Here is a 72,089-nt window from a genome sequence, read left to right as displayed (position 1 = left end):
ACTTTGAATCAGAGGTTCAAGGAAATGCTGAAGAAAAAAAATATGTTGTTTTTTAAGTTCTAAGCACATATCAACGATGGTGTTCTTTAGTGAAGTAGGAAGGTAAGATAGAAGCCTTTAATTACTTACTGCAAGAAAAAAAGTTTCTGTTGCAACTTAAGAATTTTTTTTTAATTTTCCTGAATAAGTAATTGGAAATAAAGAAGATTTTTACCATCTTTGATTACATTGAATATAGCTCATCTGTTTGGAAACCGCACTGCATATCCGACATTAATACAATCGAATAAGTCCAGAGATATTCCACGAGAAGAGTCCTCCACTCCTCTGCTCGCAACAAAGTACTTTATGCCACCAGACTTGAAATTTTGGGCTTAGACAATTTAGAACTTCGCCGTCTTCAGTCCGATCAAACTGTAGTATATAAAATCATCTGCTACAATGTCCTTCCTGTCAATGAGTACTTCAGCTTCAACCAAAACAATACAAGAGTACACAATAGATAGAAACTTATGGTAAACTGCTCCAATCTTCATTGCAGAAAATACGACTTCAGCAACAGAGTTGTCAATGCCTGGAATTCACTATCTGACTCTCTGACTTCTTCCCCAAACCCCCAAAACTTTAATTTTAGACTGTCTACTGTAGACATCACCTCATTCCTAAGAGGTCTTTAAAGGGCATGCATAAGCGTACCAGCGTGCCTACTGTCCCAGTCCTAATGTTCCCTTTTATTCATATCCATTTCATGTAGTCATATTCATGTTTATACTTGTATCTTTTATCTAATACATGCTTGACGAAAATAAATGAATAAAAAATCTTGTTCTTAGTGCTTCACATACAATTCTGAGAAATGGTACTCCTCTAGACAATCAATACCAGTCTGTCACAGGTGTGAACAAGGTGTGGCTTCTGGGCTTGTGCATTAAACAGAATTTGATTGCAACCAAGAACAGAGTGCTTTGTAAAATTGTTTCAGAGTAACCACAGCTAAAACTAAAATTAAACCACCCATGACTGAAGGCCTAGTTATTTCCAAGCCTGCATCTCCTCATCTTGTAAGGTTTGAAGGACAAGTTCTGTTGAAGTTCCCATCTCCAAAGGATTTCCATCTATTGGGGCTCTGGAGGACATTGTTCTCTATCATGATGCACTCCTGTGGAACATCTTACCCCCACATATGAACACCATTTCCCCTCTACTGAGTAAAAACTGGAGTTTAGAACAGAGCACTTTATTATTAGAGTTTTATGGTGTGTTTTTTTAAAGATTTACCCTGGTGGTTAATGCTACTGTAAATATCTATATCTATGTCTATGAATTATATATATACACATATAAATCCATATATCTCTCTATGTCTATTTCCATGTTCATCTCTCCCTCCCTCCCTCTCTCTCTCATCTATCCATATATATCTCCTAAGGCCTGTCTCCTGGTTTCCAACCCAGTACTTTAGAAATTTAATTGTTCTGGATTTATGATCCATATATTATTTAAAGGGTTTTGTAGAGGGATTTTTTTTAAAAAAAATATCTTTCTCCTGCTATTATTCTTTTTAATAAATAATTCAAGGCAGCAAAAATATCTAATACTTCTCCCTCCTTCTATTTTTCCCCACAACAACACATGTATGAGGCAGGAGTAGAATTCACAATCTCCTAGTTTCTATCCTGGTGCTAGACTAAACTGGTTTTAACTTCCTGATACCTAATGCAAAATAGGAAACAGCAATTAAATTTATGGTACTCTCTTTTTTTCTCTTTTGAGCTGATCTTTTTTGTTCAAATCGGGCCTCAGCGCAATGATGTACAATTTGGGAGAAAAAATGCAAAGCAGTAATCTAGCACTGGAAGCTATAATGGAGAAGATTTCCACAGCAACCATATATTTTCCCTTTGAACTCAGGTATGCTGGAACAAAGGACAACCAAACACTGCAGAAGACCATCATGCTGACGGTGATAAACTTGGCTTCATTGAAAGCATCAGGCAATTTCCTTGCTAGGAAGGCCATTGTGAAGCTGACAATGGCAAGGAAGCCCATATAACCCAAGACACAGTAGAACATGAAGGCAGAGCCTTTGTTACACTCCAGAATGATTTCTTCTGCTATTGACTTCATGTCAGCATCTGGGAATGGGGGGGAGATGATCAGCCATATAATACAAATTTTAATTTGAATAAAGGAGCAGCAGGATATTAGAAATGTGCCAAGTCTTTTCCCCAACCATTTGGTCACCTTGGACCCTGGCTTGGTAGCCATGAAAACTAGAACTACGATGATGGTTTTGGCCAAAACACAAGAAATAGCCACTGAGAAGATGATACCAAAAGCAGTTTGACGAAGGAGACATGTCATCTTGTGAGGTTTCCCAATGAATAGCAAAGTACAAAGAAATGAAAATAGGAGAGCAACAAGGAGTACATATGTGAGGTTTCGGTTGTTAGCTCTGACAACGGGAGTGTTCTGATGCTTAATAAAGATCCAAAGGATTCCAACTGTGATTAAAGAGAAGAAAAGAGAAGAACTAGCCATAACTGTTCCCAAGGTTTCTTTGTAGTTCAAGAATGTTGTAACTTTGGGGAGACACAATACCTGCTTCTCATTGGGATACCGATCTTCTGGACATTGAAAACATTCATCCATATCTATGAAAGAAAACATTGATGTTGAAGTTGCATTGAAAGAAAAAAACCAATTGTGCAAGTGTTCAAAGTGAGAACTGCCAATTAATTTCTAAAAAAATATGTGCTGCACATTAAGTTAGTTGCCATCAACTTGTATTTGCATAAATCCATTTCTTGCTACCAATAATGAACATGCTTGCAATTCAATTACTTATCCCTATTTTATAGTCTAATCTGCCAAGCAAAAGAGTTGGCAGAAAACAGAAAATTTCCCATGGTATATTTGACAATCCTATTCATTCGGTGAGGTAGATGTACAATATCTCTTACCCTCCCTGTTAGAAATCTTCCCTTCTGGACATCGAAGAAAGTCATAGCAGCAAAATAGTTTTCCTTCTATCTTAATCTTACTGTAGCCTGAATCGCACTTCCCATTACAAAGAGAAAGTGGCTGGGTCTGTCCATAAATAAATAATAAAAAAAGTTTATCTTTGGAAATGTGGCATCTCGGTGTCTTTCAGTATTTTTAGAAATATCTTTCCATCATATTTTTTTCTTTTGATATAATAATGTGAGACAGCAAAGTCTGGTTTTGGGTAGAAAAGATTTGAACAACTTTTTGCCTCAGTGCGAGCTTATAGATCACAATACTTAATTTGTTGCCAATAAAAAGACCTCTTTACAGAGGCATAGATTTACAAATGTTGCTTCTCTTTCTTTGTTTTTGAACATCTATAAGGCTTTTAGTGAATGGGAATGTTTTGCATAGACTTTATATGCAAGGTGTGAACTTTCTTCGTGGCCTACTCTATTTCTCTCCATTTACCCACCTTCTACCCTAGAAGGTATCCTAGGGAACACCAATGAATGACTTTCTTAGTTTATCATAGGCTACATACACAAAGTGTCACAACTGGAAATGAGCCCTTCACTATGCTTTGGATGCTTCTGGATTGAAAGGATTAGCCAGCTGTTGTCGAAGGGGCACCCAAATGTCTTAAGAGCAGCACATATAGAGAAAGACTCAAATAATATCCAGACAGAACCTTCTCTGTGGCCGATAACCAGCTTAGCAGAGACTAAAATCCAGGAAAAGCTTCTTTAGGTGGATGGAAGTCTTTGAAGAATTTTGAAGCAGAATGGATTTATGGAAGGCTACAAAGAAGTAATACTGGATGGGACCAATGGACGAACTGGCACCTGGGTCTGACAAAAACTGAGAAGTATGGAAACCATTGAATAGATTGTGAATGGGTGCAACAAAATCCAGAAGCAATCTGAACAAATGGGGATATCCAGTTGCTTCTATTCTTTGTAATTGTGTTGACATTCAGACAACAAAACATACAGTATGTATGCTTGCCCTTTGTGCCCCAATCAGTGTACGTTTCAGGATCTCATGGCAGCATGAGGGAACACAATCAACGTTGCTTGTTTCTGGGCAAGGTCTATTTAATTTTTACATAATTTAACCTTGCATCTTTTATTTTTAAATGTTTTGCCCTATTTTAACTGTGGTGCTTCCCACACGAATAAACAAACAGCTAGGCTGGAGATGCTTCATGGAGAGAATATAATTCTGTTTCCGAGGGTCATTGTTATGGAATAGTTTGCCTCTAAATGAGCTTTAGAAGTGGTGAAATCTGGACTGAACACAATGTGACAGGACCGTACCTGGTTAAATCTGCTTGGCCACACAATAACATCTTCATAAATGGTGACCATTTTTTCATTGGAGTCCTTGAGGTCTATGCCTCCAACTTGGACTTTTTTAAAAGACAAATTTTCAAATGTGATCCAATTGATAATATCAAATCCAGTCTCTAATTCTCCGTTTTCATTGAACCCAATTTTTTGCCCAGCACTATTGTTAAATGATGTTCTTCTGATCATGTAGTTGAGCTAAATCAGAAAATAAAACATAGAGATATATATCAGGATGTACAACAGCACTCTTTCTCCCCTTTAAAGTATATAGACTAGAAATCCTTTCAAGGTTTGTAAACCATGAAAGATAATAATAACTGCAATAATAAATTATATTATTGATTGTAACTATGATACAGAATCCTCATGGCACCAGAATGAAACAGAAGAAATAAAATAAAATACTAGATCTGACTAGTCAGCAATTTAAATCAGACTATTATTTCTAGCAGATTTTTGAAAAAAATAATTGAGAAACAAGTTTATATTGAGGAGAGTATAAAAGAATATAAGCGGAAGAATGTTGCAGAAAGCTTTAAAAATTTTTAAAAACATTAAAATCATAATGATAAGGACCTTCATATATTTTTAAAAAGTTTCTAGTACAGAAATGTCAATAATCTCCATGGATTTCTTTTAAAAGAAATTGAATTTTGAGTATGTTTTTGGATTTCAGAAACTTCTCCAAATGAGCAGGTTCAGTAAACATATAAGAAAAAACAAACATAAGAGGGAAAAAAGTAGTACCAAATAAGCAACATAACATATTGCACTTGAACCAAATAAATATATAGAATACAGTGTTTTAAAATAAATTATATGCATGTCATCTAGAAATAAATCATGTTTAGTCTTACTAAATTATCAATACGCAGGTGCTTTAAAGTCAGAAGCAACATTTTTATACATAGTTCAAATCTCACCAGGCTCAAGGTTGACTCAGCCTTCCATCCTTTCAAGGTAGGTAAAATGAGGACCCGGATTGTGGGGGCAATAAGATGACTTTGTATAAAAAAAAGAACACTGTTTAGGGGGGGGCTGAAAGCCCTACTAAGCAGGTATGAGTATGAGTCTCTGGAGAAGGGCGGCATATAAATCGAACCAATAAATAAATAAATAAATAACTAGCTTATAGAAACTGTTTTGTGACTCTAATGAATTCCTAATTTAATAGGGTTTCTTCTTTTTTTACATTTATATGTTACATATGGATATATTAATGGTATCCTGTATTTTACATTTTTCACTTGCTCTTAGACCGCAAGAAAATAAATTGAATTCTTGGAAGTATGATTTTTTTTATTTTTTTATTTTTTTAGAAATCTAGTAGGAAGATAGAGTGAGACATCTGCAATTTGTCTTTTGGGGGATTTTACCTTCCATAAATGTTGATTCAAAATTTTCCCCTTGATTTGCCTCCCTTCTCTGTATTTCATTATAGATGAATAGAAATCATGCAAAGCATGTGCCACCACGTAGATAGAATTGTAGACACTGTAGCTGTGTCCACTCATTTCCATTTCAAAGACAGATGTAGGAAGAACCTCCAGTTTCTCCTTTCCAGTACAAGTGGCCCCATTTGCCTTTTGTGTTACAGAGGTGCGGAGGGAACATTCAAAGGCATTTTCCCAGAAAATCTTGATTAAACTGTCTTCCCTTTCCAAGTTAGGGTTTCTCATCTGAACAAATTGATGGAATCCCAGTACCTTCTCTGAGTGAATTGCAAAAGATAAAGCACCATGAAGGAAAACCATATCCATATTTCTCTGAAAGGGATATGATGTGAAATCCATCTGGATTGTCATAATCCAGACTTTCCCTTTTGTCCATAGTGGTAAATCATTATCTTTCAAATTACTGGAAAGAAACCTTAGAGTCATTACGTTACCACTTTCACCATGAACTACCACCACAGTGACGCTACTTTTCATAACAAATCTGTACATGTTAAATCCTATTTCGATCATCTTTTTCAGATTATTTGAATGAAGAGTTTTGGGAAATCTTGCAATGAAGTCAAAGCAGATGCCACTCTGGGTAGCCATGGGAAGCACCCTGCGCAGAAACATTTCACCACTCTCGTTGTCTACTAGCAACATCCCAACCCATGTCCACATGAAATATAGCAATAATTGAGAAATTCCCTTGTATTGACTGTCCATATTCGGCAACATCTGTTGGTAAAAAGCAGCTTGGTCTTTTATGCTAATTTCAGGAGCAGAACCATACAATATCTAGAAACAAAGAGATAAACAATAAAAGGAAAAAACAATTGACTGTAAAGTAAATAGTTGATGTGCAATGATATTCCTTCCCTATTTTTTAATTTTTTAATTTTTTTAAACAAACAAATATTTAATACATCAGTCATTCCTTCCATGTGACATCTCGGTGTTGTCTCCAATCATTCTTCTTTTTGTTATTTCTTCTTTCTTCATTCTCATTGAATCAATTACAACAATTCATCACTAACAAAATATTCTAATTATAGCATTTTTATGTATAAACTGTTAATTTACTTATTTATATCTTTTTTTAACCAATAGTAGAATTGTTTCCATATCTTAAAGTATTCTGAATCTCCTCTTTCTTTAATCATCAAAGTCAATCTATTCATTTCTGCACAATCTAAAAATTTTTTAATTACTTCTCCTTCCAAATGAATTTTCTCTGCTTTCCAATATTGTGCATAAATAATCCTTGCAGCTGTTATTACATGTATAATCAAATAAATAATTTCTTTGCTAAATTTTTCTGCCAGGATACCGATTGGAACAGTTCTGGTTTTAAATCAATACATTGTTGTATCATTTCTTCCAGCCATATCTTAATTTTATTCCATCTTAATAATAATAATCTTTTATTATTATTACTCACTGACTGGTGATTGCTTTGAAGTTCCAAGTTTTGATCTTTGCTGGTCGATGAAAGGCACTCTATTTTGTGTTTTGTGTCTTTTATTTTTTTAGGAACTTTTTTTTTCTATGCCTTTTTTTTTTTAAAAAAAGAACTAGGTTGACAAGAAATTGGATTAAGACTGGAAGAGTCAGAAGAAAATTTTTCCTTTTTAGTTGTTTGGATTTGTATTTTTATCTTTTACTTTTGGCAGTTGATTTTCTCTCTCTCTCTCTCTCTCTCTCTCTCTCTCTCTCTCTTTTGGGGTATTTGGAAATTTGATTTTTGAGGGAGGTGGTTGATTGGAATTTTTGTTTTTCAATTTTTGTATTTTATTTTTTATTTTTATTCTTCTTCTTCTTCTTTTTTTTTTGCTAATCCAACCATTGGGGAAGATTATGCACTTGGATTATAAATATGAAGAAATTTATATCAACTCTACATCCAACAGCAACTCCCTCATTGACAGAAACACAGAAAACTTCGGAGATGATGGAATTAAGAAATTTTAAACAATCGCTTCATGATGACTTAAAACAGGAAATGAAAGAAATGAAAGCCATGATTGGGAAAAATGAAGAGAGAATCCAGAAAGTAGAAGAAAAAGTGGAAATGACAGAAAAGAAAGTTGAGAAATTAGAAGAAAAATTGGTACCAGCTGAAAAAACAATTATTCTGTGGGAGATGGAGTGTTCTGAGTTTTACTTAAGATTTCAAAACATAGAGGAAGAAAAAGGAGAAATGAGATGATTGCTGAGATATTATCAGAAGTTTTGGAACAATCCAAGGAAAAGATCTTAAACGAGATTGATGAAGCCTTCAGAGTATACACAAGATATGCAAAGAGGAACAAACTACCAAGTGAAGTACATGTAAGATTTATGAAGAAGGCAGTGAAAACAGAGATATTACAAGCATCAAGAAATACAGCACTGAAACACAAAGATAAAGAAATTGAGGTATTAAGACAAATACCTAGAAGAGTTAGAGAACTGAGGAGAGAATATCAGTTTCTAACGAAGTTCCTAATATTCAAAGGAGTGAGTTTTAGATGGTTAATACTGGAAGGAATTTTGGTGACATGGCAAGAACAAAGACATAGATTTGACTCCACTGTAAAAGCAAAACTATTTTATCAACAATTTTGTGGACCACTAGAAGAAGATTTGGGAGCAATAGGAGAGACAAAGCAAAAAGATGAAGAGAAAGACAAAGATGAAAAAGCAAAGGAAGAAAGAGCCCTAAGAGAAGGAGCGATCCAATGGAACTAAGAGAGACAAGGGCGATGAAGTCAAAATATGTATGTATAATGGGTGATTTTAATGCTGTAACAAATCTGGATCTGGATTATAAAACAATGAAGACAAATAAAAAATCCAGAAGAATATTGCCGAAATCTGTTTACAATGATAGAAGAGTTGAGTATTCAAGATATTTGGAGACAAAAACACTTGAAAGAAAACCAATATACCTTCTATTCAAATATACATTTATCGTGGTCAAGGATAGACATGATATGGATGTCAACAGAACTTATAGATAATATACAAGAAGTAAATATTGGCTCAAATATTTGGGAGGACCATAGCCCAATGACAATAATGTGGAAAGGAAAGAAGAAAAAGACAAGATGGACTTTGAATGCAACAATATTAAATGAAAAGGACTTTCAGCAGTTTATGGAAAAAGAATTAGAATTTTTTAAAAATAAATAAGAAAGAAGATACATCACTTCAGGAGGTATGGGATATGATGAAAGCTTATATTAGAGGTTTGGCAATAACATATTTGGGAAGAAAGAATAAAAAGAAAAGGCAAAAACAGATAAGATTGGAAGAGGGGTATAAGAACTTAGAGAAAGAATTCCAAAAAGATATCCAAAATAAAAAAATTAAGAAGCTGATGGAACCGAAAAAACATGAAATAAATTTAAATGAACAGGAATCATTAGCAAATAAATTAAGAGCATCTAAACAGATTTTTTTTTGAAAATGCAAACAAACCAGGAAGGTGGTTAGCATATAAATTAAAAAAAGAGAAGAAGAAAATAATAAAATATTTACAAGATGAAGAGTGGAAGTTACATTATAGAAATGAAGAAAAGAAGATAGTAATTCAAAAATACTATGAAAAACTCTATTCCCAAGAAAAGATTTCAGAGGAAGAGATAATAAAATATTTGGAAAAACCAGATTTACCTAAAATACCAAAACAATATAAGGGAATGTTAGAAGAAAGAATAACAATGATGGAATTAACAGAAGGGATAAAAGGACAAAAAAAATGGGAAAGCACCAGGACCGGATGGGTTACCAGCACTACAAGAAGTGATAACACTACAAGAAGTGATAAGTATTTTAATGTTGGAACTATTTAATTAATTAGTAATGAAGGCAAGAATGCCAGATTCATGGAGGGAGGCTTATGTAACACTTATACCTAAAGAGGATACAGACCTACAATTGATAAAAAAACTATAGACCAATTTCATTCCTAAATGTGGATTATAAGATTTTTGCTTCTATAATGGCAAATAGATTAAAAAAACTGTTAAATGAATGTATTCATATAGACCAAAATGGATTTTTACCTAAAAGGCAAATCAGAGACAATATGAGGAAAATTTTGAATACTTTGGAATATTATGAGACACATTCAGAAAAACAAATGGTGATGATGTTTCTAGATGCCCAAAAAACTTTTGACAATGTGAACTGGCAATTTATGATAGAACAACTGCAGAGAATGGACTCTGGGGACAGATTTATAAACACTATAAAAATGATTTATGACAGATAATCTGCTAAAATAATGATGAATGGAGAAATGACAGAAAATGTTAGCATTATGAAGGACACTAGACAAGGATGTCCTCTATCACCATTGCTGTTTATTTTGATCTTAGAAGTTTTAAATAGAAATGTTAGGCAAAATGAAGACATAAAAGGGATGAAAATCAAAAAATAAGAGTATAAACTGCAAGCTTTTGCGGATGACTTAGTATTCATCTTAGAAGAACCACAAGCAACAGGTCCCAAATTACTAGAACAAATAGAGAATTATGGAAAGGTGTCTGCTCTAAAAATAAATAAAGAAAAAATAAAAATTCTGGTGAAAAATATTACAGAAAAACACAAAAGAGAGATAGAAGAGAATTTAGATATACAAGTGGTGAAAAAAGTTAAATACTTAGGAGTCTATCTAACTTCAAGATGTGTAACAATAAAAGAGGATAATTATTATAAATTAAAACAACAAATCGAGAAAGACTTGGAGAAGTGGAAGAATCTTCAATTGTCACTAATGGAAAGGATTGCAATAATAAAGATGAATATATTACCAAGATTATTATTCATATTTCAGAGAGCACTGATAAAAATTGAAAAGACTTATTTTCAACAGCTTAATAAGATAATAAGGAAATTTATATGGCAAGGGAAAAAAGCAAGAATAAGCATAAAATGCTTCAGGACACGAGATTACATGGAGGATTTGGGTTTCCGAATTGGGAATTGTATTACCAGGCAGCAGCATTGAGTTGGATGAAGGAATGGGTTGAAGTAAGAAATACAAGACTATTAACACTGGAAGGTCATAATTTACAATTGGGATGGCATGCATTTTTATGGTATGGTAGAAATAAGATACATACGTACTTTCTTAGACATTATATAAGGAATGCATTGTTATTGGTATGGGAGAGGGTCAGAGATAAATATTATCTGAAAATACCGATATGGTTATCAACAATGGAAGCTTTGATACATCCAAATGTTTTTAATGTTGGAAATATTGTAAGATATAAGGACTTATTAATTTATAAGGGGGATTTGAAAGGGAAACGAGAATTGGAAGACCAGGGGATTGAGATGGATTGGTATATGTACATGCAGATACAAACAAGATATGAAAAAGATGCTAAATTGTATGGTTTTCACTTAGAAAAAACAGAGATGGATGAGATACTCACAGGAACAGTAGATAAATTAATTTTAAAAAATCTATAACTTTTTACTTGGCATTGAACTGGAGGAGGAGCAAGTAAAGAAACAATGATAGCATGGGCAAAGAATTTTGGATATTCAATAGATCTAGATAAATGGCAACAGTTATGGGAAGGGAATTATAAATTAACAATGTCCACTGCATATAAGGAAAATCAATATAAAATATTTTATAGATGGCATATGCCCTTTGAGGAACAGGCAAAAATGTTTAAAGATAAATCAGCTAAATGTTGGAAATGTCACCAGTTATCAGATTCTTATTATGATATGTGGTGGACATGTTCAGAAGATATTTCTTCCCTATTTTTTCTACTAAATTAGAAAATGAAACCCAATTCTGTGTTAGTTTCACATTCATATTCTGAATACTGAACTAATGCAGCAGGAATGTTCAGCATTTCTCATGACTTAAGTAAACAAGTTCAATCAGCAGATCTCCATCTGTGCATGGAGATTGCTATGCCATCACTTCCAAGGCTGAGCTGCATCACCAAAATAGGACAGTGGTTCAGAGTTGCATTAGAACACCAGTTCACAATTCAGAGATGAATCATATCATGTTAGGTTACCATAGAAAAAACTTACAGAATAAACTCCATGTCTGGGATTTCCAATATCATATCTCAAGACATGAGATTTAGACCAGAGAGGACAAACTGTATCACTTAAATATTTAAGTAATGCAATTTGTACACTCCAAATTAAATATCATTAAGATAAATATTAATTTACAATATATTACTTAATTAAGATTAATTAAAAGATTATCCAGTTGTTTTCAATACTATTAATGCAATATTTCAAGATAATTTCATCTTATTTCCAAGAAGAACTTTAGCGGCCAAAGAGAAACTGAAATAAAATCAATACTAAGTCCTAAAAAAAATCACAAATACTAGGATGAGTGGACCTTGATTATACTCACTTTGGAGAATATTGATTTTGCTGAAAAATATCCCCAAGCCTAGTCCCTTGAAACATCAAAAAGTTGAAGAATTAAGATGCTGTGGCATAACCAAAACACTCAAAAATTCACTTGTAGTCTCTAGATTCATAGATTTCCTAAAATGTACCCTTTTTATTACAATCAAGATTTTTACAGAAAAAAAATATTATATGGATTTTTATCTCTTGCCTCTTAATTCCAAGGAAACAGCATACCTGTGGCATCTTGTACAGGGAAAGGATATTATCCATGTATAGATAGATGTCAGAGGAAGGTCCTCCAATGACTGCTATTGGTCTGTTTTGAGCATCACAGCTATAGTTAGGTATGAATTGGCCCTTTGTAAAGAAGAGCTCCAATGAGGCACAGTATGTCCAACTGGGATCAAAGTAGGCATTATAGATATGGAACCCCAAGGTATGGTTTGGTAAAATAGAGGTATCTCTATTGATTTCCATGATGGCAAACTCTAAAGTGAGGATGTGCTGATACATTGGAGTTATGACCCTAAAATAAGTATTATATATTGTCAAAATACATAGTAATACAAATACAAAATATCATAGATGGTATAGGTCAACTCAGTTTAATGATCATAACGTCTATCTAACCCATTTCTATCTATCTGTCTGTCTGTCTGTATATCTGTCTACCTACCTACCTACCTACCATCTATCCATTCATCTATCCTCTATCGAGCTACCATCTATCTACCATCTATCCATCATCTATCCATCCATCCATCCATCATCTAATAATTATAATCCATTGTCCATCTATATATTTTCCTACCATGCATACAAATATTCTCCCTTTCTCCTCTCTCTGCTATATATCCTTTTCTTCTTTCTCTTTTCATGTCTCTCTGTAAAACATCTTACACAGTGGTGCCAAAAAGTTCCTTAGATGGATGTCTCCTGAAGTCTATCATTCTATAGTAGATGTAGATCTGAGAGAAAATGCCCACAATTATGAAATCTCCTGACTGATATTGCTTGTGAAGAAAAGGCAGTGGGTCATTGTCCTACATTTAGCACTGGGAATCATGGACATCATTTCAGGCAAAAGCACCAAGACCAAGGCTTCAAATATCATCATAATGTATAAAAGTGTCATATCTTAAACCAATTGAGGTTTCCCCAAGCTCTGCCTCATTAAGAATATTTATACTGGCACTTGTCTCCACAACAACCTCTTCCCACTAGGAGATGAAGTGGGAATTGATGTGGGAATTGATAATGACAATGGAAAGGTCAGCAATTCAGAATTCAAGACCTAGGAAACCATGGCATGTAAACAACTGTACACCAGCCTGTAATTACTGACAGCAATGAAAACTTAAAAGAAATAAAGAACTTTTCCCCATTTGTATGAATACAGAGGGGAAAATGTTGTTCTAGTTTTAAAGCAATATGGCCTTAAGGTACATTAATTTACATGTTGCTTATTTGTTTGTTTGATATTCCACCATAGTCTCACAGTTGGTGAGGATGCACAAAATATTAAAAGGAAACATACAATATGTAAAAATTAATTTTAAAAAATCTGCATAACAAGAATTTTAAAAAAATCAGCCACATGCCACATAATAGTTATCAGAGAAGAGGACGCAGCTGCTTATAATATGGTCACAAAAGTCATTTATGTAAAGCAGAAATAGTGTGAGTCCTAAAACGCTGCTTTGGGGAAACTGCTGTTAACTCTTGCAGGGTTTGATAGGGCGCTCCCTATTTTGACTACTTGTTGTCTGTTTGACAGGAATGCGGCTATCCACTTGTGCAGGGGTCTGGAAATGCTGTAAGAGCTTAGTTTTAATAGTAGTTTGTGGTGTACCATTGAATCAAAGGCTTTGCAGAAGTCTCTGTAAATTGCTTCTATTGCTTTATCCTGGTCAAGTTGTGTGGTCCAAATGTTTCTGCAGTGTAGGAGTTGCAGATTACAGGACAATTTTCTTCTGAAACCAAGCTTGTCACAGAGTAAGATGCTTGTTTCTAAGTGGAGGGTAATGGATTGGTTTATGATTGTTTCCATGACTTTGCAGGTGACCCAACACAGTGAGATTGGTCTGTAATTTTCAACTAGGCTGGGGTCTCCATTTTTGAAGATAAAAATGACCGTGGCCAATGACCATAGGTCTTGACAAGGAAACTGGTTCTGAAAGATACCTCATAGATTGTGCTTAGAGGTTCGGCTATGGCAGTGGAAAGCTTTTTCAAGAAGTAGGCACATAATCCATCATAATTTCATGATGCTTTGTTTATTGTTTATTTGATCATTTGTTTACAATCCTATACCCACTAATTTCTTGGCATGGGGCTGGAATATTTGAATAATTACCTCTTCAGGTTTAACATCTGCCCATCCTACAGTATCAAATCTGGTAGAAGAGATATGTGGGTCTGTTTTGCTAAGGAATTACAAGTCTTTTCTGCCATAGCATCTATCATGTAGGACCTCCCCACCCCCAGTTGAGATTGTTCCCATTTTTCTTATCTTACCCCATCTTTCCTTCTATTACCTTCTCCTATTAGTATCTTTTGATTTATCACTTTGTTCTTTGCATCTTATGATTTATGATTGTATCTTATGATTTATGATTATGATTTATCACATTGTTGTTTGTATATACACTAAATGCTTATGTACTGTACACTGAGAGCTTATGTTTGTATGTACATTGTATATTTACTGTATGTTTGTAGTTTGTATTTACATTGAGAGCTTATGCACCAGAGACAAATTCCAATCACACTTGGCCAATAAAAAATTCTGTTCTGTTCTGTTCTTTACCAATTTTGTGGAATCTTTTATCAACAGACATGGGAGGTCACAATAGAGAGGCAATTGGATCAGGTGGCTCCATTATTCATTTGATGCCCCCTCATAGCCTTTCATAATATTATTTTTTTTACTTCTTGATGTTTTTTAAAGTTGTTTTAATGGCACCCACATGATGTGGTATAAGGTAAAGGTTCCCCTCACACATGTGTGCTAGTTGTTCCCAACTCTAGGGGGCGGTGCTCAACTCCATTTCAAAACCGAAGATGTCTCTGTGGTCATGTGGCTGGCATGACTAAATGTCAAAGGTGCAAGGAACATTGTTACCTTCCCACCAAATGTGGTCACTATTTTTCTACTTGCATTTTTACGTGCTTTAGAACTGCCTGGTTTTCAGAAGCTGGGACAAGTAACAGGAACTAATCCCGTATGTGGGGTATATGATGTGTGGCCATATAAATGTGATAAATCAAAATCTGACTTCATGAAAGCGATGGGGCGCTCCCATGTGACACCCCTCCTGTGCGAGCTGCACTGGCTCGCAGTGGTCTTCCGGGTGTGCTTCAAGGTGTTGGTTACCACCTTTAAAGCGCTCCATGGCTTAGGGCCTGGGTACTTACGGGACTGCCTTCTGCCATCGATAGCCTCCCACCGACCAGTATGCTCCCACAGAGAGGGACTCCTCAGGGTGCCGTCGGTCAGACAATGTCAGCTGGCGACCCCCAGGGTGAGGGCCTTCTCTGTGGCAGCACCTGTCCTCTGGCACGACCTGCCCCCAGAGATACGTAGGATCCCAGATCTCTGTGCTTTTCGCCGTGCCCTTAAAACTTTTTTATTTCATCAAGCCGGGCTGGCTTAAACCCCCCCTTAGATATTTTTAATTGTTAATTGATTTTAGCTGGGGTGTTTTAAATTTATTGGTCCAAAATTTGTTTAATTCCTTTTTTAAAAAAAATAAATAAATTTTGTATGTGATGTTTTTATTCTTGCCTGTTCACCGCCCTGAGTCCAGTGGGAGAAGGGCGGTATAAAAATCTAATAAAATAGACTAGGTGATCGGTGTGCATTGCCGCACTGAAAACCGGAAGCTCAGCTCTTCTGGTTTCCTGTGCTCCTGCGCATGTATGCAAACTCCTGTTTCAGCACTCGGGTTCACCAACACTGATCTAGACCCTTTTCAGTCAACAAATAACCCATAGATTAGCCTGAGATCATTGGTTACTCTTTATCAGGTCCTGCATGGAATTAGTGCCCAAATTCTTCCTTTAAAAAAAAGAAAAACTTCTTTTCTTTGACCACTTGTGGGAAAAGATGGACTGTTTGAAGGTATTTTGCTCCTTCCTTAGTGAATGATTCTAATCTGTTGTAATGGGAGATGAAAGGACGTCTTGGTGGTGCCTGGCTTATTAGAAGAATTGATCATTTTCCTCCTATTCTTTTTCAACTATATGACCCTTCCAGGAAATAGCATTTGATATTTGAGTTGCTGATGATTCCCAATTTTATACCATCTCATAGACTTAAGAGAGAAGCTATCAGGGTTCTATCATGTAGAACACTGATGCCTGTAAAGGTCAGGACAAGAGAGAACCGAAGCTAAGGAAGATAGATTTGATATTTGTACGTTGAGGTTCTCCATCAATACCACTAGTTTCTCTGGATGGGTAAGGAAAGAAGATATTTGCCATTTGGGATTCATTAGGGACTCACAGTTGCTACTTGAAATGTAGGTGGAAGCCAAATGTGGCTGGTATCAAACATTAATGAGGTATAAAGTTCCATTGAAGTTCCTGATGAATATATATATATATATATATATATATATATATTACCTCTACGGGGAGGAAACCTTCATGCTGACCAGGACCTACAAGAAACTCGAAGTCCGAAGAGCTACCATCTTATGTGACCTCACATTCCTACAAAACTGCCTAGATAAAAACTTGATCCCCACATGCTTCCAACTAAAATTCCATTCTAAAACCTCAGCCACTGAAAGGATCCTGAAAAGGACTGAATTAAGCCTAATCAGAAATGAACTCCACAGGAAAAGATTCCTACTAGACCAAACCAACAAGGACCTACTCACTCTTCACCTCAAACTCAGCAACAAAATCCACCCAGCACTCTGGGACAAATCCAAACAACTAGCCTTCTGGAGAGCCAAAACAGAAACTGCCCACAAGACAAACACACACACCAACAAACTTCACAGACTAGAAAAACACCAGAAGCCCAACCCCCCTCCACAGCAACTCATGAAACAAACAGAACATAACATGTCTGACAGGATCCTCACCACAGCAGAAACCAATGTCCTTTCCAAAGGATTCAACTTTGCATCCCCACTGAAAACATCATATGCGGAGTTGAAGCCAGCCTAACCAAAATCAACCCAGATGAAGCCAATAAAATCAGACTTGAAGTCACCAATGTCCTCTGCTCCAGCAATCCACCCCGAAACAACATACACCAAGAGGAACAAAAAGCACTCATCAACTTGAGGAAAGACAATAACATAATCATTCTCCCAGCAAACAAAGGCAATGCCACAGTGGTGATGAACACATCTGACTACCAAGCCAAACTATCTAACCTACTCCAAGACCCCGCTTACAAATCTCTAAACACAGACCCCACCACCTACCTGGAAAAAACCACCAAATCCAAAATAAAAGCCTCTCCCATCAGTGAAGAGATCCAGCAAAAACTCATCCCCAGAGAGAAATCATCCAGATACCCCAAGCTCTATGTCCTCCCCAAGATACACAAAGAAGGAACACCACTCAGACTCATAGTCAGCTCCATAGGCTCACCTCTACAGAATCTTGCCAAATTTCTTGCCAAACAACTTCAGCCCTACACAGAATCCATCAACTCATACATACAAAGCTCATTCCACTTCATAGAAACAATAAAGAAACAAAACCTACAACCCAATGACCTACTTGTGAGTTTCGATGTCATACCCCTCTTCACCCAAGTGCCTATTAAAGAAGCCTTGACAGCAATCCAAAACAAATACAACCCCCCTAAACATATCCTAGATCTGACCAACCATTGCCTAACCAACACATACTTCATCCACAATGGACAAAGATACAAACAGATAGAAGGAGCACATATGGGATCACCCCTCTCACCCGTCATCGCAAACCTGTACATGGAACACTTTGAAACCAACACCTTAGATAAATCTGAACACAAACCCAAACTCTGGCTGAGATATGTAGATGACAGTTTCGTAATTTGGCCACACGGGAAAGAAAAACTGGACAACTTCCTCACATATCTCAACAGCCTACACCCCAAAATACAATTTACTATGGAAACAGAAGCTAACAACAAACTTCCCTTTCTGGACGTCCTAATCTACAAAAAAACCAATGGCTCCCTAGGACACACCATCTACAAGAAAAACACACACACACCAACCGCTACTTAAACGCACAATCATATCACCACCCTGCACAGATCAACTCCGTAGCCAAGACTCTCATCTCCAGAACCAAACGCCTAGCCGACAAAGACCACCTGAAAACTGAATTCCGCACTCTCACAAATGTATTTAATTTCTAATGAATTCCAAAGAAACACTATCACCAACCTAATCCAAAGGGAGACACCCCCCAAGAACCAAGACACAGAACAGGACAACGACATCGCCCTCCTCCCTTACATCAAAGGCACCACAGATAAAATCAGCAAAATTCTCCACAAACACAATATCAAGACAGCCTTCTGCACTGACCAAAAAATAGCCAACATCTTAAGAAACCCCAAAGACAAGATCCAGCTAGAAAACCAAGGAGTCTATGAAATACCATGCAAAATCTGCCCAGCCACATACATTGGACAAACTAATAGGAGAATAAATGCCCGCATTGCAGAACACAAGAATGCAGTCAGAAAAGAAGAAAAAACTTCCTCTCTTTTCCAGCACCTTAAAGCTACAAGACATGAAATTGATTTTGAAGGAACCAAATTAATCTCCAAAACTGAACACCTCAACAAGAGAATAATTATGGAAGCCATTGAAATAGTAAAACACCCCCATAATATGAATAAAAGTGATGATACCTCCCACCTACCAGACATCTGGAAACTAGCCCTTGTCGACAAACGAGTCCCAGCACCCACAGGCAGAAAAATCTACACCCCAGAAGCCAGACACACATACCCCGAGACCTCCAACCAAATCACATTCCAGCCAGCCACAAAGATGAAGCCCTGCCACCTGGTGGAGAAAAACCGACCATACACCTGAAGCCAAGCCAATAGACACAGACTGCGACTCCCAACCAATCAGAATGAAGAGGTGGGGCCATCCAGGCAAAGCAGACTACTAGCACCAGATTTGAAATAGTAACGGCAGTTGCTGCAGAAGATCCCTTGCATAAGCCTGATGATGGCAGATGAGATTTTGCTGAAATGTTGCCAAAGTGCTCTCAATCTTACAAGGGAGAAGACCCGAATACACCAAGACTTGCACATGCATATAATTATATGCATATAATTATATATAATTTTCTTGTCTTTTTGTAGGCCTTTATGTGTATTTTTCTCTCAGCCGGGTTTTTTCCCTATGTAAATCAAGATCTTTATACAGCCCTAGCTCAGTGAAATCCCATTCACTAGTTTCTAGGCTTTTTCAGACATCAAACCAGCATTTTGCTGTCTATTGGGAGATTAAAGGGAGACTAAAATAGATCTATTTCGGATTAATTAGTCCTCATCAGTTAGCCACACCCTCATCTCATGTCTCCTCCCCGTAAAGGTCAAATATTTATTTTCTTGTCTTTTCGAAGGCCTTTATGTGTATTTTTCTCTCAGCCAGGATTTTTCCTATGTAAATCAAGATCTTTATACAGCCATAGCTCAGTAAAATCCCATTAACTAGTTTCTAGGCTTTTTATTTATTTATTCATTCATTTTTAATTTGATTTATATGCCGCCCTTCTCCGGAGACTCAGGGCGGCTTACAATGTGCTAAGCAATAGCCTTCATCCTTTTGTATATTTATACAAAGTCAGCTTATTGCCCCCACAACTGGGTCCTCAATTTTTCAGACATAGATAGATAGATCTATTTCTATTTTGACCTTTACAGGGAGGAGACATGAGATGAGGGTATGGCTAACTGATGAGGACTAATTAGTCTGAAATAGATCTATCTTAGTTTTCCTTTAATCTCCCAATAGAGAGCAAAATGCTGGTTTGATGTCTGAAAAAGCCTAGAAACTGGTGAATGGGATTTCACTGAGCTAGGGTTGTATAGAGATGTTGATTTACGTAGGAAAAAACCCGGCTGAGAGAAAAAATATATACATACATACATATATACATGCATACATACATACATACATACATACATACATACATACGTATATCTCTATCTCTATCTCTATCATCTCAATCTCTATCTCATCTCTATCTATCTACCTATCTATCTATCTATCTATCTATCTATCTATCTATCTATCTATTTATAGTGTGTGTGTACAGCATCATTTTTAAAATAATTATTTTACTATTATGTGGCATATGGCTGACATTTTTTTTATTTTTTATTCTTGTTATGTAGATTGTATTTTATTTTACTTTTAATTTAACATATTGTTTCTTTCTTTTTAATATTTTGTGCATCCTCAACAGCAGTGATACTATGGTGGGATATCAAACAAACAAATAAGAAATCTGTAAATTAATGTAAGGCCATATTGTTTTAAAACTGGAAGATTTTTTTTTCCTGTTTTCGTAGAAATGGGGAAAAATTCTGTATTTGTTTCTAGTTTTCATTGCTGTCAGCAATTACAGGCTGGTGTACAATTGTTTACATACCATGGTTTCCTAGGTCTTGAATTCTGAATTGTTGATCTTTCAATTGTCATTATCAATTCCCACATCATTGTTTCAACTTCATCTCCTAGTGGGCAAGAACTTGTTGTGGAGACAAGTGCAAGTATAAATACTCTTAATGAGGCAGAGCTTGGGGAAACTTCAATTTGCTTATGATAAGACACTTTTGCACATTATGATGATACTTGCAGCCTTGGTCTTTATGCTTTTGCCTGAAATAATGTCCATGATTCCCAGTGCTAAATGTAGGACTAACGACCCTCTGCCTTTTCTTCACAAACAATATCAGTCAGGAGATTTCATAATTGTGGGCATTTTCTCTCAGATCTACATCTACCGTAGAATGATAGACTTCAGGCGACATCCATCTAAGGAGTTTTTTGGCACCACTTTGTAAGATTTTTTACAGAGAGACATGAAAAGAGAAAGAAGAAAAGGATATAGAGGAGAGAGGAGAGAGGGAGGGAGAGAGGGAGAGTATGTAAGGTACAAAAATATATAGATAGACAATAGCTTATAAATATTAGATGATGGATGGATGGATGGATGGATGGATGGATGGATGGAGAGAGAGACAGACAGACAGATAGAAATGGGTTAGATAGACGTTACAATCATTAAACTGAGTTGACCTATACCATCTATGATATTTTGGGAAGTATGTATTTTGACAATATATAATGCTTATTTTAGGGTCATAACTCCAATGTATCAGCACATCATCGCTTTAGAGTTTGCCATCATGGAAATCAATAGAGATACCACTATTTTACCAAACCATACCTTGGGGTTCCATATCTATAATGCCTACTTTGATCCAAGTTGGACATACCGAGCCTCATTGGAGCTCTTCTTTACAAAGGGCCAATTCATACCTAACTATAGCTGTGATGCTCAAAACAGACCAATAGCAGTCATTGGAGGACCTTCCTCTGACATCTATCTATACATGGCTAATATCCTTTCCCTTTACAAGATGCCACAGGTATGTTGTTTCCTTGGAATTTAGAGGCAGGAGATAAAAATCCATATAATATTTTTTCTGTAAAAATCTTCAAGGGAAAAAATATTGTGATTGTAATAAAAAGGATGCATTTTAGGAAATTTATCCTTCTAGAGACTACAAGTGAATTTTGGCGTGTTTTGGTTACACCACAGCACCTTAATTCGTCAGCTTTTTGATGTTTGAAGGGGCTAGCTTTGGGGATATTTTTCAGCAAAATCAATATTCACCAAAGTGAGCATAATCAAGATTCACCCAACCTAGTATTTGGGATTTTTTTAAGGAGTTAGTATTGATTTTGTTTCAATTTCTCTCTGGCCTGCTAACATTCTCCTTGGAAATAAGCTAAAATTATCTTGAAATATTGCATCAATAGTATTGAAAACAACTGGATAATCTTTTTAACCAATTAAGTAATATATTGTAAATTAATATTTATCTTAATGATATTTAAGTTGGAGTGTACAAATTGCATTACTTAAATATTTAAGTGATACAGTTTTTGCTCTCTGAATTAAATCTTGTATCTTGAGATATGATATTGGAAACCCCAGACATGGAGTTTATTCTGTAAATTGTTCTATGGTAACCTAACATGATATGATTCATCTCTGAATTGTGAACTGGTGTTCTAATGCAACTCTGAACCACTGACCTATTTTGGTGATGCAGCTCAGCCTTAGAAGTGATGGCATAGCAATCTCCATGCACAAATGGAGGTCTTCGGATTGAACTTACTTAATTAAGTCATGAGAAATGCTGGACATTCCTGCTCCATTAGCTCATTTTGAATATGAACATGAAACTTACACAGATTCTGGCTTCAGTTTCTAATTTAGCAGACAAAATATGGAGAGAATCTGATTGCACATCAACTTTTTACTTTACAGTCATTTTTTTTCCCTTTTATTGTTTATCACTCTGTTTCTAGATATTGTATGGTTCTGCTCCTGAAATTAGCACAAAAGAACAAACTGCTTTTTACCAACAGATGTTGCCAAATATGGACAGTCAGTACAAGGGAATTTCTCAATTATTGCTATATTTCACGTGGACATGGGTTGGGATGTTGTTAGTAGACAACGAGAGTGGTGAAATGTTTCTGCGCAGGGTGCTTCCCATGGCCACCCATAGTGGCATCTGCTTTGACTTCATTGAAAGATTTCCCCAAACTGTTCATTCAGCTAATCTGAAAAAGATGATCGAAATAGGATCTAATATGTACAAATTTGTTATGAAAAGTAATGTTACTGTGGTGGTAGTTCATGGTGAAAGTGCTAACATGATGGCTCTCAGATTTCTTTCCAATAATTTGAAAGACAATGATTTACCACTGTGGAGAAAAGGGAAAGTCTGGATTATGACAATCCAGATGGATTTCACATCAAATCGCTTTCACAGAAATAAGGATCTGGTTTTCCTTCATGGTGCTTTATCTTTTGCAATTCACTCAGAGAATGTACTGGGATTCCAGCAATTTGTTCAGATGAGAAACCCTAACTTGGAAAAGGAAAACAGTTTTATCAAGATCTTCTGGGAAAATGCCTTTGGCTGTTCCTTCCGCCCCTCTGTAACACAAAAGGCAAATGGGGCCACTTGTACTGGAAAGGAGAAACTGGAGGTTCTTCCTACATCTGTCTTTGAAATGGAAATGAGTGGCCACAGCTACAGTGTCTACAATGCTATCTACGCGGTGGCACATGGTTTGCATGACTTCTATTCATCTGTAATGAAATACGGAGAAGGGAGGCAAATCAAGGGAAAACTTTTGAATCAACATTTATGGAAGGTAAAATACCCCAAAAGACAAATTACAGATGTATCACTCTATCTTCCTACTAGATTTCAAAAAAAAAAAAAAAAAAAAAATTCTTCCAAGAATTCATTTCTCCAATTTAGGTGAAAATGAGAAAATTTGGTAAACATAAAGTTAGCTATTTACTTTTTAATAGTCTAAGACCAAGTAAATGTAAAATATCATTGATATATCCATATGTAACTCTTTGGAAATATATAAAAAAGAAGAAATACTATAAAACTAGGAATTTATTAGAGTCACAAAACAGTTTCTATAAGCTAAAGTTATGTATAAAAATGTTGCTTCTGACTTTCAAACACCTGCGTATTGATAAATTAGTAAGACTAAACATGATTTATTTCTAGATGACATGCATATAAGTTATTTTAAAGCATTATATTCTACAGTATATATTTATTTGGTCCAAGACCAATATGTTATGTTCCTGATTTTGTATTACATTTTTCCTTACACGTTTTTTTTTCTTATATGTTTATTGAACCTGCTAATGTTGAGAAGTTTCTGAAATCCAAAAAACATACTCAAAATTCAGTTTCTTTTAAAAGAAATCCATGGAGATTATTGACATTTCTGTACTAGAAACTTTTTAAAAATGTATGAAGGTCCTCGTCGTTATAATTTTAATGTTTCTAAATAAATTTTAAAGCCTTCTGCAACATTCTTCCCCTTATATTCTTTTATACTCTCCTCAATATAAACTTGTTTCTCAATTATTTTTTTCAAAAATCTGCTAGAAATAATTAGTCTGATTTAAATTGCTGAATAGTCAGATCTAGTATTTTATTTTAATTCTTCTGTTTCATTGTGGTGCTGTGAAGATTCTCTAATCATAGTTACAATCAGTAATATAATTTATTATTGCAGTTATTATTACCTTCCATGTTATACAAACCTTGAAAGGATTCCCTGTCTATATACTTTAAAGGGGAGAAAGAGTGCTGTTGTACATCTTGATCTATATCTCTGTTTGGCTTATTTTCTGATTTAGCTCAACTACATGATCAGAAGAACATCATTTAACAATAGTGCTGGGCAAAAAATTGGGTTCAATGAAAATGGAGAATTAGAGACTGGATTTGATATTATCAATTGGATCACATTTGAAAATTTGTCTTTTAAGAAAGTCCAAGTTGGCGACATAGACCTCAAGGACTCCAATGAAAAAATGGTCACCATTTATGAAGATGATATTGTATGGCCAAGAAGGTTTAACCAGGTATGCACCAGTCACATTGTGTTCAGTCCAGATTTCACCACTTCTAAAGCTCACTTAGAGCCAAACTATTCCATAGCAATGAACCTCAGAAACAGAATTATATTCTCTCCCTGAAGCCTCTCCAGCCTAGCTGTTGGTTTATTCGTGTGGGAAGCATTACAGTTAAAATAGGGCAAAACATTTAAAAATAAAAGATGCAAGGTTAAATTATGTATGAATTAAACAGACCTTGCCTAGAAACTAGCAACATTGATTGTGTTCTGTCATGCTGCCATGAGATCCTGAAACATACACTGATTGGGGCACAAAGGGCAAGCATACATACTGTATGTTTTGTTGTCTGAATGTCAACACAATTACAAAGAATAGAAGCAACTGGATATCCCCATTTGTTCAGATTGCTTCTGGATCTTGTTGCACCCATTCACAATCTATTCAATGGTTTCCATACTTCTCAGTTTTTGTCAGACCCAGGTGCCAGTTCGTCCATTGGTCCCATCTAGTATTACTTCTTTGTAGCATTCCGTAAGTCCACTCTGCTTTGAAATTCTTCAAAGACTTCCATCCAGCTAAAGAAGCTTTTCCTGGATTTTAGTCTCTGCTGAGCTGGTTATCGGCCACAGAGAGGGTCCTGTCTGGATATTATTTGAGTCTTTCTCTCTATATGCTGCTTTTAAGTCATTGGGGTGCCCCTTCGACAACAGCTGGCTAATCCTTTCAATCCAGAAGCATCCAAAGCATAATGAAGTGCTCATTTCCACTTGTGACATTTTGTGTATGTAGCCTAGGTGATAAACTTAGAAAGTCATTCATTGGTGTTCCCTAGGATACCTTCTAGGGTAGAAGGTGGGTAAATGGAGAGAAATAGAGTAGGCCACAAAGAAAGTTCACACCTTGCATTTAAAGTCTATGCAAAAACATTCCCATTCACTAAAAGCCTTATAGATGTTCAAAAACAAAGAAAAGTAAGCAACATTTGTAAATCTATGCCTCCGTAAAGTGGTCTTTTTATGGGCGACAAATTAAGTATTGTGATCTATAAGCTCGCACTGAAGTAAAAAGCTGTTCAAATCTTTTCCACCGAAAACCAGACTTTGCTGTCTCACATTATTATATCAAAAGAAAAATATGATGGAAAGACATTTCTGAAAATACGGAAAGAAACAGAGATGCCACGTTTCCAAAGATAAACTTTTTAAAAATTATTTATTTATGGACAGACCCAGCCACTTTCTCTGTGTAATGGAAAGTGCGATTCAGGCTACAGTAAGATTAAGATAGAAGGAAAACTATTTTGCTGCTATGACTGTCTTCGATGTCCAGAAGGGAAGATTTCTAACAGGGAGGGTAAGAGATATTATATATATCTACCTCACCAAATGAATCTGGTTGTCACATGTACCATGGGAAATTTTCTGTTTTCTGCCAACTCTTTCACTTGGCAGATTAGACTAGAAAATAGGGATAAGTAATTGAATTGCAAACATGTTCATTATTGGTAGCAAGAAGTGAATTTATGCAAATAATAGCTGAGTAGTTACGATCGGCCTCTCCTCTCCCTTTCTCTCCCTCAGCCTTGCCACACAGAAACCTCCCCTATCCTACCCCCTTCTCTCCCTCAGCCTTGACCCACAGAAGCCTCCCCTGTTCTATCCCCTGGTTGCTGTTGTGAAAGTAAAAAAAAATGAAACTCCTCTCCTCTGCTTGTGTTTTGCATTTGAAACAGATTTCTTTTCAGGTGGGGAGTGGGAGTACAACTCCTTAACGTCAGAGTGTGTTAATCATAATATAGGAAATGCTAATGCTCTGATGGTCATTTTGAAAAATCCTTTCTTAGTGAACACCTAAAAGCCAAGGTGAACATTCCTGGCAAATTTCAAGTTTGTAGCCTTTACTGTTCTGGAGATTTTGTGATTACGGCGAGAGTGGTTTTCACTTTTACATACATAGATAACTTGATGGCAACTAATTTTATGTACTACATATATTTTTTTCAGAAATGAATTGGCAGTCCTCACTTTATACAATCAGTTTTTATTTTTTCAATGCAACTTCAACATCGATATTTTCTTTCATAGACATGGATGAATGTTTGCAATGTCCAGAAGATCAGCATCCCAATGAGAAGCAGGTTTTGTGTCTCCCCAAAGTTACAACATTCCTGAACTACAAAGAAACCTTGGGAACAGTTATGGCTAGTTCTTCTCTTTTCTTCTCTTTAATCACAGTTGGAGTCCTTTGGATTTTTATTAAGCATCAGGACACTCCCATTGTCAGAGCTAACAACCGAAACCTCACATATGTACTCCTTGTTGCTCTTCTGTTATCATTTCTTTGTACTTTGCTATTCATTGGGAAACCTCACAAAGTGACATGCCTCCTTCGTCAAACTGCTTTTGGTATCATCTTCTCAGTGGCCATTTCTTGTGTTTTGGCCAAAACCATCATTGTAGTTCTAGCTTTCATGGCTACCAAGCCAGGGTCCAAGATGACCAAATGGTTGGGGAAAAGACTTGGCACATTTCTAGTATCCTGCTGCTCCTTTATTCAAATTAAAATTTGTATTATATGGCTGATCATCTCTCCCCCATTCCCAGATGCTGACATGAAGTCAATAACAGAAGAAATCATTCTGGAGTGTAACGAAGGCTCTGCCTTCATGTTCTACTGTGTCTTGGGTTATATGGGCTTCCTTGCCATTGTCAGCTTCACAGTGGCCTTCCTAGCAAGGAAACTGCCTGATGCTTTCAATGAAGCCAAGTTTATCACCTTCAGCATGTTGGTCTTCTGCAGTGTTTGGTTGTCCTTTGTTCCAGCATACCTGAGTTCAAAGGGAAAATATACGGTTGCTGTAGAAATCTTCTCCATTATAGCTTCCAGTGCTGGATTACTGCTTTGCATCTTTTCTCCCAAATTGTACATCATTCTGCTGAGGCCTGATTTGAACAAAAAAGATCAGCTCAAAAGAGAAAAGAACAGAGTACCATAAATTTAATTGCTGTTTCCTATTTTGCATCAGGTATCAGGAAGTATAAAACCTGTTTTGTCTAGGACCAGGGTAGAAACTAGGAGATTGTGAATTCTACTCCTGCCTCATACATGTGTTGTGGGGAAAAATAGAAGGAGGGAGAAGAATTAGATATTTTTGCTGCCTTGAATTATTTATAAAAAATAATAATTGCAAAAGAAAGAAACATCTTTTTTTTAAAAAATTCCCTCTACTGAACCATTTATTTATTTATTTATTTGCTTATTTATTCAATTTATATGCCATCCCTCTCCGAAGACCCAGGGTGGCTTTAACTGATATATGGATCCTAAATGCAGAACAACTAAATTTCTAAGATACTAGGCTAGAAACCAGGAGACTGAGGCCTTAGGCATGTATATATATATATATATATGGAGATATATATGGAGAGATGAGAGAGAGAGAGAGACAGAGGAAGGGAGGGAGGGAGAGAGAGAGGGAGAGAGAGGGAGGGAGGGAGGGAGAGAGAGAGAGAGAGAGAGAGAGAGAGAGAGAGAGAGAGAGAGAGAGAGATGAACATGGAGATAGACATAGAGAGATATATGGATTTATATGGATATACAGGTGATACTCGAAAAATTAGAATATCATGCAAAACTTCATTTATTTCAGTAATGCAACTTAAAAGGTGAAACTAATATATGAGATAGACTCATTACATGCAAAGCAAGATAGCTCAAGCCTTGATTTGTCATAATTTTGATGATTATGGCTTACAGCTCATGAAAACCACAAATTCACAATCTCAGAAAATTAGAATATTACATGAAATCAATAAACAAGGATTGTACATAGAACAATATTGGACCTCTGAAAAGTATAAGCATGCATATGTACTCAGTACTTGGCTTGGGCCCTGTTTGCATCAATTACTGCCTCAATGCGGTGTGGCATGGATGCTATCAGCCTGTGGCACTGCTGAGGTGTTATGGAAGACCAGGATGCTTCAATAGTGGCCTTCAGCTCTTCTGCATTGATTGGTCTCATGTCTCTCATCTTTCTCTTGGCAATGCCCCATAGATTCTCTATGGGGTTCAGGTCAGGCGTGTTTGCTGGCCAATCAAGCACAGTAATCCCATGGTCATTGAACCAGGTTTTGGTATTTTTGGCAGTGTGAGCAGGTGCCAAGTCCTGCTGGAAAATGAAGTCAGCATCCCCATAAAGCTCATCTGCGGAAGGAAGCCTGAAGTGCTCCAAAATCTTCTGGTAGACAGCTGTGTTGACCCTGGACTTAATGAAGCACAGTAGACCAACACCAGCAGGTGACATGGCTCCCCAAATCAACACAGACTGTGGAAACTTCACACTGGACTTCAAGCATCTTTCATTCTTCCTCCAGACTCTGGGTCCTTGGTTTCCAAATGAGATGCAAAAGTTGCTTTCATCAGAAAAGAGGACTTTGGACCACTGAGCAACAGACTTTAGCCCAGTAAGACGCTTCTGACGTTGTTTTTTGTTCAGGAGCAGCTTGACAAGAGGAATATGACATTTGAAGCCCATGTCCAGGATCCCTCTGTGTGTGGTGGCTCTTGATGCACTGACTCCAGCCTCAGTCCACTCCTTGTGAAAATCCCCAACACTTTTGAATGGCCTTTTCCTGACAATCCCCTCCAGGCTGCGGTCATCCCTGCTGCTTATGCACCTTTTTCTTCTACACTTTTCCCTTCCACATAACTTCCTATTAATGTGCTTTGATACAGCAATTTGGGAACATCCAACTTTTTTTGCAATTACCTTTTGAGACTTTCCCTCCTTATGGAGGGTGTTAATGATAGTTTTCTGCACAACTGTCAGGTCATCAGTCTTTCCCATGATTGTGATTCCTACTGAACCAGACTGAGAGACCATTTAAAGGCTCAGGAACCCTTTGCAGGTGTTATGGCTTAATTAGCTGATTAGAATAGGACCCTTTGAGCCTAGAATATTGAACCTTTTCACAATATTCTAATTTTCTGAGATTGTGAATTTGGGATTTTCATGAGCTGTAAACCATAGTCATCAAAAGTATGACAAATCAAGGCTTGAACTATCTCGCTTTTCATATAATGAGTCTATCTCATATATATTAGTTTCACCTTTTAAGTTGCATTACTGAAATAAATGAACTTTTGCACAATATTCTAATTTTTTGAGTTTCACCTGTATATAATACATAGATATAGATATTTACAGTAGCATTAACCACCAGGGTAAATCTTTTAAAAAAACAACACTATAAAACTCTAATAATAAAATGCTCTGTTCTAAACTCCAGTTTTTTAAATTTGTTTTTATGGCACCCATATGATATGGTATGTTATGTATGTAAGTTTTGGCGGGAGATTTGAAATACAATGGGTCAATTGTGATTGGTCAGCTCCCTGGCCAGCAAGGTATATAAAGGGAGCTATATAGTGGTGGGATTCAATTTTTTTAACAACCAGTTCTGTGGGAGTGGCTTAGTTGGGGGTGTGGCTTGGGGGGTCATGTGACCGGATGGGCCTGGCTAGTTGGTCATGTGACCGGGTGGGCGTGGCTATGTGCATAGGGACTACTCAGAGGGCTGAAAAAAGTCATTTCTGACTGGTCCTCACACTTTTGACCTGACCTCGCACTTGAGGATGTGACCATCCTCACATTTATGCCCGTTGCGGCATTCTTAACAACCGTGTCACTCATTTCACAACTGCTTCTCTTCATTATGGTGACAAGATAGGGCAAAAACATAAAATGTGAGGACAGTCGTAAGTTCGAGGACTGGTCAAAAGTGCAAGGACCAGTCAAAAATAACTTTTTCAGCCTTCTGAGTAGTCCATGTGCACAAAAGGACTGCCCAGAGGGCTGAAAAAGGGATTTCTGACAGGCCTTCGCACTTTTGACCGGTCTTCGCACTTATGACTGGTCATCATTTATACCCATTGTAGCATTCTTAACAACCATGTCACTCATTTCACAACTGCTTCTCTTCACCATGGTGACAAGATAGGGCAAAAACGTAAAATATGAGGACAGTCGTAAGTTCGAGGACTGGTCAAAAGTGCGAGGACCGGTCAAAAATAACTTTTTCAGCCCTCTGAGTAGTCCATATGCATAAAAGGATAAAGCAATAGAGACGGATGAAGGAAGGGAAGGAGTGAGGGTAAGAGAGGGAGGAAAAGAGGAGGAGAAGGAGAAAGGAAGAGAAAGTAGGGAGAAGAAGAGGGGGGGAAGAGAAAGTAAGAAGGAAAGAAGAGAGTGAGGTGGTAGGTTTGAGGAGAAAGATTGCTGTACAATAAAAATGATGAATGGGAAGAAAGCCAACCCCAAACAAATATAACGATATTAAGATAAAGAATGAATTGTTAAACTTTAAAGAATAAAAAAGAACAAATATGAATAAATAACAATAGTTAGAAACACACATACAAACATACAATGTATTTTCTTTGAACAGAGTACTTGGCCGGTTCACAAATTTAAACAGTGTTTAGTCATTTCAATTAAATTTACAATTTCTATATTTCCTTTTTGCCATATTTATTCCTCATCTATTTTTTTTAAAAAAAACCAATATTACCCTTCATCCTCATCTCTAATCTTAATCAAATTCAATTTTTCCCTTCTATTCTATATTATACCCTTTCCCATTGTCATCTATTTTTATATCCATCCTCACATTGGTTAATTATGTAATTATGTAATACAGTTGTTTAATACAAATTCAACATTTTAATATAGATCAATTAGTTATATAACTATCTTTTTTGTATATTAATCAATATGAACATGAATATTCCAATTATTTCCATGCAATCCAATTTCTGCTTTCAACACAATATACAATTAATAGTATCTCAATTATTACAATTCCCTAGTTAAATAGAGCTTTTTTTCTTTTGTGTTTTAAAATCTTGAACTCTCCTCTTTTGCCCTAAATTTCCCATTGTTTGCACCTACCTTTTTTGGTGAGGAGAAAGAAAAAGAAAAAGAAATCTCTCTCCCTGCTTCATTTTGTCATGTTGCAGCAGAACCTGCTTTAATTTCAGTTTCCTTTTAGCTAGGGGAAAAAAAATCTGCTCCAACACTCTTTGCAGCAAGCAAAGAGCTTGCAAAACAAGAGCTTACAAACGAGCCTGCAAAACAGCTGAGAGCGAATCAGCTGAGAGTCGGAAGCCGATCTAATCATGCTAATTAACCTATGCTGAAGCTGAAAGAGGCTGTTTTTTTCTTGCTGTTTGCTTGCAAGGAGGTAAGTGCTGCGAGGCACAGGTCAAAGGGGGGGGCACCCTCCTTGCCACTTAGCCCCCTCTGCCGCCCCCCTTGCCACTTACCATCCCCCTAAGGCATCCCACCGCCCCCAAGGGGGAGGTACCACCCACTTTGGCAACCACTGGCTTAACTACTTAACAACGGTTCTACCAAAGTAGAATCCCACCACTGGGTCTATCCATTTATATTTTCAGGCACCGATCTACTCATTTGTTTTCTGTTAACACTGATCAGCTGTAGGGCGGTCCTTTGTAGTCCCACGGCAGCTGCGAGGCCAATAAAATTATAAAAAAACACTGAACCATTTGTTGAATTGCTGGCTCGCCCACCCCTCACCCAGTGGTGCGGAAGGGCGGGGCAAGGGGCGGGGCGAGCCAGCAATTTAACAAATGTATATCTTAGAGAAGAAATACTGCCATCATTGTTCAGACCCTTTGCTGTCTTTGGACTGTTTGAACCTTGCGCAATAAACTCTTTCCTGCATTGAAGAGCTCGGCCTAGTTCCGTCATTTCTCCTATAACAGCTGGCGACTCCACCGGGACTAGGTGCAAGGCGATATTTCTCTGAGGGCCGTTTCAACCCCTTGGGACCATCGGGAAGTCACTCCTGAACATTCTCCAGGCGCCGCAGGGATAAAATCTCTGGGAGACAGCAGCGATAGCCCTATGGGACCGACGGAGCTCTGATCGAGTCCAAGAACCCTGCGGTGCAGGAAAGGTGGTCTGAACAAATTCCTGGCCAGGAATCTATGGAGTGGGAGCGTTTTTAAGTGAGTATATTGTAAAAGAATTGTACCTGCCTCATTTGAAGGCAGAAGAAGGGACCTGATCACTCCCTTGGACTCGGGGTGGTTACCCTAACGAAGTCCATGTCAGGTTGTGTGGGTGGTTAAACCGTCGCATTTCTCGCTAGTGGCCGTGAGTTTCCAGGGCTATGAGTCGACGGCAGTGTGGTAGAATGGGTGGGGTTCAGAGCATGCCAAATACTCTGTTGGCATGCATGTTAAAAGGTTTTGACAAGTATTTTAGCAACCCTTCCTATCCGAAAGGATCAAAGGATAGATTAAAATTCTTATGCAGACATGTGTGGCCACAAAGGGAGGCGGGCTAACCCCTCCCCCCTCAGGGATGGTTAAGGGAAGAAATAGTGGATAAGTTGTGGGGAGTGATTGTAGTGAATCAGGATAAATATCCTGATCAATTTTAATATATTGATCAATGGGTGAGAGCCCTGTTGAAAAAAGCTGAGGATTTATTGCAATGTCGGGCTGAAACAGTCGGGTTATGTGTATCTAAGCAGGCAGGAAAAGTAAGGGGGCTGCTGGAGGGAGCGGAGGAGGAAATCAGAGGCGTATGAGTGATCCTGGCGCGAAGTCAAAAGTCAAGGAGAGTCATTCGCCTAGAGGTAGCAGTCAGAGTGAGGGAAAGGGGGATGATAATGATGATGATTTGGAGGGGGCTGTAGGAGAAGAAAGAGCAGGAGGCACGGATGAATAAAAAGGCTGGTTTGTTGGCAGGGGCATTGCGAAGTGGTATGCAAGGGGGGTTTTCTCAGAATTTACCCCTGGGTCCTAATTAATGTGTAAGGGGAAAAGGAATGCCCAAGACAGATGGTGAGAAGTAGAGGGATGAGAAGAGTGGATTTTGGGTCAGGGATGCATAGGCAGCTCTCTGGGAGAAGGGGAGAACGAGGATAGAGGAGAGGTTTGAGTAGAAGGTTGGACAGACAAGTTCAGGTAGGGGTTTTGGGTAGAGGATTTGGAGAGGGCGCAGGGCAGCAGAAAGTGGAAAGTATTGGATTGGCAGACATGACTTGGTCAGATTGAGGGGGACCAGGCTTGGAAGAACCTCCGCCTGAGCCATTAGTTACAATGAAAATAGGGGATCAGTACAGAACATTTCTGGTAAATATGGGAGCAGGAAGATCAGTTGTAAATAAGCAGATTGCAGCCCCCCATATCCCATAAAATTCAGGTCCAGGGGGTATCAGGGCAAGCCATGGGTCAGCAGGTCTTGAAACCAGAGATGTGTGATTTTAAGGAAGCTGAAATCCAGCATGAATTCTTGTATATCCCTGAATACCCTAATCCGTTGTTAGGCAGGGATCTGCTGAGTAAATTAGGGGCAACAATTTCTTTTGATGAAGATAGTCAGAGAATGACCATAAGGCATTCCCTGGAGGAGATTTGGAGGTTGATGATAGAGAGACAGGTTGAAGAGAGAGAAGGAGGAGAAGTGGAGGTTGTTTGATGTGGTGGTGGAACTAAAACCTGGAGTGGCGTCTGTGAGTATAAGGCAGCGTCCCGTTTCTTGGGAAGCTATTTGTGCTATTTATGAAAGCATTCAGAGTTTTGGAAGCGGGGTTTTTGGTGCCTATTTAGTCCTCCTGGAATACTCCAATTATCCCAATTAAACAGTCAGATGGGTCTTACCGCCCGGGGCACGGTAACTTTACACCCGGCCGTGTCAAATCCATATACCCTGTTAAGTTTAATTCCACCCCGGGCTGAGTGGTTTTCTGTTATTGATTTAAGGGATGCATTCTTTACAATTCCCATTGACCCCGTCAGCCAGCCACTGTTTGCATTTTGAGTGGGAGAATCCTTATACAGGAATGAAAATGCAATATACTGGGACTTGGCTGCCTCAGGGATTTAAGACCTCCCCCACATTGTTTGGAATAGCGGTAGCTAGAGACTTACAGTATTATGTGCCTCAACAACCAGGAGACACAATACTGTAATATGTTGATGATGTTTGGATCAACAGAGGATTTATGATGGGATAATACTAAGATGAATGCACGATAATGTTAGATTTGTTATTAGAGTGTGGTTATTGGGTATCAAGAAAGAAAGCTCAATTGGTGAAAAGGAAAGTTAGATATTTGGGATACGATATAAAGGTCGTCGAGCTTTAGGACCAGAGTGGAAAAGGGTGGTCCTAATGCTGGCAGGACCCCGAACAAAAAGACAACTGAGAAGCTTTTTAAGATTAGCTGGCTTTTGCCGTAATTGGATCCCTAACTTTGCTTTGATGGCAGCACTTTTGTATGCAGCCACCAAAGGAGCCAATGTGGAACCCCTTGAGTGGAAAGGGGGGGGACAGGAAAAGCTCTGGCTTTATCGAACTTGCCTTTGAATTTGTACGTAAACACTGATAGAAATATTGCTGGGTACTTACCCAGCCTTTGGGAAGTTGGCAACAATCTGGAGCCTATTTGTCAAAACAATTGGATGGGAGGGGGGGGCAAAAAGCTGGCCCCACTGTTTGAAGGTGCTGGCTGCAAGTGCAGAATTGATTCAGAATTGTAATAAACTTACATTTTCTTGTCCTATACTCATGCACTCCCCTCATGAGGCACAGTCTGTGTTGGATACTAAGGGACATTTGTGGATTAGTGGGCAAAGGTTGACAAAATATCAGGCAATTATGAGTGAATATCCACAGGTGCATCTGGTGGTGTCTAACTGATTAAATCCAGCAACTTTGTTGCCTACAGAGTCTGTTTCTGAGCATGATTGTTTACAGGTATTGGAGGTTTATTCCACCCGACCATGTAAATATGGTAAAATAAGGTAAATATGTATTTTAGGTGGCCTGATTTAGGTCATAAAGGGGGGGGTGTTTGGAATATGGAGATGGTACAAGAACTTAATAAGCAAATTGAGAGACTCCAACGATATGTGATGGAACAAGTACCCCCTAGATTAGTAACTTAATGTCACTCATTTGAACCTGGGGACCAAGTGGAAGATGGAAGGGATCTTTTATTGGTATTATGACTTCTCCACTTGCTATTAAGATTGCAGAATCAAAATCATGGATCCATCGGACATGAGTCAAGGCAGCAGCTGACACCGGCTGGAAAGTGTCCGTGGACAAACAACATCCAACAAAACTGACATTTGAATGTGCTTAAAGAAAGCTTTTGTATTTTATATATAGGTTACCTTGATGTATATCTGCTGATGTAACCCGCTGTAAGCTAAAAAAAGAGGATGGAGCACCTGCTCTCTTGAATTAGTCCGGAACTTGGATCCTGACAAAAGATTGAAGATCATTGCGGATTCATGTGGGAGGAAAATTGGGTGTGGGCACTTTGAGTAATTGGGGTAGTAGCTTTATTGATCATTGTGTTTTACAGATATAAGCAATGGTTTTGTGGACAGCCAGGGCCCATTTGATTTCTCAGTCGTTCCGATCCCTAATATTTCCCCAACTGGCTGCGGAGTGTGAACCTCTTACAGATGAAAGAAGTCCCTGCTTAGGACACCCTGGAAGCTGCCTTTTGATGCAAAAGAACAGAAAAGAGAATTTTCTTTAAATGTGTTGGTTTTGTAATTGTGGGTGTGAGTGTTGTTGTTGCACTCACTGTATTGATTGTGTTTTATGTATGAGCTGTAAGGTAGAGTGTGACGTGAAAATTATAGAGGAGGTGCTAGTACATTATTTGGTAATAAATACTGAAGAAGTCCCCTTGTAATATTATCTGAAAATGGAAAGGCTGAATATACCCAAAATCCCTAGCTATGTAACAAATACCTTTGTCAAATTGGCAGAAGACATAGCCCACACTCTGAATGTATCAAATTGTTTTGTATGTGAAGGAACTAACATGGGAGAAAAATGGCCATGGGAAGCCCAGGAATTAAATTATTCCAAAATATTAGAAATGGATCAGAAAGGTAACCTGTCATATAATAAGGGTAAGGATGGAGACTGGACATTGACTACTAGTCTGGTAGGGAATGTGTGTTTTCAGAGTAAAATTGTGGCAGGCTGTCATCAGGTAGGAAACCACATATGTACAGGCAAATGGGAAAGTAAGGTGGTCAGGAAGCGATGCCACAGAGGGAACTGATGAAATGGCTCTGTTTAAGGTAAATGGGTTATCCTTTTTAAAGGATCCAGATAATCAGGCCCTTGAATGGCTGGCTCCTGATGGACTATACTGGATATGTGGTAAAATGGCATATGGGGTTCTACCGAAATCTTGGTGTGGAGCTTGTGTCCTGGGAATAATTGGACCAGGATTCTTTTTGCTTCCCCTTAAAACTCGACAGGTTTTAGGTGTCCCGGTGTATGAGGAGGTGGGGAACTTAAGACAAAGAAGACATGTAGACACATCTGCAATAGGAAAAGTTAGGGTCGTAGGTAACCAACGTAGTTGGGGAAGTGAAGAGTGGTCTGCAGAGCGAAGCTGTGGTTGAAATCATCACCAATGAAACTGTAAAAGGTCTTACTCAATTAGCTAGGGACGGTGTCAAATCAAAGACATATATTATGCAGAATAGATTAGCCTTAGACTATGTGTTAGCCAAGGAAGGCGGGGTATGTGGAAAGTTTAGTTTGACTAACTGCTGTATAGAAGTTGATGACAGCGGAAAGGTTATTAAGGAAATAACAGACAAAATGGTTAAAATAGCTCATGTGCCAGTCCAGACTTGGAAAGGCCTTAATTTACAGGACATGTTTTCAGGATGGTGGCCAAAGTTACCTGGCCTGCAGGCCATTTTTGGCCTGGTGGGTTTAGTAGCTGCAGGGTGTATTTTTCTCCCATGTATTTTACCTCTGTTTGTTAAAACTATTTCTAAAAGTCTATCCTTGCTGGTGGAACGTAAGACAACTGCTCAGGTGATGGCTATGTGGGATTACAAACGGCTCCAGCAGGAAGAGGACCTATGGTGTGACTCATCTGGATAAACAGATGAGTCACAAAGAGGGGTATGAGCCAGGCTAAGATTCAATATTGGGATTGTAGGGAAACAATAATATAGAATATAAAATACTGATATACTAGATTTAGTAAAAGCTTGTTATTCTGTAATCATTAGGTTCCTGTAACATATATATTGTGCTTTTGTATCACATATATTATTCCTTTCTATTTGTATCTCCTGTTACAAACATATTGTCATTAGGCCTCTGAAATGTATCTGGTATTTGTCAAACGTATGTCCCTGCCATTTGACCTGCTCATATCAATCTCTTTCTGTGCCACCTAAAAACATGGTATGTATCTGTTGGAACTCCAGCCATCAACAAAGGGGTAATTTACATCTCAATCCTAATTTATGCCTGATCTGGATAAGATCTGGTCTTCAGGAGCCAGGGGCTAAGTGGCCAATTAAGTAAACAAAGATAAGACTAATTGGAAGTTTAGATTCCTTTGCAGGGCAACAAAGAATACACAAACATAAATTAAGGGGCCAGAATTGGGGATCTAACTGATGCTTTAAAGGTATAAAATGTGGTTACATCTTCTCTGAAGATGTGAACCCTCCCATATACATATCTCTTTGAATGTGTTTGGAATGGTTTTACCCAGCCTTTTGTCTTTGATCAAAGATTAAATGTTGATTCTTATTCAAGCCTCCGTTTAAGTCTTTCTTTTTGGTTCACTGAGAGCTTAAGCGTATAGCCGGACCTTACAGGATAAAACTCAAATATTAGAAATCCAAATCTTTGGTCAAGACAGAAGTGCCTCTTCCGTGCCAAGGTGCTGAGATGCCAAACAGTATTTGATGTAGGTACAGAATTGTAAAAGGGCAAACTGACCCTAAACAGATACATCCTGTTGTTTAATGTTTATTACACCCCAAATGTCATGTATATCTTAGAGAAGAAATACTGCTTCCCTTACTGTCCTCTTTACTGCTCTTGAGGCGCCTTTGAGCCCTTTATCTCCTCTTTTATTATGTCTTGAGCTCCGGAGCTGAGAACCTGAGCCTGTGGGAAAAGGGCTGTTATGTCTTTCCTAGAGATAGATTAAAGGGTAACTGCTACGTGTGAAATGTCTCACTCTTCGTAGTAACTTTGTCTTTATACTGTATAAATATCTGGCCAAAAGCAGCCATCATTGTTCAGACCCTTTGCTGTCTTTGGACTGTTTGAACCTTGCGCAATAAACTCTTTCCTGCATTGAAGAGCTTGGCCTAGTTCCGTCATTTCTCCTATAACAAATGTAAGGCCATATTGTTTTCAAACTGGAAGAACTTTTTTTCCTGTTTTCGTACAAATTGGGAAAAGTTCTGTATTTCTTTTTAGTTTTCATTGCTGTCAGCAATTACAGGCTGGTGTACAATTGTTTACATGCCATGGTTTCCTAGGTCTTGAATTCTGAATTGTTGATCTTTCAATTGTCATTATCAATTCCCACATCATTGTTTCAACTTCATCTCCTAGTGGGCAAGTACTTGTTGTGGAGACAAGTGCAAGTATAAATACTCTTAATGAGGCAAAGCTTGGGGACACTTCAGCTGGCTTACGATAAGACACTTTTACACATTATGATGATACTTGCAGCCTTGGTCTTGGTGCTTTTGCCTGAAATGATGTCCATGATTCCCAGTGCTAAATGTAGGACTAACAACCCTCTGCCTTTTCTTCACAAGCAATATCAGTCAGGAGATTTCATAATTGTGGGCATTTTCTCTCAGATCTACATCTACTGTAGAATGATAGACTTCAGGAGACATCCATCTAAGGAGTTTCTTGGCACCATTGTGTAAGATGTTTTACAGAGGGACATGAAAAGAGAAAGAAGAAAAGGATATAGAGCAGAGACAGGAGTGAGTGAGTTAGTGAGGGAGTGAGGGAGTGAGTGAGTGAGGGAGGGAGAGTATTTGAATGTAAGGTAGGAAAATATATAGATGTACAATAGATGGATGGATGGATGGATGGATGGATGGATGATAGACAGACAGACAGACAGACAGACAGACAGACAGACAGACAGACAGACATGGGTTTGATAGATGTTACATTCATTAAACTTAGTTGATCTATACCATCTATGATATTTTGGGAAGTATGTATTTTGACAATATATAATGCTTATTTTAGGCTCATAACTCCAATGTATCAACACATCCTTGCTTTAGAGTTTGCCATCCTGGAAATCAATAGAGATACCTCTATTTTACCAAACCATACCTTGGGGTTCCATATCTATAATGCCTACTTTGATCCCAGTTGGACATACCGTGCCTCATTGGAGCTCTTCTTTACAAAGGGCCAATTCAAACCTAACTATAGCTGTGATGCTCAAAACAGACCAATAGCAGTCATTGGAGGACCTTCCTCTGACATCTATCTATACATGGCTAATATCCTTTCCCTGTACAAGATGCCACAGGTTTGTTGTTTCCTTGGAATTAAGTGGCAGGAGATTAAAATCCATATAATATTTTTTTCTGTAAAAATCTTGATTGTAATAAAAAGGGTACATTTTAGGAAATTTATGCTGCTAGAGACTACAAGTGAATTTTGGCATGTTTTGGTTATGCCACAGCAACTTAATTCTTCAGCTTTTTGATGTTTCAAGGGGCTAGGCTTGGGGATATTTTTCAGCAAAATCAATATTCACCAAAGTGATTGAACTTGATTGAGTGATACAGTCTGTGCTCTCTGAATTAAATCTTGTGTCTTGAGATATGATATTGGAAATCCCAAACATGGAGTTTATTCTGTAAGTTTTTTCTATGGTAACCTAACATGATATAATTCATCTCTGTATTGTGAAGTGGTGTTCTAATTCAACTCTGAACCACTGACCTATTTTGCTGATGCAGCTCAGCCTTGGAAGTGATGGCATAGCAATCTCCATGCACAGATGGAGATCTGCTGATTGAACATGCTTAATTAAGTCATGAGAAATGCTGAACATTTCTGCTCCATTATCTCAGCTTGAATATGAATGTGAAATTTACATGGAATCCAGCTTCAGTTTCTAATTTAGCAGACAAAATAGGGATATATAATTGCACATTAATTTTTTACTTTACAGTCATTTTTTCCCTTTTATTGTTTATCTCTCTGTTTCTAGATATTGTATGGTTCTGCTCCTGATATTAGCACAAAAGAACAAACTGCTTTTTACCAACAGATGTTGCCGAATATGGACAGTCAGTACAGGGGAATTTCTCAATTATTGCTATATTTCATGTGGACATGGGTTGGGATGTTGCTAGTAGACAATGAGAGTGGTGAAATGTTTCTGCGCAGGGTGCTTCCCATGGCTACCCAGAGTGGCATCTGCTTTGACTTTGTTGCAAGATTTCCCAAAACTCTTCATTCAAATAATCTGAAAAAGATGATCGAAATAGGACTTAACATGTACAGATTTGTTATGAAAAGTAGTGTCACTGTGGTGGTAGTTCATGGTGAAAGTGGTAACGTAATGACTCTAAGGTTTCTTTCCAGTAATTTGAAAGATAATGATTTACCACTATGGACAAAAGGGAAAGTCTGGATTATGACAATACAGATAGATTTTACATCACATCCCTTTCAGAGAAATATGGATATGGTTTTCCTTCATGGTGCTTTATCTTTTGCAATTCACTCAGAGAAGGTACTGGGATTCCATCAATTTGTTCAGATGAGAAACCCTAACTTGGAAAAGGAAGACACTTTTATCAAGATCTTCTGGGAAAATGCCTTTGGATGTTCCTTCCGCCCCTCTGTAACACAAAAGGCAAACGGGGCCACTTGTACTGGAAAGGAGAAACTGGAGGTTCTTCCTACATCTGTCTTTGAAATGGAAATGAGTGGCCACAGCTACAGTGTCTACAATGCTATCTACGTGGTGGCACATGCTTTGCATGGCTTCTATTCATCTATAATGAAATTTAGAGAAGGGAGGAAAATCAAGGGGAAGTTTTTGAATCGACATCTATGGAAGGTAAAATCCCCCAAAAGACAAATTACAGATATCTCATTCTATCTTCCTACTAGATTTCAGAAAAAATAAATAAATAAACATTCTTCCAAGGATTCATTTGTCCAATTTAGGTGAAACTGAGAAGTTTTGGTAAATATAAAGTTAGCTATTTACTTTTTCAGTCTAAGACCAAGTAAATGTAAAATACAGTATACCATTGATATATCCATATGTAACAAAAAAGTTTCTATAAGCTAAATAGCAATAGCACTTAGACTCATATAATGTTTCACAGTGTTTACAGCCCTCTCTAAGCGGTTTACAGAGTCAGCATATTGCTCCGAACTATCTGGGTCCTAAAGTTAGTTATAAAAAGTTTGCTTTTCCTTTCAAACATCTGGATATTAATAATTTAGTAAGACTAAACATGATTTATTTCTAAATGACATGCATATAATTTATTTTTAAACACTGTATTCTATATATTTATTTGGTCTAAGAACAATATGTTATGTTGCTCATTTGGTATTACTTTTTTCCTTTTATGTTTTTTCTTATATGTTTACTGACCCTGTTCATTTGGAGAAGTTTCTGAAATCCAAAAACATACTCAAAATTAAATTTCTTTTAGAAGAAAACCATGGAGACTGTTTTCATTTCGGTACTAGAAATTTTATTAAAATGTATTGAGATCCTCATCATTACAAATTTAACATATTTAAATAAATTTTAAAGGCTTCTGCAACATTCTTTCCCTTATATTCTTTTATACTCTCCTCAATATAAACTTGTTTCTCAATTATTATTTTTAAAAATCTGCTAGAAATAATTAGTCTGATTTAAATTACTGTGATTTAATGAATAATCCGATATAGTATTTTATTTTATTTCTTCTGTTTCATTCTATTGCTATGAAGATTCTGTAATCATAGTTACAATCAATAATGTAATTTATTATTGCTGTTATTGTTATCTTTCATGTTTTACAAACCTTGAATGGATTTCCAGTCTATATACTTTAAAGGGGAGAAAGAGTGCTGTTGTACATCCTGATATATATCTCTGTTTGGCTTATTTTCTGATTTAGCTCAACTACATGATCAGAAGAACATCATTTAATAATAGTGCTGGGCAAAAAATTGGGTTCAATGAAAACGGAGAATTAGAGACTGGATTTGATATTATCAATTGGATCACATTTGAAAATTTGTCTTTTAAAAAAGTCCAAGTTGGAGGCATGGACCTCAAGGACTCCAAGGAAAAAATGGTCACCATTTATGAAGACGATATTGTGTGGCCAAGCAGGTTTAACCAGGTACGGCCCAGTCACATTGTGTTCAGTCCAGATTTCACTACTTCTAAAGCTCACTAAGAGCCAAACTATTCCATAGCAATGAACCTCAGAAATAGAATCATATTCTCTCCCTGAAGCCTCTCCAGCCTAGCTGTTGGTTTATTCATGTGGGAAACATCACAGTTAAAATAGGGCAAAACATTTAAAAATAAAAGATGCAAGGCTAAATTATGTATGAATTAAACAGACCTTGCCCAGAAACAAGCAACGTTGATTGTCTTCGGTCATTCTTCAAAGACTTGAAATTCTTCAAAACTTCCATCCACCTAAAGAAGCTTTTCCTGGATTTTAGTCTCTGCTGAGCTAGTTATCAGCCACAGGGAGGGTCCTTCTAGATATTATTTGAGTCTTTCTCTATATATGCTGCTGTTAAGTCATTTGGGTGTCCCTTCGACAGCAGCTGGCTAATCCTTTCAATCCAGAAGCATCCAAAGCATAGTCAAGTCCTTATTTCCACGTGTGACACTCTGTGTATCTAGCCTAGCTGATAGACTTAGAAAGTCATTCACTGGTGTTCCCTAGGATACCTTCTTGGGTAGAAGGTGGGTAAATGGAGAGAAATGGAATAGGCCACAAAGAAAGTTCACACCTTGCATGTAAATTATATGTGAACATTTTGTCATTCACTAAAAGCCCTACAGATGTTCAAAAGCAAAGAAAGGCAAGCAACATTTGTAAATCTATGCCTCTGTAAAGTGGTCTTTTTATTGGCGACAAATTAAGTATTGGGCTCTATGAGCTCACATTGAGGCAAAAAAGCTGTTCAAATCTTTTCCACACAAAACCAGATTTTGCTTTCTCACATTATTATATCAAAAGAAAAATATGATGGAAAGACACTTCTGAAAATACGGAAAGAAACTGAGATGCCACGTTTCCAAAGATAAACTTTTTATTATTACTCTTTATTTATGGACAGACCCAGCCACTTTCTCTCTGTAATGGGAAGTGCGATTCAGGCTACAGTCAGATTAAGATAGAAGGAAAACTATTTTGCTGCTATGACTGTCTTCGATGTCCAGAAGGGAAGATTTCTAACAGGGAGGGTAAGAGATATTGTATATATCTACCTCACCAAATGAATCTGGTTGTCAAATATACCATGGGGAATTTTCTGTTTTCTGCCAACTCTTTCACTTGGCAGATTAGACTATAAAATAGGGATAAGTAATTGAATTGCAAGCATGTTCATTATTGGTAGCAAGAAGTGAATTTATGCAAATACTAGCTGAATATCTGTGCTTCGCTACAAAACTATGTGATCTGGCTTGACGAATTGACTCTGCTTGAAAATTAATGCGTAGTTACGATCGGCCTCTCCTCTCCCTTTCTTTCCCTCAGCCTTGCCCCACAGAAGCCTTCCCTATTCTATCCCCTTCTCTCTTTCATGATTGTTAGACAGAGGCCTCTCCTCTCCTCTCCCTTTCTCTCCCTCAGCCTTGCCCCACAGAAGCCTCCCCTATCCTATCCGCTTCTCTCCCTCAGCCTTGCCCCACAGAAACCTCCACTATCCTACCCCCTTCTGTCCCTCAGTTTTGCTCCACAGAAGTCTCCCCTATCCTATCTGCTGGTTGCTGCTGTGAAAGTAAAACAGAAATTGAAACTCTCTCCTCTGCTTGTGTTTTGCATTTGGAACAGATTTCTTTTCAGGTGGGGAGGGGGAGTAGAATTTCTTAGCATCAGAGTGTGTTAATCATAATATAGGAAATACTAATGCTCTGATGGTCATTTCAAAAAATCCTTTCTTATTGAGCACCTAGCAGCCAAGGGGAACATAGGTGGCAAATTTCAAATTTGTAGGCTTTACGGTTCTGGAGATTTCGTGATTACGGCATGAGTGGTTTTCACTTTTCTATATATAGATAAGTTGATGGCAACTAACTTCATGTACTACATATATTTTTTCAGAAATTAATTGGCAGTCCTCACTTTATACAGTCAGTTTTTATTCCTTCAATGCAACTTCAACATCGATATTTTCTTTCATAGACATGGATGAATGTTTTCAATGTCCAGAAGATCAGCATCCCAATGAGAAGCAGGTTTTGTGTCTCCCCAAAGTTACAACATTCTTGAACTACAAAGAAACCCTGGGAACAGTTATGGCTAGTTCTTCTCTTTTTTTCTCTTTAATCACAGTTGGAGTCCTTTGGATCTTTATTAAGCATCAGGACACTCCCATTGTCAGAGCTAACAATCAAAACCTCACATATGTACTCCTTGTTGCTCTCCTGTTATCATTTCTTTGTACTTTGCTATTCATTGGGAAACCTCACAAGGTGACATGTCTCCTTCGTCAAACTGCCTTTGGCATCATCTTCTCAGTGGCCATTTCTTGTGTTTTGGCCAAAACCCTCATCGTAGTTCTAGCTTTCATGGCTACCAAGCCAGGGTCCAAGATGACCAAATGGTTGGGGAAAAGACTTGGCACATTTCTAGTATCCTGCTGCTCCTTTATTCAAATTAAAATTTGTATTATATGGCTGATCATCTCTCCCCCATTCCCAGATGCTGACATGAAGTCAATAGCAGAAGAAATCATTCTGGAGTGTAACGAAGGATCTGCCTTCATGTTCTACTGTGTCTTGGGTTATATGGGCTTCCTTGCCATTGTCAGCTTCACACTGGCCTTCCTAGCAAGGAAATTGCCTGATGCTTTCAATGAAGCCAAGTTTATCACCTTTAGCATGTTGGTCTTCTGCAGTGTTTGGTTGTCCTTTGTTCCAGCATACCTGAGTTCAAAGGGAAAATATACGGTTGCTGTAGAAATTTTCTCCATTATAGCTTCCAGTGCTGGATTACTGCTTTGCATTTTTTCTCCCAAATTGTACATCATTCTGTTGAGGCCCGATTTGAACAAAAAAGATCAGCTCAAAAGAGAAAAGAACAGAGTACCATAAATTTAATTGCTGTTTCCTATTTTGCATCAGGTATCAGGAAATTAAAAGCTGTTGTGTCTAGGACCAGGGTAGAAACTAGGATATTGTGAGTTCTACTCCTGCCTCATACATGTTCTATTGTGGAGAAAAATAGAAGGAGGGAGAAGTATTAGATATTTTTGCTGCCTTGAATTAGTTATAAAAATGAATAGTGGCAGGAGAAAGAAAAATCTTTTTTTTTAAAAAAAAAATCCCTCTACAGAACCCTTTAAATGATATATGGATCGTAAGTCCAGAACAACTAAATTTATAAGATACCAGACTAGAAACCAGTAGACTGAGGCCTTAGGCATGTATATATAGAGAGATATTTATGGATAGATGAGAGAGGGAGAGAGAGAGAGCTGAACATGGAGATAGACACTGAAATATATGGATTTATATGGATATATATAATACATAGATATAGATATTTACAGTAACATTAACCATCGGGGTAAATCTTTAAAAAAACACACCATAAAATTCTAATAATAAAATGCTCTGTTCTAAACTCCAGTTTTCACCCAGAGGGTAAAAGGTGTTAAGTCCTCGATTTACGACTGGCGTCCCTGATTGGCTAGGACGCATGGACTTGCCGGCGGGAGAATGTTGCCTTTCTATTGGTTGCTTGGTTTGACAGCTGTAGTATAAATAGCTGTCAAACCCGTTGTTTGCTGCTCTGTTTCTCTCTACCAGTTCTTTTAGTAATAAACGTTCCTGTTTGACTTACCTGGTCTCGCCTCAGTTAATGACCTCAGGGTTGCCCTCAGAGCACTGGCGACGAAGGTGGGATTCTGAGGACAGAGACAGGTGGTCAACAGCTGAAGTCACTAGCGCTAAGTCAAGGCGCTCAGCTGAGTCACTTCACGACGAGACGTCGTGTAGAGGAAATTCCTCTCAGAAACAGAGCCCCTCCGTCTAAAGAATGGCACCTCTAACATTCGCCCCCTTCAACCAGGCTACAGAAACCTGGAAGTCGTATGAGGCACGGTTCGAATGTTTTCTGGAGGTGAACGACTACACGGGGCTGACCAGCAGCCGGAAAAGAGCGCAGTTCTTAAATGCCTGTGGTCCCGAAATGTTTTCAGTCACTATGGCCCTGCTAGCTCTGGTTCCAGTACAGTCGGTGCCATGGGAGGTCCTGAGGGAAAAGCTCAAGCACCACTATGAGCCCACCCCTTCGCGCATCGCTCGCTGGTACCCTTTCAAGCAAATCTTACAAGCTGAGGGAGAGTCCATTAACCATTACATCGCCTCCCTCAGAACTGCTGCTTTTAACTGTGAATTTGCCGATCTAGAAGACTCCCTCCTGGAGCAGTTCGTGTGCGGTGTGAGGGACCCGAGGGTGCAACAACACCTACTCAAGAGAAAAGATATCACCCTCGCAACTGCCATTGAAGAGGCGCAGGCTTGTGAGCTATCAAGCAAGTCCACTCTAGAGATTCGCAAAGCGCAACCCAGCGCCCCCGTTAACAAGCCCAGCACCGTGCACTCAGAAGAACTAGACCCTGAGGTAGCTGAAGAAGAGGACGATGAAGTTAGCCGCCTTAAAACTGTCAAAGGACAGGGAAACCCCTCAAACAAAACCTTCATGGGGCCTCCCTGTCAAGGGTGCGGAGAATTGCACCCTAGAGCGGCTTGTCACTTTAAGACCACCATCTGCCACAGATGTGGTAAAAAAGGACACTTGGCACAGGTCTGCCGGGCCAATATACCTGGCACACCATCCAAGCCCCCCAGCAGACCATTCCAGAAAAGGCCAAAGCCGGGCGGTGATTGTTTTGCCATTTCCAGGGCCAACAACGTCCCTGTGAGTTCGGGCCGCCAAGAAAAAATCAGTCCCAACAAAAAAATTTACCTCACGGTAACCATTGAAGGAACCCCTTGCCGGATGGAGCTAGACACAGGGTCATCCAGATCTCTGATTTCCTGGGACACCCTGAAGCGGCTGAACCCAAAAATGCGAAAAAAAGCCCTCCTGCCAAGCCAAGTTCGCCTCAGAGACTACCAAGGCAATGACATTCCCATCCTAGGTGGCACCAATCTCCTTGTAGAACACAGAACCTTCATGGGCAAGCTACCCCTGCTCATCGTGAGAGATCCTCTGCCCAGCCTGCTTGGACTTGATTGGTTTGGCGCTCTGGGGCTGGGCATCAGAAGCATCCATTCCACCACCCCACATGATTTTGAAGACATCCTGGCAGAATTCGCAGACATCTTTAATGAAGAGTTAGGTAAATATAAGGGGTCACCCATCACCCTCAATCTAGACCCTAGAATTGCCCCTATTAGGCTTAAGCCTCGACAAGTGCCTTTTGCTCTCAAGCCATTAGTCGATAAAGAGTTAGACAAACTCATAGCCCAGGGTATCCTAGAGCCCACGGACCACGCCCCCTGGGAAACCCCTATTGTCATACCCATCAAACCTGACGGGTCAATCCACATCTGCGTGGATTACAAAAATTCCGTCAATAAGGCGCTCCAGGCCAATCCATATCCAGTGCCCGTGGTGCAACATTTATTGCACTCCCTGGGCAAGGGCTCCATTTTTGCCAAACTGGACATGGCACAGGCTTACCAACAGCTCCCCGTTGATTCGGCCACTGCTGCAGCCCAAACCATTGTCACACACAGGGGAGCATTCCTGTGCCATCGTCTCCAGTTTGGCATAAGTGTTGCCCCGGGCATCTTTCAGGGCCTTATGGAGCGACTCCTGTAGGGGCTGCCTGGAGTAGTCCCATACTTCGATGATGTCATCATCGCAGCTTCTAGCACAGCAGACCTTAAGGGGAAGCTAAGGACCGTCCTGCGCCGTTTCCAAACGGCTGGCCTCAGGCTCAAGAAAGAAAAATGCAGGATTGGGGTATCCCAGGTAGAATTTTTAGGCTATCTAATTGATGCCTCCGGCATTCACCCCACACCATCTAAGATAGCTGCCATCAAAAGGGCCCCCACACCCACAAACAAAACTGACAAGCCTTCCTTGGCCTCTTAAACTTCTACAGCTCTTTCCTCCCTCACAAGGCCACTGTTGCTGAGCCCCTTCACTGTCTCTTAGACAAAAAGACCCCCTGGCGTTGGGGCACCCGAGAAGCCTCCTCCTTCTCAGCAGTCAAATCTCTTTTGACATCTGAGGCAGTCCTCGTTCAGTACACGGACAGCCTCCCCTTGATCTTAATGGCAGACGCTTCCCCCTTTGGCATTGGGGCTGTCCTCAGCCACGTCCTTCCTGATGGCACAGAAGCCCCAATTGCCTTTTACTCCCGCACGCTCTCCTCCACAGAGCGTAATTATGGACAAATTGACAAGGAAGCCCTGGCTGCCGTGGCGGCTGTCAAGCGCTTCCATATTTATATGGCCATCCATTCACTCTTGTGACGGATCACAAGCCCCTCCTAGGCATACTAGCTGGCAACATTGCAACACCCCAGGTTCTCTCTCCCCGCATGTCATGCTGGGTCGAATTTCTGGCTGCCTATTCTTACAACCTCATTCACCGTCCTGGCAAACACCTTGCCCACGCTGATGCTCTCAGCCGCTGCCCCCTCCCCATCTCTGTCTACGACCCCTCTCCTATTTCTCCTGTCCTTCTCATTGACTCTTAACATCTGCCAATCACTGCTGCCAACATTGCTGCCCACTCTGCCAAGGACCCCATTGTCTGCAGAGTTTTAGACTGGGTGCACAGGGGATGGCCACCAGGTAATGTGGGACCTGAGTTCAAACCCTACTATATGAGGCAGCACGAACTATCTGTGCTGCGAGGGTGCCTGCTATGGGGCGATCAGGTTGTAGTGCCCGCCAAACTACAACAGCCAGTCCTAGAAGCTCTGCACGAAAGACACCCGGGCATAGGGAGGATGAAGTCCCTGGGACGCAGCTATGTCTGGTGGCCGAACTTCGACCATGCAGCCACCCAGTGGGTTGCAGGGTGCCAACCCTGCCAACTCTCTAGACCAATGGCCCCCACTGCCCCAGTTAGGGAATGGGAAATGCCCAAGTCACCCTGGTCAAGAATCCATGTGGACTTTGCCGGGCCCTACCATGGGCAGACTTTCCTAGTGGTGGTAGATGCCTATTCTAAGTGGGTAGAGATAGTCACCGTGGCATCCACCACGTCTGCTGCACTCATAAGAGCCCTACAAGGACTATTTGCCTCCCATGGGCTGCCAGACGTCATTGTCTCGGACAATGGCCCCCAGCTATCCTCCGCAGCCTTCCAAGTGTACTTAGCAAGCCACGGGATTCACCATGCCAGGGTGGCACCATTTTGCCCTGCCAGTAACGGGCTGGCAGAGAGGGCTGTGAGGTCAGCCAAAGAAACCCTATCACGTTACGGCCATGGGGATTGGCAAGAGAAACTGACCCGCTACCTGTTGGCACAACATGTAACTCCATGCCCCTCGACCAACAGGAGCCCCGCAGAACTTTTGATGGGTCGACGCCTTCGCACTGACCTCGACCGTCTTCACCCTTCCTACACTCCAGATGCGCCCCCAGACTCCACTGGCCGACACCGCAACTTTGTCATGGGCAGCCCCGTCTATGCCCAGAACTTTGGGGGCGAACCAAGGTGGCTTCCCGGGACTATAGAACAAGTCACTGGCCCCTACTCTTACCAAGTCCGGTTGCCCGATGGCCGGCTTTGGCATCGCCACATTAATCAGCTAAGAGCTCACTTAACGCCCAGGCCGGAAGACCCAGCCGACCTGGGAGACAACATAACAAGTCCAGTCCCTGACTACATACCCACATTCCCTAACTCAAACCCGCCTCCGGAACCAGTCTTACGATGCCAGCCGCCTACCGAAGAAGTTGACGTCAGGGTGCCAGACGAGTCGCAGGGAGTTCCGCCGATTGCAGAGGCGCCTCCAGCTCCTGCCGCCGCCGAACCCATACTGCGCAGATCGACCCGGCCGCGCAGGCACCCTGCCTACTTGGCCGACTACGCCTGTCCCATCCAGGAGGGAAGGGGTGTTAAGTCCTCGACTTACGACAGGCGTCCCTGATTGGCTAGGACGCATGGACTTGCCAGCGGGAAAATGTTGCCTTTCTATTGGTTGCTTGGTTTGACAGCTGTAGTATAAATAGCTGTCAAACCCGTTGTTTGCTGCTCTGTTTCTCTCTACCAGTTCTGTTAGTAATAAACGTTCCTGTTTGACTTACCTGGTCTCGCCTCAGTTAATGACCTCAGGGTTGCCCTCAGAGCAAAAGGTGTTTCTACTTGTGGGCAAGATGTTCCACAGGAGTGCATCATGATAGAGAAGGATGTCCTTCAAACCCCCAATTGATGGAATTCCTTTGGAAACCGGAACTTCACAGAACTTCTCCCTCAAACCCTACAAGATGAGGAAATGCAGACTTGGAAATAACTTGGACTTCAGTCATGGGTGGTTTAATTTTAGTTTTAGCTGTGGTTACTCTGAAACAATTTTACAAAGCACTCTGTTCTTGGTTGCAATCCAATGATTTTTGTTGTTCTGTTTAATGCACAAGCCCATATGTATGCATATTCATACAACCTCAAGTTGTTCACACCTGTGATAGATTGGTATTGATTGTCTAGAAGAATGCCATTTCTCACAATTTTATGTAAAGCACTAAGAACAAGATTTTTTATTTATTTATTTTCATCAAGCATGTATTAGATAAAAGATACAAGTATAAACATGATTATGACTAATCATTGAGATTTGGAGTTGCCAATTGTTCGACCATTCAGACACATAGTCAGAGTCGCTTTGTAGGGCAGCAGTATTGTCAGTGGTGTTGAATAGTTTTACATCATCAATGAAGAGTATGCAGCTGCTTATAATATGATTGCAAAGATCATTTGTGTAAAGCAGAAAGAGTGTGAGTGCTAAAATGCTGCTTGGGGGCCACTGCTGTTAACTGGTGCAGGTTTTGATAGGGCACTCCCTATTTTGACTACTTGTTGCCTGTTTGACAGGAACGCGGCTATCCACTGGTACAAGGGTCTGAAATGTAGTAAGAGCTTAGTTTGTGGTGTACCACTGAATCAAAGGCATTGCAGAAATCTATGTAAATTGCATCTATTGCTTTACCCTGCTCAAGTTGTGTGGTCCAACTGTTTCTGCAGTGTAGGAGTTGCAGATTACAGGACAATTTTTTCCTGAAAGCAAGCTTGTAAGAGAGTAGGTTCATTGCCTCTCAGTGGAGGGTAATGGATTGGTTTATGATTGATTCCATGACTTTGGAGGTGTCGCAACACATTGAGATTGTTCTGTAATTTTCAACTAGATTGGGGTCTCCCTTTCTGAAGATAGGAATGATCGTGGCCAATGACCATAGGTCTTGGCAAGGAAAATGGTTCTGAAAGATACCTGATAGATTGTGCTTAGAGGTTCGGCTATGGAAGTGGAAAGCTTTTTCAAGAAGTAGGGACAGAATCCATCATAATTTCATGATCCTTTGTTTATTGTTTATTTGACCATTGCTTTACAATCCTATACCCATTAATTTCTCAACTTGGGGCTGGAATATTTGAATAATTGCCTCTTCAGGTTTAACATCTGCCCATCCTACAGTATCAAAACTGGTAGAAGAGATATGTGGGTCTGTTTTGCTAAGGAATTACAAGTCTTTTCTGCCATAGCATCTATCATGTAGAACCTCCCCACCCCCAGTTGAGATTGTTCCCATTTTTCTTATCTTACCCCATCTTTCCTTCTATTACCTCCTCCTATTAGTATCTTTTGATTTATCACTTTGTTCTTTGCATCTTATGATTTATGATTGTATTTTATGCTTTATGATTATGATTTATCACATTGTTGTTTGTATATACACTAAATGCTTATGTACTGTACACTGAGAGCTTATGTTTGTATTTACATTGTACATTTACTGTATGTTTGTAGTTTGTATTTACATTGAGAGCTTATGCACCAGAGACAAATTCCAATCACAGTTGGCCAATAAAAAATTCTGTTCTGTTCTGTTCTTTGCCAATTTTGTGGAATCTTTTATCAACAGACCTGTGGCCAGCATGACTAAATGCCAAAGGTTCACGGAACGTTGTTACCTTCCCACCAAAGGTATCCCTATTTTTCTTCTTGCATTTTTTACATGCTATCGAACTGCTAGGTTGTCAGAAGCTGGGACAAGTGACGCTGTTACAGGGGTATATTATGTGGTATATGCGGCCATATAAATGTGATAAATAAAAATCCAACTTCATGAAAGCACTATTTATTTATTTATTTATTTATTTATTTATTTATTTATTTGTTTATTTGTTTATTTATTTGTTTATTTATTTATTGAATTTCTATACTGCCCTTCTCCCAAAGGACTCTGGGCGGTGAACAGATTAAGATTTCATATACATATAATACTTTTTTAAAAAAAAACAGTAAATAATAAATTGAGTCAACTTGGTGTATCTGCTAAGACCTTGGCATAGAATTTAGGTGTTTATGCTAGCCCTGCTTGTTAAAACAGAAAGGTCTTCAGGGCATGTCGGAAAGTGCGAAGATCTGGGATTATTCGTATTCCAGGGGGTATTCTGTTCCAAAGAGTAGGTGCCCCCACAGAGAAGGCTCTCTCCCTTGGAACTACTAGACGACATTGTTTTAATGATGGTACTATGAGTAGGCCTACTCTGTGAGAGCATATTGGTTGGTGGGAGGTTATCGGTTGCAGTAGGTGGTCTCGTAAATACTCAGGTCCTAAACCATGGAGCACTTTAAAGGTAAGAACCAATACCTTGAAGCACACTCGGAAGGCCACCGGAAGCCGGTGCAGCTCGCGTAGAAGAGGTGTTACATGTGAGTGCCATGTTGCTCCCATAATTACACGCGCGGCCGCATTCTGGACCAGTTGGAGCTTCCAGGTGCACTTCAAGGGGAGCCCCATGTAGAGAGCATTGCAGTAGTCCAGTCGGGAAATGACGAGGGCTTGAGTGACTGTGCGTAAGGAGTCCCGGTCTAGAAAGGGACGCAATTGGTGAATCAGGCGAACCTGATAGAAAGCTCCTCTGGCCACGGCTGTTATATGATCTTCTAAAGACAGTCGTGCATCCAGGAGGATGCCTAAATTGCAAGCTTTCTCTGCAGGGGTCAATGACTCATCCCCAATAGTTAGTGATGGGACTAACTGGCTGTACCGGGACGCCAGCAACCACAGCCACTCAGTCTTGGAAGGGTTGAGTCAAAGCCTGTTTTTCCCCATCCAGACCCGTACGGCCTCAAGGCACCGGGACATCACTTCAAGGGCATCATTGGTGTGGTTTGTGGTGGAGATGTACAGCTGAGTGTCATCAGCGTACAGATGACATCGCACCCCAAAACCACGGATGATCTCCCCTAACGGCTTCACATAAATGTTGAACAGGAGAGGCAAGAGGACCGACCCCTGTGGCACCCCGCAAGTAAGGGGCCTCGAGGTCGATCTCTGTCCACCTGTCAATACTGACTGCGACCTGTCAGAGAGGTAGGACGAGAACCACCATAATACGGTGCCTCCCACTCCCAGCCCCTCCAACCGGTGCAGCATGATACCATGATCAATGGTATCAAAAGCTGCTGAGAGATCTAATAGGACCAGGATAGAGGAACATCCCTTATCTGGAGCCCTCCAGAGATCATCAACCAACGCGACCAATGCTGTTTCTGTGCTGTATCCAGGCCTGAAGCCAGACTGGAATGAGTCTAGATAGACAGCTTCATCCAGGTACTGTGGGAGCTGTCGTGCCACCACACTTTCGACAACCTTCGCTAAAAAGTGAAGGTTGGAGACTGGACGGTAGTTTGCTAAAACAGCTGGATCCAGAGAAGGCTTCTTAAGGAGGGGTCTCACCACCGCCTCTTTCAAGGCGGGAGGTAAGAATCCCTCGCTCAGAGAAGCATTAATAATTCTATGGAGCCAGCTACGTGTAACCTCCCGGGTAGCCAGCACTAGCCAGGAAGGGCACGGGTCCAATAAACATGTGGTTGCATTCAGCTTCCCCAGTAACCTGTCCATGTCCTCAGGAGTCACAGTATCAAACTCATCCCAGATAATGTCCTCAAGATCTGCCCTCGTCATTTCATCCGAATTAACCCAGTTAGAGTCCAAGCCTTCCCGAATCTGAGCGATTTTATCATGCAGATATTGTGCAAAATCCTCAGCTCGTCCTTGCAGAGGGTCTTCCCGGGCTCTCAGCTGGAGTAGAGAGCAGGTAACCCTAAACAAGGCGGCTGGGCGATTATCTGCCGATGCAATAAGAGTGGAAAAATAGTTACATTTTGCCGCTTTTATCGCCACTAAGTAGGTCTTAATATAAGATCTCACTAGTGTTCAGTCGGATTCGGAACGACTGGCCCTCCAACTGCTCTCTAGGCGTCTTTTCCGGCGTTTCATCCCCCTCAGCTCATCAGAGAACCAAGGAGCTGGGTAGGTTCAATGCCGGGTCAGAGGCCGCAAAGGCACGACCCGGTCTAAAGCACCAGCGGCCATCCTATCCCAGTATGCCACTAGGTCTTTAGCCGAGTCATGAGCCAAGGTCTCAGGAAATGGCCCAAGCTCCATCCAGAACCTATCAGGATCCATCAGGCCCCTGGGGCGGAACCATTTAATTTAATTGAGCTCTCATGGGCTTATTACTGAAAATGAGTTAAGACTAAATCTTACAGAACTGATATTTTCCATTGGATTCAAACTTTTATTAATGTAGAATAACACCTGTGTTTATTATAACATCCGAGAAACAAATTTAAGCAAGATAAATGACATTAAGAATTTCCATGAGGCACTTTGATACATGAAAGACACTGATTATCTAGATTATCTACATAATCTAGACCTGTGATGGCGAATCTATGGCACACGTGTCAGAAGTGGCATGCAGAGCAATCTCTCCGTTCACACCAGCCATCGCCCGTTGCTCCTCTGGCTTCTGGAGCCCATGCAGACACCGACCAGCTTATCTTTGGGTGCACATGCTTGGCAGAAACCGGAAGACCAGGTGACCAGTGTGCATGTGCACACTGGAAACTGGTGTTGTGACCCAGGCCCAAGTAGGTATTGTCAGATGCATTCAGTTCAAAAATAAACAGTTTATTAGAACAGCTGACAATTAACTCATTCTCAGTGTAGTCCAAACTAATTCAAAACAAATTCTTCATAACACAATTCTTCAGCCTTATCACCAACCTTGGTCTAATTAGGCAATCTGCCAAAGGCTTTTCTTGGCAAAAGTTCAGAAGCAGAAGACGTCCACAATGCAGCAAGATAAGAAACAAATCTATCAATATTGTTTTCTGTCAAAGAGCCCAAGAGCCATTGCTGGTCTTTTAAGCCTTATGGGAGGGGCCAATCATCTCTTGGCCCTACTCCCGAGTCGTACTTTTTACTTTAGCTTCTCTTGCCTTCTGGCAGCTCTTCTCATGCGTGCACTAGGAACAGGCTCCTCATGTTCTTCTGCCTCTGTGCTGTCACCCTCTGGAGTTCCGGAGTTCACACATCACTCCCAGATGGCCCTGGCCCCATCTCTGCTCTGATGCAGAGCCCTCATCCAGGCCTTCCCCAGCCTCCAGGACTGGCCCATGTTTTTCCTCAGCCTCCTAACTGTCCAAATCTGCTGCCAGCTCTTCAGGTTGCTGGTGGACCACAACAACTGGAAGCCCAACTCTTCTGGTTTCTGGCACACTCGCGCATGTGTGCCTGGGAGCTGCTCTTCTAGTTTCTGGCATTCCCCCACACAAATGTGCGCTCCCGTTTCAGCACTCAGGTTCACCAACACAGATCTAGACCCTTTTTAGTCAATATATTAGCCTCAGATCATTCTGTATTCTACAGAAGGACCTTAATCAGATCCTGCATGGAATTAGTGCCCAAATTCTTCCTTTAAAAAAAAAAAAACACTTCTTTTCTTTGACCACTTGTGGTAAAGATGGACTGTTTGAAGGTATATTTCTCCTTTCTTAGTGAATGATTCTAGTCTGTTGTAGTGGGAGATAAAAGGACGTCTTGGTGGTGCCTGGCTTATTAGAGGAATTGATCATTTTCCTGCTATTCTTATTCAACTATATGACCCTTCCAGGAGATAGCATTTGATATTTGAGTTGCTGATGATTCCCAAATTAATACCATCTCATAGGCTTAAGGGAGAAGCTATCAGTGTTCTATCATGTAGAACACTGATGCCTGTAAAGGTCAGGACAAGAGAGCACCGAAGCTAAGGAAGATAGATTTGATCTTTGTACGTTGAGGTTCTCCATCAATGCCACTAGTGTCTTTGGATGGGTAAAGAAAGAAGATATTTGCCATTTGGGATTCATTAGGGACTCACAGTTGCAACTTGAAATGTAGGTGGAACACATGACTAGAGGACTGGTGCACCAATTGTTGTTTGATCTGATGTAGGTGAAGCTGGCCAAACACACAATTCTATACATTTGACATGGGACAGCATTTAAAGACTACTCCAAAGTCGCACCTAATCCAAAATGCTGTACTCTTTCAGATAAGGGAATTCTAATGTTATGATAATATAATGGCAATTTGATAGCACCTATTGTATTTTATTTTATTGTATTTTAATTTAATTTAATGTATTTTACATTTCCTTTTAATATTTTGTACATCCTCAACAGCTCTGAGACGATGGTGAGATATCAAGCAAACAAATAAGCAATCTATAAATTAATGTAAGGCCATATTGCAGGGCCGAGCTGAGGATTTTGTACAGTATCTGGATGATAAAATAACTCAGATTCGGGAAGACTTGGCCGCCGACTGGGTTAGTTCAGACGAGATGACTGAGGCAGGCCTTGAGAGTGTTATCTGGGAGGAGTTCGATCCTGTGGCTCCCGAGGACATGGACAGGATCTTGGGACCGCTGAACGCAACCACATGTTTATTGGACCCGTGTCCCTCCTGGTTGGTGCTGGCTTCCCGGGAGGTTACACGAGGCTGGCTCCAGGGGATTATTAACGCTTCTTTGAGCGAGGGTGTCCTGCCGGCCGCCTTGAAAGAGGCGGTGGTGAGGCCTCTCCTCAAGAAGCCATCCCTGGATCCGGCTATTTTGGCTAACTATCGTCCAGTCTCCAACCTTCGCTTTATTGCGAAGGTTGTTGAGAGTGTGGTGGCGCGACAGCTTCCCCAGTACCTGGATGAAGCTGTCTATCTGGATCCGCTCCAGTCCGGCTTCAGACCTGGGTACAGCACGGAAACGGCATTGGTCGCGTTGGTGGATGATCTCTGGAGGGCCCGGGATAGGGGTTATTCCTCTATCCTGGTCCTATTAGACCTCTCAGCGGCTTTTGATACCATCGACCATGGTATCATGTTGCGCCGGCTGGAGGGACTGGGAGTGGGGGGCACTGTTTTGCGGTGGTTCTCCTCCTATCTCTCCGACCGGTCGCAATCTGTGTTGACAGGGGGGCAGCGGTCGACCCCAAGGCGCCTTGTTTGTGGGGTGCCGCAAGGGTCGGTCCTCTCGCCCCTCCTGTTCAACATTTATGTGAAGCCGCTGGGTGAGATCATCCGTGGTTTTGGGGTGGAGTTCCATCAGTACGCTGATGACACTCAGCTGTACATTTCCACCCCAGACCATCCCAATGATGCCTTGGAAGTGATGTCCCAGTGCCTGGAGGCCGTGCGGATCTGGATGGGGAGAAACAGGCTTCGACTCAACCCTTCCAAGACCGAGTGGCTGTGGCTGCCGGCGTCCCGGTATAGCCAGCTGACGCCATCGCTGGTTATTGGGGGCGAATCATTGGCCCCCACAGAGAGGGCCCGCAACTTGGGTGTCCTCCTGGATGCGCGGCTGTCCTTAGAAGGGCATATGACAGCCGTGGCCAGGAGGGCTTTTTGTCAGGTTCGCCTGATACGCCAGTTGCGTCCCTTTCTGGACCGGGACTCCCTACGCACGGTCACTCAAGCACTCGTCACTTCTCGTCTGGACTATTGTAACGCTCTCTACATGGGGCTCCCCTTGGGGTGCACCCGGAGGCTCCAACTGGTGCAGAATGCGGCTGCGCGGGGGATTATGGGAGCGACGGGGCGCTCCCATGTGACTCCTCTCCTGCGCGAGCTGCATTGGCTTCCGGTGGACTTCCGGGTGCGCTTCAAGGTGTTGGTGATTACCTTTAAAGCGCTCCATGGCTTAGGGCCAGGGTACTTACAGGACCGCCTTCTGCCACCAATAGCCTCCCACCGGCCGGTTCGCTCCCACAGAGAGGGCCTCCTCAGGGTGCCGTCGGCCAGACAATGCCGGCTGACGACCCCCAGGAGGAGAGCCTTCTCTGTGGTGGCACCTACCCTATGGAACAATCTACCCCCAGAGATACGAGTGATCTCCGACCTCCGGATTTTTCGTCGGGCCCTAAAAACTCATTTTTTTCAACTAGCCGGTCTGTCCTGATTTTAGGGTTAGTTTTAAAATTTTTAAAATTTTAATATTTATTTTAATTGACAAGTTTTAAATTATGAGCCAAATTTATAAATTATCTTAATTCTATTTTAATTGTGATGTTTGTATAGATGTTTTTTATCTGGCTGTTCACCGCCCTGAGTCCGAAAGGAGAAGGGCGGTATAGAAATGCGAATAAATAAATAAATAAATAAATAAATAAATATTGTTTTAAAACTGGAAGAACTTTTTTTCCTGTTTTCGTAGAAATGGGGAAAAGTTCTGTATTTCTTTTTAGTTTTCATTGCTGTCAACAATTACAGGCTGGTGTACAATTGTTTACATGCCATGGTTTCCTAGGTCTTGAATTCTGAATTGTTGATCTTTCAATTGTCATTATCAATTCCCACATCATTGTTTCAACTTCATCTCCTAGTGGGCAAGAACTTGTTGTGGAGACAAGTGCAAGTATAAATACTCTTAATGAGGCAGAGCTTGGGGAAACTTCAATTGGCTTACGATAAGACACTTTTACACATTATGATGATACTTGCAGCCTTGGTCTTGGTGCTTTTGCCTGAAATGATGTCCATGATTCCCAGTGCTAAATGCAGGACTAACGACCCTCTGCCTTTTCTTCACAAGCAATATCAGTCAGGAGATTTCATAATTGTGGGCATTTTCTCTCAGATCTACATCTACTATAGAATAATAGACTTCAGGAGACAGCCATCTAAGGAGCTTTTTGGCACCACTGTGTAAGATGTTTTACAGAGAGACATGAAAAGAGAAAGAAGAAAAGGATATAGAGCAGAGAGAGGAGAGAGGAGAGAGGGAGGGAGAGAGGGAGAGTATGTAAGGTAGGAAAATATATAGATGGACAGTAGATTATAAATATTAGATGATGGATGGATGGATGGATGGATGGATAGATGAATAAATAGATGATAGACAGACAGACAGACAGACAGACAGACAGACAGACAGACAGATAGAAATGGGTTAGATAGACATTACAATCATTAAACTGAGTTGGCCTATACCGTCTATGATATTTTGGGAAGTATGTATTTTGACAATATATAATGCTTATTTTAGGGTCATAACTCCAATGTATCAGCATATCCTCGCTTTAGAGTTTGCCATCATGGAAATCAATAGGGATACCTCTATTTTACCAAACCATACCTTGGGGTTCCATATCTATAATGCCTACTTTGATCCCAGTTGGACATACCGTGCCTCATTGGAGCTCTTCTTTACAAAGGGCCAATTCATACCTAACTATAGCTGTGATGCTCAAAACAGACCAATAGCCGTCATTGGAGGACCTTCCTCTGACATCTATCTATACATTGCTAATATCCTTTCCCTGTACAAGATGCCACAGGTATGTTGATTCCTTAGAATTAAGTGGCAGGAGATAAAAATCCATATAATATTTTTTCTGTAAAAATCTTCAAGGGAAAAAATGTTGTAATAAAAACGGTACATTTTAGGAAATTTATGCTGCTAGAGATTACAAGTGAATTTTGGCGTGTTTTGGTTATGCCACAGCACCTTAATTCTTCAGCTTTTAATGTTTCAAGGGGCTAGGCTTAGGGATATTTTTCAGCAAAATCAATATTCACCAAAGTGAGCATAATCCAGATTCATCCAACCTAGATTTTGGGATTTTTTTTTAGGATTTAGTATTGATTTTATTTCAGTTTCTCTCTGGCCTACTAAAGTTCTCCTTGGAAATAAGATGAAATTATCTTGAAATATTGCATCAATAGTATTGAAAACAACTGGAGAATCTTTTTTACAAATTAAATAATATATTGTAAATTAATATTTTTCTTAATGTTGGAGTGTACAAATTGCATTACTTAAATATTTAAGTGATACAGTTTGTGCTCTCTGACTAAACCTTGTGTCTTGAGATATGATATTGGAAATCCCAGACATGGAGTTTATTCTGTAAGCTTTTCTATGGTAACCTAACATGAAATGATTCATCTCTGAATTGTGAACTGGTGTTCTAATGCAACTCTGAACCACTGACCTATTTTGGTGATGCAGCTCAGCCTTAGAAGTGATGGCATAGCAATCTCCATGCACAGATGGAGGTCTTCTGATTGAACTTACTTAATTAAATCATGAGAAATGCTGGACATTCCTGCTCCATTAGCTCATCTTGAATATGAACATGAAACTTACATGGATTCCGGCTTCAGTTTCTAATTTAGCAGATAAAATAGGGAGAGAATCTGATTGCACATCAACTTTTTACTTTACAGTCATTTTTTCCCTTTTCATTGTTTATCTCTCTGTTTCTAGATATTGTATGGTTCTGCTCCTGAAATTAGCACAAAAGAACAAATTGCTGTTTATCAACAGATGTTGCCAAATCTGGACAGTCAATACAAGGGAATTTCACAATTATTACTATATTTCACGTGGACATGGGTTGGGATGTTGCTAGTAGACAACGAGAGTGGTGAAATGTTTCTGCGCAGGGTGCTTCCCATAGCTACTCAGAGTGGCATCTGCTTTGACTTCATTGCAAGATTTCCCAAAACTCTTCATTCAAATAATCTGAAAAAGATGATCGAAATAGGACTTAACATGTACAGATTTGTTATGAAAAGTAGCGTCACTGTGGTGGTAGTTCACGGTGAAAGTGGTAACGTAATGACTCTAAGGTTTCTTTCCAGTAATTTGAAAGACAATGATTTACCACTATGGACAAAAGGGAAAGTCTGGATTATGACAATCCAGATGGATATCACATCAAATCCCTTTCAGAGAAATATGGATATGGTTTTCCTTCATGGTGCTTTATCTTTTGCAATTCACTCAGAGAAGGTACTGGGATTCCAGCAATTTATTCAGATGAGAAACCCTAACTTGGAAAAGGAAGACACTTTTATCAAGATCTTCTGGGAAAATGCCTTTGGATGTTCCTTCCGCCCCTCTGTAACACAAAAGGCAAATGGGGCCACTTGTACTGGAAAGGAGAAACTGGAGGTTCTTCCTACATCTGTCTTTGAAATGGAAATGAGTGGCCACAGCTACAGTGTCTACAATGCTATCTATGTGGTGGCACATGCTTTGCAAGACTTCTATTCATCTATAATGAAATACAGAGAAGGGAGGAAAATCAAGGGGAAACTTTTGAATCAACATTTATGGAAGGTAAAATCCCCCAAAAGACAAATTACTGATGTCTCATTCTCTCTTGCTACTAGATTTCAGAAAAAAAACAAAAAAAGAAAAACATTCTTCCAAGGATTCATTTGTCCAATTTAGGTGAAACTGAGAAGTTTTGGTAAATATAAAGTTAGCTATTTACTTTTTAACAGTCTAAGACCAAGTAAATGTAAAATATAATATACCATTGATATATCCATATGTAACAAAAAACTTTCTATAAGCTAAATAGCAATAGCACTTAGAATCATATAATGTTCCACAGTGCTTTACAGCCCACTCTAAGCGGTTTACAGAGTCAGCATATTGCTCTCAACAATCTGGGTCCTAAAGTTAGTTATAAAAAGTTTGTTTTTTCTTTCAAACACCTGGATATAAATAATTTAATAAGACTAAACATGATTTATTTCTAGATGACATGCATATAATTTATTTTGAAACACTGTATTCTATAGTTTTATCTGGTCTAAGAACAATATGTTATGTTGCTCATTTGGTATTATTTTTTTCCTTATATATATATATTTTCTTATATGTTTTTTCTTATATGTTTACTGACCCTGCTGATTCAGAGAATTTTCTGAAATCCAAAAACATACTCAAAATTCAATTTCTTTTAGAAGAAAACCATGGAGATGGTTTTCATTTCGGTACTAGAAACTTTATTAAAATGTATTGAGGTCCTCATCATTACAAATTTAACATTTTTAAGCCTTCTGCAACATTCTTCCGCTTATATTCTTTTATATTCTCCTCAATATAAACTTGTTTCTCAATTATATTTTTCAAAAATCTGCTAGAAATAATTAGTCTGATTCAGGAGTGAAATGTAAAAATGTTTGCTACCAGTTCTGTGGGTGTGGCTTGATGGGCGTGGCTTGGTGGTCATGTGACCAAGTGGTCATGGCCAACTTGATGTCACTCACTGTTAGAGTCCGGAACTGCACATTTGAAGCTCATTCTGCCCTTCTGAAGCCCCCAACGCTTTTAGTTTTCCTCCACCACCCAAGCGAACATGGAAAAACGAGGGGGGGATGGGAAGGAAAATGTGTAATTAGCAGAATCCAGCACAGAAATGGAAACATGAGGGGGGAGGAATTGGGAGAAGAAGGTGTAAGAAGACGTTTCCTTAGATCACTGACGCTCCCAACAATGAGTTTGGCGGCGATCTAAGGAAATGTCTTCCAGCTCTTCAAGATTGACTTTAAGCTGACAGCAAAAGTAGTGGGGGGGGGCAACAGGGACATGTGTGTTTGTGTGCATGTGTACGTCCCTCCCTCTGCAAGGACTTGGAGGCAGATGCTGCCCCTCTGAGGAAAAGAGGAGGCGGCATACCTCCAATTGCTACCGGTACGGCGAACTAGCCTTAATCTCCGCTACCTACTCGCCCGAGCCGGTCCGAACCAGTAGTATTTCACCCCTGGTCTGATTTAAATTTCTGAATAGTCAGATCTAATATTTTATTTTATTTCTTCTGTTTCGTTCTGATGCTATGAAGATTCTCTAATCATAGTTACAATCAGTAATGCAATTTACTATTGCAGTTATTGTTATCTTTCATGTTTTACAAACCTTGAAAGGATTTCTTGTGTATACTTGTCTATACTTTAAAGGGGAGAAAGACTGGTGTTGGCTTATTTTTTGATTTAGCTCAACTACATGATCAGAAGAACATCATTTAATAATAGTGCCGGGCAAAAAATTGGGTTCAATGAAAATGGAGAATTAGAGACTGGATTTGATATTATAAATTGGATCACATTTGAAAATTTATCTCTTAAGAAAGTCCAAGTTGGAGGCATAGACCTCAAGGACTCCAATGAAAATATTGTCACCATTGATGAAGATGATATTGTATGGCCAAGCAGGTTTAACCAGGTATGGACCCGTCACCTTGTATTCAGTCCAGATTTCACTACTTCTAAAGCTCACTTAGAGGCAAACTATTCCACAGCAATGAACCTCAGAAACAGAATCATATTCTCTCCCTGAAGCCTCTCCAGCCTAGCTGTTTGTTTATCCATGTCAGTAGCATCACAGTTAAAATAAGGCAAAACATTCAAAAATATAAAATGCAGGATTAAAATATGTACAAATTAAACAGACCCAAGAAACTAGCAACATTGATTGTGTTCCGTCATGCTGCCATGAGGTCCTGAAATGTATAGTGATAGAGGCACAAAGGGCAGACATACATATGTTTTGTTCTCTGAATGTCACCATAACCACAAAGATTAAAAGCAACTGGATATCCCCATTTGTTCAGTTTGTTTCTGGATCTTTTTGTACTCATGAACAGTCTATTCAATGGTTTGCATACTTCTCAGTTTTTGTCAGACCCAGGTGCCAGTTCCTCCATTGGTCCCATCCAGTATTACTTCTTTGTAGCATTCCATAAATCCACTCTTTGAAATTCTTCAAAGTCTTCCATCCACCTAAAGAACCTTTTCCTGGATTTTAGTCTCTGCTGATCTGGTTATCGGCCACAGAGTGGATCTTGTCTTGATATTATTTGAGTCTTTCTCTATATATGCTGCTGTTAAGACATTCGGGTCCCTTAGACAACAGCTGGCTAATCCTTTCAATCCAGAAGCATTCAAAGCATACTGAAGTGGTGATTTCCACCTGTGACACTCTGTGTATATAATAATAATAATAAGAATAATAATAAGAATAATAATAAGAATAATAATAATAATAATAATAATAATAATAATAATAATAATCACAAAGTACCGGGACTTGCAAATTGAAGTTGACCGACTGTGGAAAAAGAAATCGTGTGTGTCCCGATTGTAATTGGAGCCCTTGGAGCAATCCCCAAAGGGCTACCCCACTATTTAGAAATTCTAGATTTGCCGGACTTAAACATTTTGACTCTACAAAAAAACACCTTACTCAGAACAGCTTACATCCTCCGACGATACCTTAACAGTTCCTAGGTCCTTGGTTAGGACTCGAGCTGCTGAGCTATTAACGAGCCTCAAAGGCTGTGAATCTCACTAAAGATTAATCAATAATAATAATAATAATAATAATAATAATAATAATAATAACAACTACTACTACTACTACTACTACTACTACAACAACAACAACAACAACAACAACAAACTTTATTGTCATTGTACGTGTATACACAATATACACATACAGCGAAATTCACTTAACACCCAAAGACCAGGTCCACAACACATGACAATCCCCAAACACACTCCCACCCACCACAATTCTCCACCCCTAAACCTCCCAAACATCCACACAAGAGACCAAGTAATGCTTTCCAACAGCTCACTGATGGTTGCCCTTTAGTTCATTGTTGAGTGCAATTATAGCTCTGAGATAAAAACTATTCAGAAAACGTGTGGGCTGAGTTTAAATTGTTCTGTATCTTCTGCCAGAAGGCAACAGTCCAAAAAGATTGTAAGCAGGATGGGATGACTCTCTGAGAATGTTATGCAACTTTCTCAAACAGCGAGAAATGAAGATGTCGTCCAAGGCTGGTAGCTGAAGTCCAATGATATTCTGGGCAGTTTAAGCCTTGCTGATAGATTTAGAAAGTCATTCACTGGTGATCCCTAGGATACCTTCTAGGGTAGAAGGTGGGTTAAGTGGAGAGAAATGGAGTAGGCCACAAAGAAAGTTCACACCTTGCATGTAAATACTATGTGACAACTTTGCCGTTCACTAAAAGCCTTGCAGATGTTCAAAAGCAAAGAAAGGCAAACAATATTTGTAAATCTATGCCTCTATAAAGTGGTCTTTTTCTTAGCGAGAAATTATTATATCAAAAGAAAAATATGATGGAAGGATATGTCTGAAAATACCGAAAGAAACTGAGATGCCACGTTTCCAAAGATAAACTTCTTTTTATTATTTATTTATGGACAGATCCAGCCACTTTCTCTGTGTAATGGGAAGTGTGAGTCAGGCTACAGTAAGATTAAGATAGAAGGAAAACTATTTTGCTGCTATGACTGTCTTCGATGTCCAGAAGGGAAGATTTCTAACAGGGAGGGTAAGAGACATTGTATATCTACCTCATCAAATGAATCTGGTTGTCAAATATACCATGGGAAATTTTCTGTTTTCTGCTAACTCTTTCATTTGGCAGATTAGACTAGAAAATAGGGATAAGTAATTGAATTGCAATCATGTTCATTATTGGTAGCAAGAAGTGAATTTATGCAAATACTAACTGAATATATGTGCTTCACTACAAAACTATGTGATCGGGCTTGATAAATCAACACAGCTTGAAAATTAATGAGTAGTTGCAATTGGCCTCTCCTCTCCCTTTCTCTCTCTCAGCCTTGCCCCACAGAAGCCTCCCCTATCCTATCCCCTTCTCTCCCTTAGCCTTGCCCCTCAGAAGCCTCCCCTATGCTATCCCCTACTCTCCCTCCCTATATGTACCTCACCAAATGAATCTGGTTGTCAAATATACCACGGGAAATTTTCTGTTTTCTGCCAACTCTTTCACTTGGCAGATTAGACTATAAAATAGGGATAAGTAATTTAATTGCAAGCATGTTCATTATTGGTAGCAATAAGTGGATTTATGCATATACAGGTTGATGGCAACTAAGTTCAAGTACGACATATATTTTTTTAACAATTAATTGCCAGTCCTCACTTTGAACATTTGTTGTCACTTTTTATTCTTTCAATGCAACTTCAACATCAATGTTTTCTTTCATAGACATGGATGAATGTTTTCAATGTCCAGAAGATCAGCATCCCAATGAGGAGCAGGTTTTGTGTCTCTCCAAGGTTACAAGATTCTTGAACTACAAAGAAACCTTGGGAACAGTTATGGCTACCTCTTCTCTTTTCTTCTCTTTAATCACAGTTGGAGTCCTTTGGATCTTTATTAAGCATCAGGACACTCCCATTGTCAGAGCTAACAACCGAAACCTCACATATGTACTCCTTGTTGCTCTCCTGTTATCATTTCTTTGTATTTTGCTATTCATTGGGAAACCTCATAAGGTGACATGTCTCCTTCGTCAAACTGCCTTTGGCATCATCTTCTCAGTGGCCATTTCTTGTGTTTTGGCCAAAACCATCATCGTAGTTCTAGCTTTCATGGCTACCAAGCCAGGGTCCAAGATGACCAAATGGTTGGGGAAAATACTTGGCACATTTCTAGTATCCTGCTGCTCCTTTATTCAAATTAAAATTTGTATTATATGGCTGATCATCTCTCCCCCATTCCCAGATGCTGACATGAAGTCAATAGCAGAAGAAATCATTCTGGAGTGTAACGAAGGATCTGCCTTCATGTTCTACTGTGTCTTGGGTTATATGGGCTTCCTTGCCGTTGTCAGCTTCACACTGGCCTTCCTAGCAAGGAAATTGCCTGATGCTTTCAATGAAGCCAAGTTTATCACCTTCAGCATGTTGGTCTTCTGCAGTGTTTGGGTGTCTTTTGTTCCAGCATACCTGAGTTCCAAGGGAAAATATATGGTTGCTGTGGAAATCTTCTCCATTATAGCTTCCAGTGCTGGATTACTGCTTTGTATCTTTTCTCCCAAATTGTACATCATTGTGCTGAGGCCCGATTTGAACAAAAAAGATCAGCTTAAAAGAGAAAAGAACAGAGTTCCATAAATTTAATTGCTATTTCCTATTTTGCATCACGTATCAGGAAATATAAAACCAATTTTGTCTAGTACCAGGGTAGAAACTAGGAGATAGTTTCCTAGGAGTCCTAGGAAACTAGGAAACTAGGAGACTGTCTCATACATGTGTTATTCTGGAGAAAAATAGAAGGAGGGAGAAGTATTAGATATTCTTGTTGCCTTGAATTATTTATAAAAAGGAATAATGGCAGGAGAAAGAAACATCTTTTTTTTTAAAAAATCCCTATACTGAACCCTTTAAATGATATATTTATCATTTAAATCCAGAACAACTAAATTTATAAGATACTAGGATAGAAACAAGGAGAAAGAGGGCATGTATATATATGGATAGATGAGAGAGAAAGAGAGAGGGAGGGAGGGAGAGAGAGAGAGAGAGAGAGAGAGACAGACAGACAGACAGACAAACAGACAGACAGAGACAGAGAGGGGGAGAGATGAACATGGGGATAGACATAGAGAGATATATAGATTTATATAAATATATATAACATGTAGATATAGATATTTAGAGTAGCATTAACCACTTGGGTAAATCTTTAAAAAAAAAAACACTGTAAAACTCTAATAATAAAATGCTCTAAAATGTTCTAAACTCAGTTTTCACCCAGTAGAGGGGAAATGGTGTTCATACGTGGGGGTAAGATGTTCCACAAGAGTGTATCATGATAGAGAAGGCTGTCCTCCAGAGCCCCAATAGATGGAACTCCTTTGGAAATGGGAACTTCAAAAGAACTTCTCCCTCAAACCCTAAATGCAGGCTTGGAAATAACTAGGCCTTCAGTCAAGGGTGGTTTAATTTTAGTTTTAGCTGTGGTTACTCTGAAACAATTTTACAAAGCACTCTGTTCTTGGTTGCAATTCAATGATTTTTGTTGTTCTGTTTAATGCACAAGCCCAGAAACCATGCATATTCATACAACCTCATGTTGTTCACCCCTGTGACAGATGGTATTGATTGTCTAGAAGAATGCCATTTCTCAGAATTGTATGTGAAACACTAAGAACAAGATTTTTTTAAAAAATACTTTCATCAAGCATGTATTAGATAAAAGATACGATTATAAACTTGATTATGAATACATGGAATGGATACGAATAAATGGGAACATTAGGAGTGGGACAGTAGGCACACTGGTGCGCTAATGCATGCCCCCTTACAGACCTCTTAGGAATGGTGTGAGGTCCACGGTAGACAGTTTAAGGTTAAAGTTTGAGGATGTAATGACAGAGTAAGGTAGTGCATTACAGTAATTGACCACTCTGTTGCTGAAGTCGTATTTTCTGCAATAGAGTTTGTTTACCATGAGTTTGTATCTATTGTTTGCCCATGTATTATTGCCATTGAAGCTGAAGTTGTCATTGACAGGTAGGACATTGTAGCAGACAATTTTGTGTACTACACTTAGGTCAGACCGTAGTCGGCGTAGTTCTAGGTTGTCCAAGTCCAAAATTTTGAGCCTGGTGGCATAATGTATTCTATTGTGAGCAGAGGAGTAGAGAACTCTTCTTGTGAAATACCTCTGGACTCACTCAGTTGTATTAATCTCCAATACACAGTGTGGATTCCAGCCAGATGGGCTGTATCTGAGATTTGGTTTGGCAAAGGTTTTGCATGCCCTAGTTAACAATTTGATGTTACTGGAGAAACAGCTTCGCAAAATTAGGTTAAGATCTCTTAATGCCTTTTTGGCAATGCTGCTACAGTGACCTCTGAGGATTAGATGATTTGAGATGAGTACTCCTCGGTCCTTGACAGAATGAGGGTCGTCTACGAGGTCGTATCTGCCCAGCTTGTATTTGGTTTTCTGATTTTTGTTGCCAATGTGTAAGACAGAGAATTTTTTGGTTGAGATTTGGAGTTGTAAATTGTTTGACCATTCAGACACATAGTCAGGGTCACTTTGAAGGGCGGCAGTATTGTCAGTGGTGTTGAATAGTTTTATGTCAACAGCGAAGAGGACGCAGTTGCTTATAATATGATTGCAAAGGTCATTTAATGTAAAACAGAATGAGTGTGAGTCCTAAAACGCTGCTTGGGGGCCACCGCTGTTAACTGGTGCAGGGTTTGATAGGGCGCTCCTATTTTGACTTCTTTTTGTCTGTTTGAAAGGAATGTCCTGTACAGGCTATCCACTTGTACAGGGGTCTGAAATGAGCTTAGTTTGTGGTGAACCACTCAATCGAAGGCATTGCAGAAATCAATGTAAATTGTGTCTATTACTTTACCCTGCTCAAGTTTCTGCAGTGTAGGAGTTGAAGATTACAAGACAATTTTTTCCTGAAACCAAGCTTGTTAGAGAGTAGGTTGATTGCCTCTCCGTGGAGGGTAATGGATTGGTTTACGATTGATTCCATGACTTTGCAGGTGTCGCAACACATTGAGATTGGTCTGTAATTTTCAACTAGGTTGGGGTCTCCCTTTTTGAAGATAGAAATGATCGTGGCCAATGACCATAGGTCAAGGAAAGGAAAATGGTTCTGAAAGATACCTGATAGATTGTGCTTAGAGATTTGGCTATGGAAGTGGAAAGCTTTTTCAAAAAGTAGGGACATAATCCATCATAATTTCATGATCCTTTGTTTATTGTTTATTTGATCATTGGTTTACAATCCTATACCCATTAATTTCTTGACATGGGGCTGGAATATTTGAATCATTGCCTCTTGAAGTATAACATCCGCCCATCTTACAGTATCAAATCTGGTAGAAGAGATATGTGGGTGTTTTGCTAAGGAATTACAAGTCTTTTCTGCCATAGCATCTATCATGTAGAACCTCCCCACCCTCAGTTGACATTGTTCCCATTTTTCTTATCTTACCCCATCTTCCCTTCTATTACCTTCTCCTATTAGTATCTTTTGATTTATCACTTTGTTCTTTGCATCTTATGATTTATGATTGTATCTTATGATTTATGATTATGATTTATCACTTTTTTGTTTGTATATACACTAAATGCTTATGTACTGTAGACTGAGAGCTTATGTTTGTATGTACACTGTAAGTTTACTGTAAGTTTGTAGTTTGTATGTACATTGAGAGCTTATGCACCAGAGACAAATTCCAATCACACTTGGCCAATAAAAAATTCTGTTCTGTTCTGTTCTTTGCCAATTTTGTGGAATCTTTTATCAACAGATGTGGGAGGTCACAATAGAGAGGCAATTGGATCAGGTGGCTCCATTATTCATTTGATGGCCCCTCATAGCCTTTCATAATATTATTTTTTTTTACTTCTTGATGTTTTTTAAAGTTGTTTTTATGACACCCACATGATATGGTATAAGGTAAAGGTTCCCCTCGCACATATGTGCTAGTTGTTCCCAACTCTACGGGGCAGTGCTCATCTCCATTTCAAAGCCAAAGAGCGAGTGCTCTCTGAAGATGTCTCCATGGTCATGTGGCTGGCATGACTAGATGCCAAAGTTGCATGGAACATTGTTACCTTCCCACCAAATGTGGTCCCTATTTTTCTTCTTGCATTTTTTACGTGCTTTCGAACTGTGGGTTGGCAAAAGCTGGACAAGTAACGGGAGCTAACCCCATTTCGCGGGGTATATGATGTGGTCTATGTGGCCATATAAATGTGATAAATCAAAATCTGAATTCATGTAAGCACTATTGAACTCTCATGGGCTTATTCCATGATATTTACTGAGAATGAGTTAAGACTAAATCTTACAGAACTGATATTTTCCATTGGATTCAAACTTTTATTAATGTAGAATAACACCTGTGTAAATAAAGACATGTCTTTATTATAATACTAACACCCGAGAAGCAAATTTAAGCAAGATAAATGACATTAACCATTTCCATGACTTCC

The 72,089-nt window shown here is 39.5% G+C and overlaps 3 protein-coding genes across 3 annotated transcripts; all 3 read left to right on the top strand.

Annotated features, from left to right (window-relative positions):
• The first annotated feature begins 26,940 nt into the window (after positions 1-26,940).
• LOC148113826 (vomeronasal type-2 receptor 26-like) lies at positions 26,941-27,851 on the top strand. The gene has a single exon (XM_087893422.1). It carries the CDS (start codon positions 26,943-26,945, stop codon positions 27,849-27,851), a length of 909 nt encoding a protein of 302 aa, XP_087749548.1. The 5' UTR covers positions 26,941-26,942.
• A 13,234-nt stretch (positions 27,852-41,085) lies between these two features.
• On the top strand, positions 41,086-45,993 carry LOC148113825 (vomeronasal type-2 receptor 26-like; the record flags this gene model as incomplete). The annotated part of the gene is made up of 3 exons (XM_087893421.1): positions 41,086-41,296; positions 44,008-44,187; positions 45,131-45,993. Coding segments are annotated over exons 1-3 (1,254 nt in total), but the record flags the coding sequence as incomplete, so codon positions are not given.
• Positions 45,994-61,876: 15,883 nt separating this feature from the next.
• Positions 61,877-68,227, top strand: LOC148113824 (vomeronasal type-2 receptor 26-like). Its single transcript, XM_087893420.1, has 4 exons — positions 61,877-62,092; positions 64,397-64,492; positions 66,506-66,632; positions 67,317-68,227. Exons 1-4 carry the CDS (start codon positions 61,877-61,879, stop codon positions 68,225-68,227), a joined length of 1,350 nt encoding a protein of 449 aa, XP_087749546.1.
• The last annotated feature ends 3,862 nt before the right edge of the window (positions 68,228-72,089 follow it).

Source organism: Pantherophis guttatus, chromosome 4 (assembly GCF_059756535.1).
Source record: "Pantherophis guttatus breed Tessera chromosome 4, ASM5975653v1, whole genome shotgun sequence".
Lineage (NCBI taxonomy): Eukaryota > Metazoa > Chordata > Lepidosauria > Squamata > Colubridae > Pantherophis > Pantherophis guttatus.
The sequence above is the reverse complement of the archived record's forward strand: the minus strand, read 5'-3'. Positions and strand labels throughout refer to the sequence as shown.

Coding starts and splice junctions, on each gene's coding strand:
- LOC148113824 (XM_087893420.1), top strand. CDS start 61,877: ATGTTGCTAGTAGACAACGAGAGTGGTGAAATGTTTCTGCGCAGGGTG. Junction 62,093..64,396: donor TTCACGGTGAAAGTGGTAAC/GTAATGACTCTA, acceptor TTATCTCTTAAG/AAAGTCCAAGTTGGAGGCAT. Junction 64,493..66,505: donor GGCCAAGCAGGTTTAACCAG/GTATGGACCCGT, acceptor ATTTATGGACAG/ATCCAGCCACTTTCTCTGTG.
- LOC148113826 (XM_087893422.1), top strand. CDS start 26,943: ATGGATGAATGTTTGCAATGTCCAGAAGATCAGCATCCCAATGAGAAG.